This window comes from Microtus oregoni, unplaced genomic scaffold (assembly GCF_018167655.1).
Source record: "Microtus oregoni isolate MIOR12 unplaced genomic scaffold, Mior012 000008F_ref0000371, whole genome shotgun sequence".
NCBI lineage: Eukaryota > Metazoa > Chordata > Mammalia > Rodentia > Cricetidae > Microtus > Microtus oregoni.
This window is the reverse complement of record NW_024543067.1, coordinates 36517483-36589571: the sequence shown is the minus strand read 5'-3', so window position 1 is coordinate 36589571 and position 72089 is coordinate 36517483. Positions and strand designations below refer to the sequence as shown.

The following is a 72089-nucleotide window of genomic DNA, read 5'->3' as shown; positions in this document are numbered from 1 at the left end:
AAAGTCCCCCCCCCCCTCAGCCCGAAGAGCAATCAGGGTTCCCTGCCCTGTGGGAAGTCCAAGGAACCCCCACCTCCATCTAGGTCCAGTAAGTTGAGCATCCAAACTGCCTAGGCTCCCACAAAGTCAGTACGTGCAGTAGGATCAGAAACCCATTGCCGTTGTTCTTGAGCTCTCAGTAGTCCTCATTGTCCTCTATGTTCAGCGAGTCCAGTTTTATCCCAGGCTTTTTCAGACCCAGGCCAGCTGGCCTTGGTGAGTTCCCAACAGAACATAAGGAGAACCCAATGGAGCTTAACTTTTAAAAAATAATTCTCACTGACGATTCAAACCCCTCTTAAGGGCAGGCAGGTCTCATGCCTATCAGCGGATGTGCAACACTAAACAAACTCAATAGTAATTTTGGAGGTCTTTGTCTCAAAATGCTTTTTCAGGACAGTTTTTTTTTCTTATAGGTCTTTGTTTATATATTATGTTCTCTGGTTTTGTATTTTTATGGGATTTCTATATAAGCAAACATGTTTGTTTCTATGTCTATATGTGTTTCTTGTGTTTTTTCCTTGGCTTTTTTTTCCTTCTGGTGGTTTGCCTTGTCCTATTCTGGTTTATTTGTTTTTGTTTTATCTTTATTATTAATCTTTAGATAACTGACTGTTTCTAACAGGAGAATAAAAGTGTATTAATTTGGATGGAAGGGGAGGCAGGGAAGATCTGGGAGGAGTTGGGAAAGGGGAATTCAGAATATGTTTTATGAAAAATAAACTTTTCTGATAAAAGAAAAATAAGAAAAAATTGTAAAAAGTGCCATAATTCTTAAAATTCCAGCACCAAAAAATTCAATGTATTTTAAAGATAACTTGAAATCTTTTCATTGTGAATTTTTGCAAATTTCAAAACAAATGCCATAGATTTTTTTATACCAGGAGAGAAACCAGGACATAATTGCAATCAAACACACAGAACAAAACAAACAAATAAAAAAAACCTGAGTAAATTGGGAGCATGGGTACCTTGGGGGAGGGTTGAAGAGGAGGGGAGAGGCAGGAAAGAATAATGTAGACCTCAATAAAAAATCAATAAAACCACCATCAGTGTAAATTTTTCAGTGTCTGACATCTAGAAGCCACCCATAATTTTCTGAACTGAAAGCGATCTGGGTAGCCCCAACTCTGGCTTTCCCACCTGCAGCACATGCAGATTTTCTGCTTGACTCAGGCTTGCTTCACTTCACACCTGCTACTATGCTCAATGGCCATCCCATAGACCTGCCATCTCCAATTCCTAGGCTCTCTACTTAAATGAGGCTGCACCTTTGTGAGTGGCTTCCTAGCCTCTCTTCAGGAACTCCAACCTTGCCTCAGGGTAACAGCCTTCTCTTTTTCTCCATGACCCTTCTATCCTGAATTTTCTACTGCAACTCATTCACCATGGTCCACTCATGACAGCTGTTACAGAGAACTTTGAACCCGCCATATGACAAGACTAAGCTGTTTTCCATAAACCCTGTACCGTACAGGAAAACCTTGCATATCATCAAGTTTGACTGCCATCTGGAGATGCAGCCTTGACCCCCTAGATCTCAACTTCTGGGTTCTTACCCTGAGGAAATACTTTGTAGAGTTTATCTCAATGATTCTGGTCTCTTATTAGTCACACCTGACTCTAGAACCACAGGTAAGCACAGTTGACTATTCCAGCAAAACCAAGTTTGACTTCCAAGGATTCTTATTCCAAAATGTAACATAACCTACCTTGAAAGACTCTTTGGTTTTCACGCTTCCATGATCTTACAACTATTAACATTCATATCATTTAAAACCTCATAATAAATCATTAAACTTTAAGGATTCAATGTCCCTTTCTTCTGCAATTTTCTCAACAAAAGCAATATGTCAGATTAAAACCCTAATCTTGATACCAATGTCTGCCCTGAGTTTGAGTTCTATTGCTGTGATATAAAAAACAAAACAAACAAACAAAAACCCAACAACAAAAGTTGGGTTATTTAGTCCACCAATTATAGTACAAAATAAAGAGAATCCAAGGCAGGAACTCAAGGCAGAAACTGCAGTAGAGACAACAGAACACTATTACAGACTTGCTTCTGGATTCATGTTTAATTGCCATTTTTATAACGCATAACACCACCAGCTTAGGGGTAACACCACGTACAGTGATGTTCCTATATTCATTCCTACATCAATTACAATCAAGAATATGTTCCCCCAGATTCCCACAGACCAGTCTGATAGGGGTGATTACAGAATTGAGGTTCCCCCTTTCCAGTTGTCTCTAGTTGGTATCAAGATGCCATTTTTAAGTACATAGCTGGTTTTTTTATGAAATTATTTTTAAATTATCTTTTCTCATTTTACATATTTAACCCAGTCCCAATTCCTTCACTACTCCTGCTTCTCCCACCTTCCACTGTCTACTCCTCAGAGAAGGTAAGACTTCCCATGGGTAGTAAAACAAAATCTGACACATCGTTTTGAGGCAGGACTGAGGCCCTTCCCTCTATATTATGGCAGAGAAGATAACTCTTCAAAAATGGGCTCCAGAAAGTCAGTTCAAGCACAAGGGATAAATCCTGATCCTACTGCCAGTGGCCGCAAAGACTGCCCCAACCACACATCTGTCACCCACATTCAGAGGGCCTAGTTTGGTCCTATGCAGGTTCCCCCACTGTCAATCCAGAGTCAGTGAGCTCCCACTAGCTCAGGCCAGCTGTTTCTATGGGTATCCGTATTTTGTTCTTGAGCCCTTTGCTCATATTATTGTTCCTTCTTCTCTTGTAATGGTCTGGAAGCTCAACACAGTGCTTATCTGTGGATCTCTCTATCTGATCCATCAATTGGTGGACAAAAGTTCTATGGTGACAATTAAGGTAGTCATCAATCTAATTACTGGGGAAGGCCAGTTCAGGCACCTCCTCAACTATGCTTAGGGTCTTAGCTGGGGTCATCCTTATGGATTACTGAAAATTTTCCTGGTACTAGGTTAGATTTCATGTTAACCCCATACTGTCTCACACAATCAAGATATCTCTTTCCTTGCTCTCTTTCTCTGTGCTTTCCCCAACTCAAACATCCTGTTTCCTCATGTTCTCCTCCATCTTCCCCTACTGTCTTCCCACTCCCTTTCTGCCCTTCCCTTTTCCCCTACTATGTTCCTAATCTTCCCAGAAGATCTTGTCTATTTCCCCTTTCCCAGGGAATCCATGAATGTGTCTCTTAGGGTACTCCTTGTTCCACAGCTTCTCTGGGTCATGAACTATAGGCTGGTTATCCTTTGCTTTACATCTAATATTCACTTATGAGTGATTACATAATGTGTTTGTCTGTGTTACCTCTATCAGAATGATTTTTTTCATTTGCATGCAAATTTCAAGATGTATTTTTTTTTTTTTTACCAGTGAGTAGTATTCCCTTGTGTAAATGTAGCACATTTTACTTACCCATTCTTCAGTTGAGGTTCATCTAGATTTTTTCCAGGTTCTGGCTATTAGAAATAATACTGTTGGTGAGCTCCATGGAAACCAATACTTGGTGGACATAGGAGATGAAACAACAGTGGCCCTGAGACCCCGGACTCCTACTTCCTAAGACCTCCACATGGGAGAAAGGCCAGGGCCCCTCCCCCAGGTGCCTTTGGCATTCCTAGCACCAGCAGGGAGCTGTTCTGCTAAACAGCCATCTTCCCGATCCCAATGCGTCTTTCTCTGTGAGTTCTGTGGAAACCAATATTTGGGGGACATAGGAGCACCAGCCTTGAGTTGGTCTGCTAGACAACCATCTATGCATGGATCCCTGCAAGCTCTGTGGAGACCAGTTCTTGGTGGACATAAGAGACATAAGAGTTGAAGGAAGAGATAGGAAGGCGCCAATGCAAGAACTCCTCCAACATCCTAAAAAGCAACATGGTACCACCAGAACCCAGCCGACACACAACAGGAAGACTTGATCATTCTAACCCAGATAATATAGAAGAAAACGACTTTAAACGTTACTTAATGAAAATGATGGAGACCCTTAAAGAGGAAGTGAAAAACTTTCTTAAAGAAACAGAGGAGAAGACAAACAAAAAGCTGGAAGAAATTAATAAATCCCTCAAAGAAACTGAAGAAAACCAAGAAAAAGCAATCAAACAGATGAAGAAAACAGTTCAAGATCTGAAGATTGAAATAGAGGTAATAAAGAAAACACAAACCGAGGGAACTCTGGAAATGGAAAATCTGGGTAAACGAACAGGAACTACAGAGACAAGTATAACCAACAGAATACAAGAGATAGAAGAAAGAATCTCAGGGGCTGACAAGTCTATTGAGGAAATAAACTCAATGGTCAAAGAAAACACTAAATCCAACAAATTCTTAACACAAAACATTCAGGAAATCTGAGACACCACGAAGAGACCAAACCTGAGAATAATAGGGGTAGAAGAAAAAGAAGAATTACAGCTCAAAGGCCCAGATTCAACAAAAGAAAACTTTCCCAACCTAAAGAAGGATATGCCTATGAAGGTACAAGAAGCTTACAGAATGTTAAATAAACTGGATCAAAAAAACCCCCCATCCCTTCAACATATAGTAATCAAAACACAAAGCATACAGAACAAAGAAAAACTACTAAGAGCTGCAAAAGAAAAAAGTCAAATAACATATAATGGACAACCTATCAGAATTACACCTGACTTCTCAATGGAAACCATGAAAGCCAGAAGGTCCTGGATAGATGTGCTGCAGACACTAAGAGACCATGGATGCAAGCCCAGACTACTGTACCCAGCAAACCTTTCATTCACCATTGATGGAGAAAACAAGATATTCAATGACAAAAATAGATTTAAGCAATACATATAAACAAACCCAGCCTTACAGAAAGTACTTGAAGGAAAGCTACGATCCAAGAAAGCTAACTACACCCACAGTAACACAGAATAATGCAAAGAAGGGAAACACACAAACACTACTACCAAAAGATAACTGGAGCTAATAACCACTGGTCGTTAATATTGCTTAATATCAATGGACTCAGCTCACTTATAAAAAGACACAGGCTAAAAGAATGGATACATAAACAGGATCCTGCCTTCTGCTGTTTACAAGAAACACACCTCAACCTCAAAGACAGACACTACCTCAGAGTAAAGGGTTGGGAAAAGGTTTAGCAATCAAATGGACCTAAAAAAACAAGCAGGTGTGGCTATTCTGATATCTAACAAAATTGATTTCAAACTAAAGTCAATCAGAAGAGATGGAGAAAAACATTTTATACTCATAACCGGAACAATTTATCAAGATGAAGTCTTAATCCTGAATATCTATGCCTCTAATTCAAGAGCATCCACATATGTAAAAGAAACATTACTGAAACTTGAACTGCACTCAAACCCAACACACTAATAATAGCAGATTTCAACACTCCTCTCTCAACAATGGGTAGGTCAAACAGACAGAAACTTAACAGAGAAATAAGAAAACTAACAGATGTAATGATTCAAATGGACTTAGCAAACATCTATAGAACATTCCCCCCAAACACAAAAGAATAAACCTCCTTCTCAGCACCTCATGGAACCTTTCCTAAAATTGATCATACTCTTGGTAACAAAGCAAGCACCCAAAGATACAAAAATTTGAAGTAATCCACTGTGTATTATCAGATCACCATGGAGTAAAGTTAGAATTCAACAACAATACTACTTTCAGAAAGCTGAACAGTCAACTACTGAACCACCCCTGGGTCAAGGAAGAAATAAAGAAAGAAATTAAAACCTTCCTTGAATTCAATGAAAATGAAGGCACAACATATCATAGTGTCCTATGGGACACTATGAAAGCAGTGCTAAGAGGAAAGTTCATAAGCACATAAGAAAAATGGAGAAAGCTCACATCAATGACCTAACAACACGCCTGAAAGCTCTAGATAAAAAAGAAGCTAACTCACCCAGAAGGAGAAGAAGACAGGACATAATCAAGTTGAGGGCTGAAATCAACAAAATAGAAACACAGAAAACAATCCAAAGAATCAATGAAGCAAAGAGCTGGTTCTTTGGGAAAATCAACAAGATTGAAAAACCCTTATCCAAACTAATCAAAAGGCAGAGAGAAAACATCCAAATTAACAAGATCAGAAATGAAAAAGGGGACATAACAATGGACACTGAATAAATTCAGAGAATCATTAGGTCCTACTACAAAAATGTGTACTCCACAAAACTGGAAAATGTAAAGGAAATGGACAATTTTAAAGATAGACTACAGAGCTAGTTCCAGGACAGGCTCCAAAACCACAGAGAAACCCTGTCTCGAAAAACCAAAAAAAAAAAAAGATAGATACCATCTACCAAAATTAAATCAAGACCAGATGAGCAATTTAAATAGACCTATAAGCTGTGAGGAGATAGAAGCTGCTATCATACCCCCCCCCAAAAAAAAGCCTACGGCTGGATGGTTTTAGTGCTGAAATCTACCAGAACTTTCAAGAAGAGCTAACACCTATACTCCTCAAAGTGTTCCACATAATAGAAACAGAAGGCTCACTGCCAAACTCTTTTTATGAAGTTACAGTTACCATGACACCAAAACTGCACATAGACTCAACCAAGAAAGAGAATTACAGACCAATCTCACTCATGAACATGGATGCAAAAATTCTCAATAAAATTCTGGCAAACTGAATCCAAGAACACATGAAAAAAATTATCCATTATGATCAAGTAGGCTTCATCCCAGAGATGCAGGGCTGGTTCAACATATGAAAATCAATCAATGTACTGCACCATATAAATAAACTGAAAGAAAAAAAAACATATGATCATTTCATTGGATGCAGAAAAGGCATTTGACAAAATTCAACATCCCTTTATGGTAAATGTCTTAAAGATATTAGGGACACAAGGATTGTATCTAAATATAATAAAAGCAATATAAAGCAATATGACAGCTAATAACATTAAATGGAGAGAAATTCAAAGCTATTCCACTAAAATCAGGAACACGACAAGGCTGTCCACTCTCTCCATACCTCTTCAATATAGTTCTTGAAGTTTTAGCAATAGCGATAAGACAACATAAAGGGATCAAGAGAATTCAAATTGGAAAGGAAGAAGTTAAACTTTTGTTATTTGCAGATGATATGATAGTGTATATAAGTGACCCCCAAAACTCTACCAGAGAACTCCTACAGCTGATAAATACCTTCAGTGAAGTGGCACGATACAAGATCAATTAAAAAAATATCAGTAGCCCTCCTATACACAAAGGATAAAAAGCTGAGAGGAAAATCAGAGAAACATCACTTTTCACAATAGCCACAAATCACATAAAATATCTTGGGGTAATACTAACAAAGGACATGAATGACCTATTTGACAAGAACTCTATGGCTTTGAAGAAAAAAATTCAAGACGATACCAGAAAATGGACAGATCTCCCATGCACTTAGATAGGAATGGCAATCTTACCAAAGACAATCTATAGATTCGATGCAATCCCCATCAAAATCAAAACACAATTCTTCACAGACCTTGAAAGAACGATACTCAACTTCATATGGAAAAACAAGAAACCCAGGATAGCAAAAACAATCCTGTACAATAAAGGAACTGCCAGAGGCATTACCATCTCTGAAATGAAGCTCTATTACAGAGCTACAGTAATGAAAACAGCTTGGTATTGACATAAAAACAGAGATGTTGACCAATGGAATTGAATTGAAGACCAGGATATTAATTCACACACCAATGAACACGTGATTTTTGACAAAGAAGCAAAAAAGATACAATGGAAAGATGAGAGCACCTTCAGTAAATGGTTCTGGCATAACTGGATGTCAACCTGTAGAAGAATGAAAATAGATCCATATCTATCACCATGCACAAAACTCAAGTCCAAATTGATTAAAGACCTCAATATAAATCTGACCACACTGAACCTGATAGAGGAGAAAATGGGAAGTAACCTTCAATACATGGGCACAGGAGACCACTTCCTAAATATAACCCCAGGAGCACAGACAATAAGAACATCAATAAACAAATGGAGCCTCCTGAAACTGAGAAACTTCTGTAAAGCAAAGTCAATAAGACAAAAAGGCAACCTACTGAATGAGAAAAAATATTCACCAATCCCACATCAGACAAAGGACTGATCTCCAAAATACATAAAGAACTCAAGAAATTAGACATTAAAATTCTAAATAACCCTATGAAAAAGTGGTGTACTGAACTAAACAGAGAACTGTCATCAGAAGAATTTCAAATGGAGTGAGTGCCCGACCAGCGGCCAGCCTGACTACCAGGAAAGGGGAGCTCAGGCGCCCCCTCCCCCCATTCCCCTAAAGTTTCTGGCCATTCAGTGGGGGCTTCCCCGTGGCTGCTGCATTACTCCTTATCCCATCCCAGCTTCCCCCCCAAACACCCCTCTCCCTCTGCGGGGTCATAGGATTCTCCAGCTCAGCCTGCTTCGGGGCTGAGGGTCTGGGGTTAAAATGGTGAGGGAAATGCTGCAGGACATTCTTTGTCCCACTGAGCCTGCAACCAGCAAGGGCGTCCTTTTGTCTGTGAGGTTCCTGGCCAGCAAGTTGTCTGGATCCTGTACCAGAAGATCCGTCCTTCTGTCCTTCCGGAGGGGTGAGTGAGTGCCCGACCAGCGACTGGCCTGACAACCCGGAAAGGGGAGCTCCCCATTCTCCTAAACTTTCTGGCCATTCACAAAATTCCCCTCTAATATCTCGCAATGACTGTTAACATAGCAAAGGATAGACTGTCAAAATAAACACTTTTCAGACACTGAAGAAATAAAAAGCTGCCAGAAGGTGGTAAAAATTTTCATGATCATAGATTCATAAGATTAATATTATGAAATAATCATCCTACTGAAATCAATCTAAAGGATAAATAGAATCCACTTTAAAATTCCAAAAAATTCTTTACACAAACTAAGAAAATTTAATTTCATATGGAGACATACACACACATGCTCATACACCCCCCACACTCAAATACTTCACACACAAATCTCAGAATTGTTAAAACAGTCACAAATAATAAAAGAACTGATAAATGTATCTCTATCCACAATTTTAAGTTATATTACAGAGATGTGGTAATAAAAGCAGTATGGTATTGACATGAAACCAGGTAAGTTGATTAATGGACTATAACTGAACACTGAGACAACTGCACACACCTATAAACACCTGACTTTTGAAAAGGAAGTAAAATATACATATTTGAGAAAAATATCATCTTCAGCAAAGAATGCTCGTCGAACCAGATCACTGCATATAAATGAATGAAAATAGATTAATATTTGTTACTCTGTACAAAACTCAATACATAGGGACCATAGTTTTCATCCAAACCATATACAATCTATCTGGTGGAAAAGAAATTACAGAATAGTCTTTACCTCATTGGCACAGGGAAGGGCCTTTTTGAACAAGACACTGATAAAAGGACACAAAGCAAAGAAACAATGTGACCTCATGAATTTGAAAAAACTCTGTACAGCAAGTCACAGCATAATTTAAATAAAGTAGTAGACTCTCAGTTGAGAAAAAATCTTTAGCACATATACATCTCATAAAGGGCTATTATCTATAATATATAAAAATAAACCAATTGTCAAGGAAAGAAATAACCCAGTTGAAAGTTAGGTTCAGAAATGAGCAGAGGGATTTTAGAAGAAGAATAATATTTAACTGAAATATACAGAAAAAAATCTCCAACATCTTTAGTTAACTTAGCCACCTGGGAATTGGAAGTTAAAACTACTTTGAGATTTCACATTCTCTAGTCAGAACAGTCAAGATCAATAAAACATGTTGGTGAGAATGCAGGGAAATAGGGAACACGAAATCATTGCTAGTGGGAGTGCAAACTGGTGCTGCCATTGTGGAAATCAGGGTGAAGTTTCCTCTGGAAGCGAGATCAAGATATACCACTCTTGGGCATATTCCCAAAGGACTCAAAATCCTAATGCAGAGATAGTTGCTCATCATGTTCATTGCTGGTCTATTCACAGTATCTAGGAATTGGAAACAATCTAGATGCCCAATGACTGATGAACGGATAATAAAAACATGGTATGCATATGCAACAGAATATCATTTATATGTTTAGAAAAATGATAAAATGAAAATTATAGGTAAATGATAGATTTAGAAAATAATTCTCCAGCTGAGGTAATCTGATCCCCCAAAACAAACATGTCACATCTTTTCTTTATGTAGACGTTAGATTTTAAGCTTTCATTAGGTATGATACAATCAGAATAACCACAAAGTTAGGGGCCTAATAAGTGGGTGGCGGGTGGGAGAGAATCTTCTAAGAAGGTGAAATAGAATATGATGTTATGAAAAAAATAAAAGGAAACTAGGGAAGGATTATGGTGGTTTGATCTTTAAAAATTATACACCTAATAGTTTAGTATATAAACATAAAAAGAAGTACTAAAACCTGGACATCAAGGAAAGAAAAAAACCATTTAAAAATGAAGTGGAGAACTAAGCAGAGAATTCTCAAAAGATGAAACAGAAATGGCTGAGAAATTTAAAAAATGTTTTACATATTTAGTCATCAGGAAAACAAAAATCAGAATGCTTTGAGATTTCATTTTATATGATTTAGAACAGCCAAGATCAACAAAATATCTAAAAAATTATTATATATTTTTATTTATTTTTGTGTACATGTATGAGTGCATGCAACATATGTGTTTGGTACATGCACAATCATAATGTGTATGTGAATCTTAGAGAATATCTTGCAGAAGTCGTTCCTTTCTTTTTACCTTGTGGTCAGGATTTTAAGTGAGGTCCTAGACTTGGAGGCAAGTGGGTTTGCATAGAGAGCTATTTATTGGTCCAGATACTATTCTATGCATGTGAGGAAACTGAAAACAATTTCTACATTAATATTTCTAAATTTTTACATTTTCTGAGATTATACAAGAATAAAATGTGCTGATTTGGAATTTCTTTTCTTTGCACTATGCTCTGCAAAATCTGAAAAATAAAAATGTTATTAAAGAAGTAAAACTTTATATTATTGTTGACACAAGGAAAATCCAGAATTCAGACAAATTAAAACATATGTTCAATTTGTTGAAGTTTGATTTCAGAAAAGTATAGTAACAGAAGTCTCAGATATTTACTTTAGAAAAAATATAGTCATCTGGACTAATTCTATATTTGCAAACCATAAACAAAGGATACATTATGCAAGTGAAATGATCGAAGTTAAAAGATTTCTGATGGCAACTTTCATGTCTTTGTTCCTTAAACTGTAGATAAAGGGGTTTATCATTTGAGGGAACACAGAATACATCACTGAAGCCACTGCAGATTTTCTTGGTAAGGCACTCGTTGTAGAGCTGATACATACCATAGAACCAGCCCCATAAAATAAGGAAACCACTGACAAGTGAGTCCCACAGGTAGAAAAGGCTTTGCACTTTCCCTCCAGTGATGCTATTCTCAAGACTGTAGACACAATGTGATAATAAGAATAAATGATTCCACAAAGAGGAACACCACCAAATATACAAATTGCAACCAAGAGCATGATGTGATCAATGAGGGTGTCAGAACAGGACAGCTTGATGATCTGAACAAGTTCACAGAAGAAGTGGGGGATTTCCAGATTCTTGCAGAAGGACAGCCGCTGCACCATCAAAGTGTGCATCAAGGCACCAATAACACTAATGAACAGAGAAATCAGTGAGAGCAGAACACATAGGTTAGGTTTCATAATAATATTATACCTCAAGGGGTGACAAATAGCTACATAGCGGTCATAGGCCATCGCCGCAAGGAGAAAATTTTCAAAGTATGTAAAAACAAGAGCAAAGAAGAGCTGTGTGAGGCAGGCTGTGTAGGTGATGATCTGATCATTTGCTTGGATGTTCACCAGCATCTTGATGACTGTGACTGTGCTGCAACAGATGTCATTAAAGGACAAGTTAGAGAGGAAGAAGTACATGGGCGTATGGAGGTGGGACTCGAAGCTTATAACTAGAATTATGAGCAGGTTTCCCAGGATGGTGACCAAGATTATGAACAAGAAGAGGCTAAAGATGAGCGACTGGAGTTCTGGGTCATCTGTAAATCCCAGAAGAAGGAATTGTAACACAAATGTTAGGTTTTTGGGCTCCATGTTGCTTGTCAAACTTTAGGAAAAATGGGACAAATTGAATTCTAATTAATTAATTTTTAATGAGGAAAACCAATATTACAGTGTACCTGAAGAAAAATAAAAATTATGTCAATCATTATTGTCTTACTGAATGTCAGTTGCTGATGAGAATGAATAGTTAGCATTTTAACAGATATCTTAACAAATGTTTTATATTTCCTTTTTGTTGATTAATTTTTTCTTTGACAACTTTATTCATCTATATAATGTATTCTGGTTACTTTTACCCCACTATACCTCCCTCTTATCCTGTCACACACTGACTCATTCCACTCTGTCCCTGTTCCATGTTCATGTCTTTTTGTTTGTTTGTTTGTTTGTTTGATGAGCCACCCAGTTTAACCAAAGCCATCTGTGTGTCCTCGGTTTGTAAACCCAGTGAGTTCACCAGTTGGGCTACAGATGAAATTGGGTCTTGGCTATAAAATTTCAATGTCCACCCTACAGACCCACTTGATTCACTACCTAAAGGTTTCACAATCTTCCTAAACACTGCTATCACAGGAAATCAAGTTTAAAATTTTTGAGCATATGGGAGGCATTCCATCTGCATGGTATGGCGCATTTATTAAAATCAGAGGAAAGTCTCAGTGTGTTTTTTTGCTTCTAAATCCTTGAGATAAATTCTCTTCTGTTTTTATGATACAGCACTACAAGATATCTGGACCAGGACTTTATAGGAGCATTTCATGTTCTACCTTCTGTCTCCTATTTTCTGTCCTGGGATTATACATGTTTGCACTTCTTTTTCCAGCTTTTATACTGGGTTTGATATTATCCCACCTATGTTCTAAATGCTTTTGACCATGTTCTATGCATAGGACTTCTCTGTGATTCTAGTTTAAAATATTTTTCACAGCTAGATACAAAATCGCCAGTTTGAAGATCACAACTATGGCTTTCTAACTTTTCAGTTTTCTGCCCAGATCCCCCATATGTCTTCACAAAGGTAAGTACAGGCCACACAGAGTCAGAACACTGTAATTTTTTGGAAGTGTCATGTTTACCCCATATTTTATTTGTTACTTGATTTGTCCTCAGTATTTCAAACTATGATCATACAATGGCAAAACCAATTATAAAGAATCTGGCCAACAGTTCATGTTCCAATACAGCATAAAATATGATCTTACAAGGATATAAAATTATCACAGTGACAGAAGTAGGAAAGGCCACATGTATATACACAAAGAACATACCCATACCCATCTATACCCAAATGACAAACTATTCTTGGAATAGATTTGGCTGATTCTGTTGATGAACATATCCAACATTTCAGAAATTTTGGAAAAAAATTATGACTAACTTACCCAATATGTGATAGTTTAGTATAGAAAGTTTTGAAAGCTAGCATACTAAGTAGCCCAAACTTTTGCTTTCATCATCAAAGATATTAATAATAAAAATTATTTAGGACAGCTATCATATTTGAGAAGGAACATATTTCTTTTTTGTCAGAAAATGGCCTGGATTCTTTGAAGACAGGTAACATATATCTAGTAGAATGGAAGAAAGGTGAATATTTGTCACATTAAAAAATGACACTGTATCAATAAAATGTTAGGATCCTCACAGTAGACCTGCCTCTCAAAGTCTTTCACATACTATTTCTTCACTGATTCCCTGAGATAGATTTGGTATAAAGGACCTGATCGTATGTCAAATCATTAAATATGGCACTCTGCATTACTTGGATGGCTTCATGAAGAATGATCTTCAGCATCCCACACAATAGGAAAAACAAACAGCACTTATATCTTACTCACACAGGAAAGAATCAGGGGCTCCTGGAAGAAATAAAATCTGTAGAGGAAAGTGAGACTATTCTTCTTTGACTTTGCAGAACTTTTAAGGGGAAATTTCACTGACTGACACCTATAGTCTCAAGATCCATGACAGTTTAATAGCCAAAGCTTTTTAATAGGCAGTAAATAATAATTTCAGTAAGATCCCAAGAGTGTAGGTCCTTAAAGACCAACTTTGTAGATGGAAGAAATTCCGTGTACCTGGTATCCTGACCCATGAGGCCTTATTTACCGTCATTATATTTTCTGTCACTTTGATTTCATAGACCTGACAAACATAACAAACTAAAATTTTAGTTAATTCAAACACCCTATTTTAACTATATCAATATATTTAGTTAAGAGTCCTATTTGAATTTCATATTTTAATGTGATGCTTATGTCACTTTCATGTCCATCTCACTAAGATTGCAGGGCAGTGTTCTACTTTGATCAGTTTGTACGATATTTTATGTACGTTTTTAGGACTGACTAAACCTTGTGATGTTGCCTGGCTAAGACTGTTTCCCCTGCTTGCAACACTCTTCTAGTTGTGTATAGATTTTAGTCTATGGTAGAAGCTCTGCATTGTTTGAGAGAGCCAAAGAATATATGGGAGGAATAAAAGGGAAGAAAGAGAAGAGGAGGAATTATATATTATAATTTCAAAAATATAAAATGTATGCCTCTTTTGGATAAACCATAGAATGCATTATTGCAGTGTTTCTGTTTTGGTTGGCAAATGAAAAACTAACAGCAGATAACTTTGTAGGAGGAATCTGAAGCTGACACATTGATGATGGGCAAGGGAATGCATCTTAACCAACTACTCAGTTATTCTTATTTCTTAGATTATATTTAGACTGCAACCTCATTGTAGGACCCAGAAGATGACTTAGGGGTCACTGGGGCTCTTTGTCACTCCACTCTTTCCATTATGAATTTATTGAAGAAATATTCTTTTTCTTCTTCAATTATTAACTTATCTCTTTTAACTGAATTTTTATGGACATGAGGCGGAACTTGTCTTATTGGTGCAGAAGCTGTTACCACAAATCTGGTAAGATAAACTAAATAAACTGAGAAAAATGTCTATTAAAGACACTCGGCCTACTATTCGGCAATAGGAAGGACATCCTTATGTGGAAATCATTTTAGCTTATATATACCAAATAACTAGACAATTAAGTTTTTACTCAGTTTGATCTTTCTGGCCATCAACACTACTAACACATTGCATATCAATTCTGAAAATCTTAAATTGCTAAAGTCTTAATTTTTTTCTGGAGATACCAATCCCCAGAATGCCATGTTTCATGTATACCCTGGCCCTGCTGATGATCAAGGCAGGAGGTTGTTGGACGTATTAATATTTGTTTAACTTAAGTTTCTTGTCAGTTTTACAGCCAAGACATTAAAATATACACATGAAAGCATGCTAATGCTGAACTGACAGTACAAAGGAAGAAAGTGACATTATACAAAAGATTTTCTTTGTAAACATTAATTTTTTTTCCATGGAGGATAGCTAAATACTAAGGGATTATTGGAATTAGGTGCTGTGCAGATAACAAAACTAACAGACAGTTTCAACAGGTTAAAGAAGGATTATCATTATTTAGGTAATATAGGTTGTTTTGATGATTAACATAATGGACTTCCATCTGAAAATAGAGGACACACTGTATGGATGAGTTTCTATATCATTCTAAATTGAAGTATCAGTTGCTGTGACCTGTGTTATTGTTCTAACATTCAACATTCTCCTCTATTCTAGAGTAAATGACAACATGACATTTGATGTGGGAAATCCTTCTGTATATGTGCTGCTTTTATTGGTTAATAAATAAAGAAACCACTTTGGCCTGTGATAGGGCAGAGTAGACCTAGGTGAGAAAACTAAACTAAATGCTGGGAGAAAGAAGGTGGAGTCAGGAAAAGCCATGTCACTGCCTGGGACATACACGTTGGAACCTTGCCAGTAAGACACAGCCACATGGCAATACAAAGATGAAAAGAAATTGGTTAATTTAAGATATATGAGCTATCTAGCATTACACTTAAGTTATTGGCCAAACAGTAATTTAAATATTATAGTTTCTGTGTGATTATTTCGTGGTGTGGTTGGCTGGGGAATGAATAAGTGGCCTCTCCCAACAGCCATTCCATGGGAGATTCAGGAAACAAGAAAGAAGGAGCTCAAACAGATAAAAAAGTGGTTAAGTATAGTGGGATGATGTCTCAAAAATCAAACATTATCAACCTGTGGGTTGCAACTCCTTTGTGGGCTAGACAACTATATCACTGACTTAGCATGTAAAAAATCCAGTATATCAGATATTTATATTACTATTCATAACAGTAGCAAAATTACTCTTATGGAGTAGCAATGAAAATAATTTTATGGTTGGAGGTCATCACAACATGAGAAACTGTATTAAACATCAGAGAATTAGACTCCATTCTATAGCATGATGCCCCTTACGTGTTCTCAAAGCCAGCCTATATGGAAACAGTTCATTTTTTAATGATTACAGTGTTTCCCAAGAACAGTGAAAGTCCAGATGAAGCACCCAAAACCATACATTTCCCTCTGGTTTAATTTTATAAAGGCCTGAAGATGCTTCAGCCTATAGTCACTTCTATGTTTACACCAATGCTGCCTAGAGCCATACAAATTAGGAATGTGATGAACAGCTGTTGAATTTTGGTCCTGTAAGTAACTGTAATAAAATGGCATGTATGTTGTAAATCTGGACTTTCTGGAATATTGATTTCTATACTTAGTGTGGATTGATATTGTTTTTATGTCCATTTAGAAAAGTCTTAAAATGCTATCTTACTGACCTGTGCATATTACTAAACATTATTAGACACACAGGCATTAATAACTTAATGTAAAAACCATTTGACATTAAATTGCATTTTTATATTTTAAAATTCAATTAATCTCAAGCCACTAGCTCATGCTCTGCTTCTGTAAACTGAGAAAAATTATCTTCATTTCTAAACCAACTTATCTAATATCAGGAACCTGAACATAAAATCCAAATAAGGTAACAAAGTAAAGATAAAAATAAATAATACTTTGATTTTTTTTTCTGATTTTTTTGATTTTTTTAGGAGGAAATGTTCGAGGATGCAGATTGAAGCAGTGCCTACCCAATCCATTCCTCATCTGTTTCTGTTTAGAACAGGGCAAGCTTCCCATGGGTACCAAAAAAGCATGTCATAGCAAGTAACAGTAGGACTCATATCCTCCCCTTGTTGTAAATCTGAGCAAGGTAACCCAGTAGGAGGAATAGGTTCCCAAAGGTCAGTCAAAACATTAGGGACAGCACCTGCTCTGTCTAATAGGAGTACCACAGGGTAGACCAAGCTACACAAATGTCACCCATATGTAGAGGGACTAGGTTGGTTCCACACAGGCTTCCTAGCTGTCCATTCATTCTCTGTGTGCTCCTTTGAGCCCATGTTAATTGTTTCTCTGGGTTTCCTTGTGATGTCATTGACCCTCATTGGATCATACTATCCTTCCTCCCTCTCTTCAGCAGGATTTCTCAAGCTCAGTCCAATGCATGACTGTTGGTCTCTGAATCTGTTTCTATCAGTTACTGGATGAAGACTCTCTGATAACAATTAGTGTAGTCACCAATTTATGGAGATAGCAGACTATCATTAGGTATCAATACATTGAAATTTTTCTCAGTTGTGTTTGGTTCTATACTAGGTCTCTCACCATCCAGGTTTTAGGTTCTGGCACTCCTGGCAGTACCAGGAGTTGGCTCACTCTTAATGGTATGGGTTTTGGACTAGACTAATAATCTGGAGGTATTACCATCCTTAATTTCAAATTCTACTACAGATGTATAATAATAAATACAGAATGGTACTGGCATAAAAACAAACAAGAGAGGATCAATAAAATAGAACTGAAGTTTCAGACATAAATCCACACATCTATGGACACCTGATTTTTTAAAAGAAACAAAAAAGTATACAATAGAAAAAGAAAGCATTTTCAATAAATGGTGCTGCATAGCTGGATGTTACCACATATCTATCACACTGTACAACACTCAAGTCCAAGTGGATCAAGGACTTTAACATAGATTAATTTACACTGAACCTAACAGAAGAGAAAGTGGGAAATAGCCTTGATTGGTGCAGAAGCAACAGTTGCTTCATTGGCACAGAAGCAACTTTCTGAATAGAACACTAGTAGCACAGATACTAAAATCTAAACAGAGAATTCTCAACAGAAGAATTTAAAGTGACAGAGATACACTTAAAGAAATTTTCAACATACTTAGTCATCAGGGAAATGCAAATCAAAATAACTCTAGATTTCATGTTTCACCTGGCAGAATGGCTAAGACGAAAACCACAAATGACTGCTTATGCTGAAGAGAATGTGGAACCAGGTGAACACTGCCCCACAGCTGGTGGGAGCAGCTGGTGGTGCTTTCTCAGAAAATTGGAATTGATCTACCTCAAGACTCAACTCTACCACTTTTGTACATATATCCAAAGGATACTCAATCAAGCTGCTTTTTACAGAATCCAGGACCACCAACTCCAGGATGGCATGACTCATAATGGGTCAGGCCCTCCCCTGTCAATCACTAGTTAAGAAAATGCCCTACTACCAGATGTTATGAAGGCATTTTCTTTTCTTTTTTTCCGTATTTTGAAGTTGAAATGGAGGCATTTTCCAAACTGATTATCCTTTTTAAGTTGACATAAAACTAGCCAGCACACAAGGCTAAGGAGCAGGAGTAATTAAATTAACCAGTTTGTAAAGGAAAGGTTTAAGAGGACTGTAGCTTATAAGGTGACAAATGACTGCATATCAGTCATAGGCTATCACAGCAAAAGTGTTTTCTAAGGAAGCAAATTCCAAAATAAAGCAGACTGATTGAGACAACCTGCGTAAGTGATGCTCTTATCCTGTGTCTGCATCACAGTTTACTAGCATCTTTTGAATAGTGGTTGAGCTTATATCGATGTCTATCAGTAAAAGATTAGAGAGAAAAAAATATGTAGGAGTATGGAGATGAGTCATCACTAGTAGCCAGAATCATGAGTAAGTTTCCAAAGAAGGTGATGGTGGTAGACACATTATGTCTAGATAAATTAAAGTTATACTTTGTAGCTGCAAAGAATTTACTATCTAAACAATAACTCCAGAAAAAACTGGTTCTGAATTGTGTTCTAAAATATGGGTCTTGCATATATAAGTGTGAAGAATGATTATAAAAGTTTAGTATTTTATTGTAAATTTTTTGAAGGTCTTCACTTTTTTTTTTTAATCTTATGTACAAAAGACTGGCATTGACCTTTTCCATTGGGTAGAGTCTTGAAGAATCCATTCAAGGTCGCTTAGTCCAACTTAATGAAGCCAATGTCCTTTGCGTACTGCCGGGAACACTGGCGGCACATGTTCAGCCCGTATTTCCGGATCAGACCTTGGTGGTTTGAGCAGATGCAGCAGGAGCAGGATCCCTGGCCTTCCGCGGGTGACTCCAGTAGAGCTGCTGGTGACCCATGCTGCCTCACTGATGGCCGACGAGCCAAAAGGCTTTATTGTAAATTTTTAAACACATAGTTATTTTTTTCAAAATCCCTATTTTTTATGTAAATTTTAGATTTGTGAGAAGATGGTCACTTTTTTTTTTCTCTTGAGGGGATAGGGTTTATTTAGCTTGTGGATTACAATTTATCACTGAGAGAAATCAGGGTAGGAACTCAAGGCAGGAAACTGGAGGCAGGATCTGGAGCAGTATCTCCCGGGGTGTTGCTTACTAAGTTTCTCCCAGAGACTTGCTCATCCTGCTTTCTTGTATATCCCATGATGACTTGCCCAGGAGAAGCACTACTCATGATAGACTGCGCTTCCATGTGATTTATCAAGCAATGCTTCACAGACTTGCCTACAGATCAGTCTGATGGAGGCAATTCTTTAGTTAAGGTTTTTTTTTTTTTTTTTTTCTTTTAAGGTGGCTATAGTTTGTGTCAAGCTGACAAAATCTAACCAGCATGTTCTATTATTATATTTTTGGAAGGCCTCACTCTGGAAGGTATGCCAATCTTAGAAAGTACATATATAAAACATTTTATGAAACAATTGTACATGAATTTTCTAATCCATTTCAATCATCTCAGTTTTCTTTAGTTTGGAGTGACCTGCAATCTTTCAAAGACGACTTCCCATCCCTCTACTGTCACTTGTTACTTCAAATATTTAGTGTTTTGGCATAATTCAAGGAAAGCCACCAATATAATGAAAATAGAACAAAAAGGAATCCCAGCAGCAGAGCACATGTTTAGCAAATGCAAAGGGTCATGAGTGCTGGGTCCCTTAATTGGAAGAAAAAAGATAAACAGCAACAAAAACAAGTCCTGGGATGATGATAAAGTGGCAGACATCAATATCTGTTAGTGTTGTTGAAGAATGTCACTGTGAATCACAAAAATAAATACAAAACAGTTCTTTCTATTTTTTTTCTGGGTTTCACATTTTTGTTCCTGATATAATTAGAAAAATATGACTGGAAAAAAGCCTAGGAAGGAAAATTGTAGAGTAAACGTAGTCTAATAAAACATCAGTTCCTATCTTATTTTCTTTTCTCCCTATGATCATTTACATTGACACTTGGAAGTGAGTTTCTCAGGGATTAGAGATCATTATTAGAAGCTAGAGAGGTAGGTGAGGATATAATCCTATATTGCTTTTGCAGCAGATCTAGATTCAGTTCCCAGTACCCACATCAAAAGGCTTACAAAGTCAATAACTCCAGGGGATCAGCCATCTCTTAGCCGTTATGGGCACCAGCATACATCTGCCTACACTTGGTACCCATTAACTCATGTCACCTCCCATACATACACATAAATACTTAGCCCCTTGGCCAAGGTCATCCATGACAATTATGGCATTGTGAAAGGACTCATAACCATAGTCCACATCACCACTGCCACACTGAAGATTGTGGATAGCCCCTCTGTGTAGCTGTGGTGTGATGGCTGTTAGACTGCCCAGAACATCATCACTGCATAAAGTGGTGCTGCCAAGGCTGTGTACAAAATGATCTTAGAGCTGAATGGGAAGCTCCAGGCATGGCCTTCCATGTTCCTACCCCCAATGTGTCCGTTGTAGATCTGACACACCTTCTGGAAAAAGCTGCCAAGTATAAAGACATCAATAAGGTGCTAAAACAGGCATCTGAAAGCTCACTAAAGGGCATCCTGGGCTTCACCGAGTACCAGGTTGTCTCCTGTGACGTTAACAGTGATGCCCACTCTTCCATCTTTGATGCTGGGGCTGGCATAGTTCTCAATGAAAACTTGGTAAATCTCATTTCCTGGTATGATGATTTCAGCAACAGCAACATGGGGGTGGACCTCATGGTCTACATGGCCTCAAAGTAGTAAGAAGCCAATCCTGGACTACCCATATCAGCAAGGACACAGAACAAGAGAGAAGACTTTGGATGCTGAGCAGTCATTGTCCTAACTCAACTCCTATTCCTGAGTGTCTCCCTCAAAATTTCCATCCCAAACCTCCAGAATAACAGGAGGAACTTAGCGAGCTGTTCACTCTTGAATAACATCAATAAAGTCTACTGTACCCACCAAGAAAATAATTGTCTGCTTTTGATTTAAATTTGGTATATGATACCTATCCAGAAAATTGTACATTTCTTTTAGATTAAAGATTTTGAAGTACAACCTGACAAATCTCTGCATTTTCTGTGTCTGTTTTTATGTCCCCCTTTTCATTTCTGACTTTGATAATTTGGATATTCCCTCTATGTCTTTTGGTTAGTCTGGATAAGTTTTATGTATCTTGTTGATTTTCTCAAAGAACCAGCTCTTTGTTTCATTGGTTCTCTGTACTGTTCTTTTGGTTTCTATTTAAGTGATTTTGGACCTAAGTTTGATTATTTCCTGTTGTCTACTCCTCCTGGTAAATCTGGTTCTTTTTTTTAATTTTTAATTTTTTTCCATTCAAAAATTTAAACTTCCTCCCCTCCTCCAGTCCCCTCTTGCTCCCCCACTCTCCCTCCTCCCTCCCCCTTCCTCCTTTAGAGGGGGCAGGGAATCCTGCCCAGTGGGAAGTCCAAGGTCCTACCCCCTACATCCAGGCCTAGGAAGCTTTGCATCCAAATAGACTAGGGTCCCCAAAAGCCAGTACATGCAGTAGAAACAAGTCCCAGTGCCTTTATCAATGGCTTCTCAGTCAGCCCCCATTGTCAGCCACATTCAGTGAGTCCAGTTTGATCATCGCATGCTCATTTAGTCTGGGTCCTGCTGGATTTGATGAGGTCCCATTAGAACAGGCACACTGTCTCAGTGGGTGGACAAACCCCTTGCAGTCCAGACTTCCTTGCTCATCTGCTCCCTCCTTCTGCTCTTCAACTGGAACTTTGGAGCTCAGTCCATTCGAGATACTCATCAGTGTGATACTGGGGCAAGGCCAGTTCAGGCACCCTCTGCTCTGCCACCCAATGATCTAGCTGAGGACATCCCCATGGACACCTGATCCCCCCTAGAACCAAGTCTCTTGCCAACCGTAAAATGGCTCCCTTAATGTAGATATCTTCTTCCCTGCTTCTATATCTGCCCTTCCTCCATCTCCACCCTCCCACTACCCCAAGCTCTCTCCAGTCTTTCCTTTCTCCCTTCTCTTTCTCCCTCTCCCCTTCCCCAGAATCTACCCCCACTTCTTCCCCCACCCCCATGCTCCCAATTTTTGCCCTGCGATCTTGTTTGCTTCCAATTTCCAGGAGGATATATACATGTTTTTCTTTGGGTTCACCTTGTTATTTGGCTTCTCTAGGCTTGCGAACTATAGACTTACCGTCCTTTGTTTATGGCTAGAGTCCACTAATGAGTGAGTACATACCATATTCATCTTTATGGGTCTGGGTTATCTCACTCAGGATAGTGTTTTCTATTTCTATCCAATTGCATGCAAAATTCAAAATATCATTATCTCCAATTTGATTCTATAAATCCCCATGTCTGTTTTTAAGCAAATACCAAGCTATTTTTACTACAGTAGCTTTACAGTAAAGCTTGAAGTCAGGGATGGTGATAGCTTTGGAAGTTTCCTTATTGTGCAGAATTGTTTAGGCTATACTGTTTTTTTTTCCCATATGAAGTTGAGTATTGTTCTTTTGAGGTCCCTGGATAATTGTATTGAGATTTTGATGGGGATTTCAATGAATCTGTAGATTGCTTTAGGGAAGATTGCTATTTTTACTATGTTGATCCTACCAATCTAAGATCATTGGAGATCTTTCCATTTTTTGAAATCTTCTTCAATTTCTTTCTTAAAAATTTGAGAGGAGTATTGGTACAAAATGTTAAAATGGATTTAAAGAATATCAAAATTCTTAAACGTTCTTTTTAAAATTAGTGATATGGAGACTTGAACAAATCTATTCAATTAAGGGTGAATTATAACCAAATCTACTACTTTTGATTAATTTTATAATTCAATCAAAATCTCAAATGATTATAATATTTTAGATACATCCCACTATTGTAATAAATAATTAATATTAAATACATTATAATAAAACTGGAGATGATATTAGTAAATCTCCCAACAAGTTACAATGTTTGTATGTTTTTAGCAATCAATATTAAGGTATCTTATATCTTAATCTTCTATGAACAATATAAAAACTACAGTAAAAATTCTGGAAACATTGATGAAACTTGAATAGATAAATTACTGGGCTTTTACATTTTTATATCACACATATATATTTGTTACAGTCATATATGTTGGATACACTTCATAGTGTACAAATTATGTCAGACTAATGGTATGAAGCAAACATATAGAAAGATAGTAAGATTGGAAATTAATATAAAGGTCATATATTACATGCTCAAAGCATGTGACCTGGAAGGAAGTATAAAAGTGACTTTTGAATACCGGAAGGCAGGCTTTTGGAATCATAAAGTAGGTAATACGAATTTCACTCTCATACATTCTCTGAGGATGTGCACTCATGGGGTGAAAATATTAGAACAAATATGTGTCTAATGAAGTGCTTTGAATTTTAAATTGCCCAGGGACATGGTAGGAGGCAGTCTGTGATGATCTCTTGTGTAAAGCATGATGAGGTACAAATTCTTCATGATCAGGACTTTACTCATAAAGCTGATTTTCATTTCCCAAGGACACACACTCAGAGACATCTGAAACTGGATTACAGGTTGACTATTTCACTGAAAGTGAGGTTCTGGAGGTCTGAACTTTGGGACTCTTGCTTGTGCAACAAGTGCTTTAAACATTGAAACTATCTCCAAACTTCAGGGGTAGTATTCTAGTGACATTTTAAATGTGACTGCTGTTTCTGATGCAAACTTTTCTCACCAATCACCGCCTCCATCAGATTAATTAATATCATGCAAAAGAGAAACCAAACAGCATTTCCAGGATTCCTTCTTCTGGGATTGACAGATGACCCAGGACTGCAGCCTGTCGTGGTCTGCTTGTGCTTTTTCATGTACCTGGTCACTGTCCTCGGAAACCTACTTATAATCTTGATTTCCAGATTAGACTCACATCTTCACACCCCCATGTACTTATTTCTCTCCAACCTGTCTTTAAATGACATCTGTTTTAGCACAAGCACAATCCCAAAGATGCTGGTAAACATACAAGAAAATAGTCAGAGCATCACATACAGAAGCTGCCTCACTCAAATGAGCTTTGTTTTAATTTTTGGTGGCATGGAAAACTGTCTCCTTGCAGTAATGGCTTATGACCGCTATATGGCTATTTGTCACCCCCTGAGGTACACAGTCATCATGGAGCCCTGGTTATGTGTTGTTCTGGTTATATTGTCCCTGCTAATTACTGTTGTGGATTCTTTGATGCACAGCCTGATGGTGCTACGATTGTCATTCTGCATACACCTGGAAATACCAAGTTTCTTCTGTGAACTTCCCAAGATCCTCAAGCTAGCCTGTTCTGATACTCTCATTGATAACCTCCTGATTTATATTTCATCCTGCTTATTTGTTGGTGTTCCTATCTCTGGAATAATTTTTTCTTATGTTCACATCATTTCCTCTGTTTTGAGAATGTCATCATCAGAAGGAAAGTATAAAGCCTTTTCTACCTGTGGGTCTCATTTGTTGGCTGTGTCCTTGTTCTATGGGACAGGCTTTGGGGTATATATTACATCTGCTATTATGGACTCATCCAGGAAGACTGCAGTGGCTTCTGTGATGTATTCTGTGGTCCCTCAGATGCTGAACCCCTTTATTTATAGTCTAAGGAACAGGGATATGAAGGAAGCCTTGAGGAAATTCTTTCACAGGATGGCTTCTTTATTATGATATTTCACTTATTTGGACTTCAACTTCTAAAGTAAGTGAATTGATGCAATATCTAGTGAATTAGAATACCTAATCTTCTCATACTGTCTGCTTCTAATAGTACAACATAAACATTATGTATTAATTGTGTCAGAACTTCACAATTATGTTATTTTCTGTGGGTAAATCACATGATTTTAGGTGTTTTACATAGTTTATATTCCTGAGTTTCACAAAAGAAGAATCTGAACCAGAGATTGTTGTTTAAGGAAATTTTGCTGTAGGGTAGTCACAGTATTGGATATACAGGAGATGAAATAGTTAGGAAACTATTAAACAATATTAATATGTAATTTAAATGTGAACAGTAGTTTTTACCAAACTGCATAACTGGGTCCATGAAGACCATATCTAACTCTTAGTACAATGTGAAGCAATGAGTTGGACATTCATTTCCTGTCAAACTGTTACTGTGACATATTTGTCACAGTGCATATGTCCATGAGTTAAACATCACTCAGCATATATGATACCAATGTATAGATATTTGACTTATTGGTATGATATTTGTTGTTTGGGATGATTGTGAGAAAGTTATCACTCATCAGTGATGGTATCTTCAGACCTAACAGCACAGAGGTCCTAATATCAATGCTACAGAACAATGAATAGCGTTGTTTTTCATTATAAGTATTTTTATGGAGGAGAATATGTTTGAAGAAACTTGGGGTTTCATAAGTCCTTCATAAAACTTCTTTTATTCCAGATATGAGGAATAGTGTACGAATTCAAGGGCAATTTCTGGTCAAGTTAGAAGAAACAGAACATTAAGTGTCCTTCCTCGGGCCTGTTAAATGACTTTCCTGTATTTCAACTAGACTTAATACCATTAGTAGATTGAATGCTAGTCCTCAAAATATTAACCAGTTTCAGGACAGTGAGATGTCTCAGTTGACAGATGTGCTTACTGCTATACCCAATGACCTTATTTACCCCCTAGGTTCCATATTATGGAAAGAGAGAACTCCTATAATTTGTTCTCTGAGTTCCATTTACAAGTTATGACATGTGGGTGTATACAAATACACAGACACAGAAATAAATAATTAAATAAATGTGATGTAAACAATTCTTGTCTTACTGGTAGAGGGATAGAACTTCCTCATGCAAGTTGTTCTTTGACTGCTACACAGATGCCTTGTACGTGTGTGCCTATACATACCACTGCAAACACACTACAATAAAAAATCAAGTCTGAAGACATAATTTAACTGAATCTTGTGAGAGTAATGATACTCTATATAATTTATGGTTTTATGAGCAAATGAATGTCTTTCAGAAAGAAGACCAATTTTTGTAGAATAATTTATCTTAAGAAAATTAATGTAGCTATAATTTTACTTATGATTGTATCTTCTGAGAAGTAAGGGACTGTTACTTTTTTCATATGTGTTTTATGGGCCTATACCCTACACTTTTCCTCTTAATGTTATTCTTTTGCTTTCTAGTTACATGACATAAAAGAGTTTTGGAAAAGTACTTCCCAAAGAATAATATGCATTTTATGATTTTGCTTTGCCAGTTATGTGTTAGAAAGTAGAAAATAATTATGAAGATATAAAGCTATGCTATTTGATTTTATTCTTAGCACTTGGCACAATTTGTAAATAGGTTAGTACTCAATGAAAATTGGACTGAGAGGGTAAATTACAGGGAAGATGTTGAAGATCAAGAATGGAGGCATAGAAAATTAAAATAAAACATTTTCTAACTTATTTTCTAATTTATTTCTAACTTATCTAAATATAAAATATTTTCTAATGAAGAAATTCCTAAATTTTAAAATGTATTGGAGGATTTGGTAGATCATAGAAATTGCAGGATTGTTGATGTTTATTTTTGAGCTGATTTTCATTTGGTTGTAGCTTGGGGTCCAAAAACTGATATTCTTACAAGTCCTTAGATAATTCTATTACTTCTGCGGAACTAGAGAATGTGCAGCTTGATGCTTATTTTTCTTAATCTCCACTCTTCCATTAGGTTCAAGAAATAGTGTGAAACTGTGAAATTCAGAAACCAAACAGCTATTGCAGTATTCCTTTCTGAGGGACTGACAGATCATCTAAAAATAAACACCCTTTTTTTGGGTGTCTGTTTCTACCTAGATACTTGTTTTTTACACTAGGAGTAATATACTTACTACCATTCTGGCTGTGTGATTTGTTTGTTGCCTCTGCATTAATTTCCAAAATCTTCTACTGGTTAATTTAATCTCCTCCAGAAAAATGAGTGAATACTCAAGATAAAATAAGTAAAATATCCAAGATCAAATGAGTAAAAACCACAAGATGAGATCATCATTTTCTAGGATGCCTCACCTAGATCTGAAAGAACTTTAAATTGAGAATTTGGTACATGTCTATAATGTGTTTGTAGAAATTCTACTTCTATATCTTCTCCTCGAATTTCTTCCCTTTCTCTCCAAACACGACTTATTTTCATTTCCGTTAGTTATTTTGTTTGTTTCTTTTTATCACATCCACTTACTGATGTCAACATGATTATGTAGTACCATCTACTGGAACATTGAAAGCCCAATAGGGACTTCATCTCCAAAGTTAAGGTACTTTCTTCCCCTAGCAACTACCATAGCTAAAGATGGTATTTAATGAATCATCTTCCCATCCATCCTAGGAATTTCTCTGATTTGATTTTCTCTGGATATTATGCATGCAATAAGAGCCACTAAGTAGAGTTGCCAAGATATTTATTATGATTTCTTTTATTTTTGATATCATAATGATATAATTTCTCTTTCTGTTTTCCCTGCAAACTCTCTTTTATGCCTCCTTAATATATTTCAAACCCATTGCCTCTTTTTACAGTAACTGTTGCTAAATTCATATATGTATGTATGTATATATACATACATGAATCTACATGTATGTTCTTAAATATTATTGTAGTCATGTTGATGAGACTTTATGGGTGTAGTTTCTGACATTACTAGAAGACACAATCTCCCAGCAAACTTCTTGGTTCTATGATTCATAAATTTTCTTCCCCCTTTTCTGCAATGTTCACTGAGCCCTGGGTGTGGGAGTGATTTGCATAAGTATCCTTCGAATTGCCTACATATTTTTATTAGTTGCTTAACTTGTTTAAAAATATCCCCTTACAGAATTGGTCTATGACTACTGTTTGATCATCTGGCATATACTAGCGTACACAGAAACCACAAGACCTTGATTCTGTTTCCTGATATTCCAGTCACTCTTTACATTTGCCTTTGGTATGCATCCCTTCACAGTCTTAGCCTTGAGGTGTTCAGCTTCTCTGACTTGGAATGTAACACAATTAATTTCATTGTATATATTACTGATTAAATTGGTGTTTTTATGCTTTAAAATTAAATTATGCAGTTTTCAGAAATCTCATGTAACTGTACATCATCATCTAAAGCAAAAAAAGCCCAATGCATAATAACAAGTATTTTGTAGTTTTAGTCATAAGTATAATCTAGTTTAAAAGAAAAAAAGAAAAATATGAAAGTAGAAGGGAGTATATTCATCTCTCTTATGTCTCTATCCAATAATGCATGGACAAAGAAACCTAGAGGAGGAACTGTTTATTTTGACTAAATTTTAGGATCTTTCCATATGTTGTGATAAGAAAGGCAAAATGAGTTTCTCAGTCCATTATAGTAGAAGTATCTGGCAAAAGTCCTCCATATAACTGTGAAACAAAAGCAGAGGGGCTATTTAATTAGAAGCCAGACAACTTTTAAAGGCTCACAGAACCGAAGAAAGCTGCGGATGACTATAAGAATCAGTAGGCTTTGTGTATACAGAAGTATGGTTGCACAGGTGAATTCACAGTGGTTGAGTCAGTAGGAACAAGACCTGTGCAGACATAGCCTATACAAAATTCCAATATGGAGAGGAAACAGAACCAAAGCATCATTCTTTTTTTTTTATAGGCCAAGCCAGTTTCTTTATTCATTAACCAAAAAAGCAACACATAGACAGAAGAGCCTTCCACACCATTACCCCTTTTCTGTTTAAACAAAAAGGAAGGTTTTAACTTTAGCACAGTAAAACTATATATAACAAAACAGGCACCAAACAAGAATTATAGCACAATATTTATATCTACTTTATCTTGTATCATAACTAAGGAAAACTTTAACTATAAATTTTCCAACTCCATCAAAGACTCAAGGAGGATATAATATTACCTATGTAAACAGGAAGTACATTATAAGCAACTTCCAAAACTCTAAAATTGACAGAAACTTCTTGCTGCCTGGACAGTCACCCAAAGTTCTTCTGTAATGTTGGGGCATCCATCTTCAGTCTACTGTCACATAGTGTCTAGCAGACTTTTCCACAAAGCAGGAAATTTCAAAGACAGTTTAGCCTATATTTTCAGTCACTTTCTTCTGTATCATGCAGAATGTCTGGCAGAGTCTTTCATGAAGCAGGAACCCCAAAGGACCATCTCACCTTTAGGCAAGTTCAGCAGTCATCTCTCTGTGGGTCCTACATGTCCAGTTCACACAGCGTACCATCAAGCAGTCCAGGCAAGAGCAGTTTCTTGCCCAAATGGCTAGCAAACTCCACAAGGAGCCTCTTCAATGCCCATTTTCCTCTTGAAGTAATTGGTGCTGCCAGGAGCAGATGTGTCTCACTGTCATGAAAAGTCCTAAGTTTAAAAAAAAATTTTATTTTCTTATTTTTGTTTATTTATTTTTTATTTTTACTTAAAAATAAAATTTCTACCTCCCCCTTCCTCCCATTTCCGTCCCCCTCCCACAACCCCTCCCCCATCCCCTTACCCCTCCCTCTCCAGTCCAAAGAGCAGTCAGGGTTCCCTGCCCTGTGGGAAGTCCAAGGTCCTCCCAGCTCCATCCAAGACAAGGAAGGTGAGCATCCAAACAGACTAGGCCCCCACAAAGCCAGTACATGCAGTAGAATCAAAACCCAGTGCCATTGTCCTTGGCTTCTCAGTCAGCCCTCCTTGTCTGACACATTCAGAGAGTCTGATTTGATCATATGCTCCATCAGTCCCAGTCCAGCTTGATTTGGTGAGCTCCCATTGGATCAACCTCACCGTCTCAGTGGGTGGGCACACCCCTTGCGATCCTGACTTCCTTGCTCATGTTCTCCCTCCTTCTGCTCCTCATTTGAGATGGAGGCAGGGTGGATATGGGAGTAGGGAAGTATATATCTCAATTAAGGGAGTCATTTTGGGGTTGGCGAGAGACTTGACTCTAAAGGTGTTCCCAGGTGTCCATGGAGATGTCCCCAGCTAGATCCTTGGGCAGCTGAGGAGAGGGAGCCTGAAATGGCCCTATCCTATAGCCATACTGATGAATATCTTGCATATCACCATAGAAACTTCATCTGGTGATGGATGAAGCTAGAGACAGAGACCCACGTTGGAACACTGGACTGAGCTCCCAAGGCCCAAATAAGGAGCAGAAGGAGGGAGAACATGAGCAAGGAAGTTAGGACTGCGAGGGGTGCACCCACCCACTGAGACGGTGGGGCTGATCTAATGGGAGCACACCAAGGCCAGCTGAATGATGGAGCATGTGATCAAACCGGACTCCCTAAACGTGGCTGACAAGGAGGGCTGACTGGGAAGCCAAGGACGATGACACTGGGTTTTGATCCTACTGCATGTACTGACTTTTTGGGAACCTAGTCTGTTTGGATGCTCATCTTCCTAGTCCTGGATGGAGGAGGGGAGGACCTTGGACTTCCCACAGGGCAGGAAACCCTGACTGCTCTTTGGACTGTAGAGGGAGGGGAAAGGGGGGGAGCGGGAGGGAAATGGGAGGAGGTGGAAATTTTCAATTAAATAAAATAAAAAAATAAAAAAGAAAAATTTCATTTAAACAAAACCTTAGATGGTGATAAAAACTTTTATAGTCCCAGAGAATTAACAGCTGAAGCAGAAAGGGAATGAACAATTGTTGAGGAGAAATTACAGGAGGCACATGTGGATAGGATGAATCTAAATCTTAACTGTATTCTAGTCATGTTGCCTTCCAGAATTTCTCTTCCAGGAATTTTAATGCATAGGGACAATATTATCTTAGAATGTATCTTTCTACCAGAAAACCAAGTAAAAAATTAAAAACTTATATGGAAAAAATTTTGAATTTATTATAAAATAATTTGAGACTTTGTATATTAGACAATATTATCTTAGAATGTATCTTTCTACCAGAAAACCAAGTAAAAAATTAAAAACTTATATGGAAAAAATTTTGAATTTATTATAAAATAATTTGAGACTTTGTATATTAGCAGGTATAGACTGCTCTTATTTTTACAGGAAAGTACACATCTTCACAAATTCAAGACACCCTGAATGTTTGGATGCTGGACAGAATCACAAATAACTATCCAATAAGGATCATCAAGAAAAAGGAATATGACTTGTAAGGACAGGTGATAAACACACACACACACACACACACATACACACACACACACACACACATGTTTTGGAGGAGTTGGACAACTGCTCTGTCCTTCTCCAAATACAAGCAGGTTGTTAAAAGGAATATTTAGAGTTTCTGTCTCATATCAAGAGCCAGCTCGTATGAGAAAGAAAGAAAAAAGAATTTACACAAAATTTTACTTTTCTTAATATCTATTTTTGCCTTTATCATATCTTTCATTGAATATATATGTCTATTTAAATAATGTTTAAGTTTTCCAAAATGAACAATGAATTTTATTGCAGTAATCTTGAAGTTTCCAGGAAGAAGACAGAGCCCCACAACAAAAACTTCACTTGGTTGATATGAAGTCATGGTGCTGATAGCACTACTATAAGACCTGTTTTGGGTACGAGCTTCTCAAGATGGATCCAACGTGATTAGCTAAAATAGTGCACTTTTTAAAAACAGTGTTCTGGCCAGAACTCCAAATAAAAGCCTCAGAAAAACCCTACCAAATACTCAGATACTATTTGCAATTATACTGGACAGTAATCTTGGAACTTAACCATCATTTTACTTTCATAGAAAGAACATTGCCTCCATGACAGCTGGAAGTATTTCCAGAAGACAAGATTCCCTCTCCCAGCAAAGTCTGTCCTTAAGGTTAGGGATATCATTTAGGGGTTAATTATAATTGATATAGGGTTGGGGGTTGGGGGAGAATTTTTGTAAGCTCAGGGATCTCTTTGAAAAAAGAGCAAAAATTGGATGGGATAATAGATTAGTGTGAGTATATTTACACTAATACTAATAATGAGTAAGAGAGTGAATACTTGTGAGATATTATTTATAGGCAATTTACATTGGTATAGATTCTTGTATATTGATACAAACTTAAATTATATTGAATATATTCCTATTTTCATCCACCATATTTGTATACCTAGGCAAAGTAATTTTTACATATTATAGGCATGCATGCTTCTATCTTTGTTTAAAACATTTTTCTATATTGATACATTTAGCATATGTTCATCATATTACAATGTATATTTCTACCTCTGATCAAGATATTACACATTGTTTACATTTTGAGGTCATTGTCCTCATTTGTTGCATAGTTGTTTATTGTATAATATTTTAATATGAATTCTTAGTCTTTAAGTAATATAGGTATTAAGACTTATAAATTAATAGTCATCTATGTTTGTCATACTTATAGTTAGACTAATAACGTTCTTTCAATACATAGAAATTGTATTTTGCCTAGCTAGGTAATCTTCAACCACTTCAAAGAGCTGTAGAATATCATTTAAATAACTTAGCATTCTGCTGAAGGGAGACATGATTGATCCTGGCAGCACCAATCTATTCCCAAGAGAATGTTGACCACCAAAATACTCCACTTGGCAAAACTTGCCTTTGGGCAAGGAACTTCTCATGCCTCAACCATTGATAAGGCTCTTGGTACCTGGAAATAAGCTGGACTGTCAAATCTTGCCAAGACAGGATAGATGGTTTTGAAAAATTTCCTGCCTCTGAAAATGTTCTGTAAGTTACTTTTAGCCTTCAACATTGCAAGTGAGACTTTGGGTGATTTCCCAGGTAGGCAGTTGTCTTTGTCATTTGTTGCACATTTTCAAAGTTGCTTGATTGCACCTCCTTCTTACTCAAGTAATATTATTTTCCTTCTGGGATCTTCAACGGGTTTGAAGACTAGTTATTTTCCTCTCATGGCTTGGCCAAGTTATTTATTGTACAAGACTTAAACTCATTAGAATAGGATAATAATTGAATATAGTTGTTCTTATCATATATAATTTTGTATTAGGGTTAAAACTCTCTTATTTAAACAAAAGTGGGAGGTGCTGTAGGAAAATCCTGTAGCCAATAGCCTTCAAGTTACCTGCTCACTGGGGCATGGCCTCTTATACTATTTATGCCAATGTAAAGCATGTGTCTGCTCTGTTTTCCAGCTGTGGGATTCTGTTTCTGTTCTCTGTTCCAACAGAGGATTCTGATTTGTGAGTCCACCTCTAAATAAATGACGGTCTATTATTCTTAGGTCTGAGCTGGTGTAGGATTTCTTTTAAGCATCTTTCTTCAATCTTCAACAAATAGTGCTGTCATAACTGAATGCCAATATTTAGAGGAATGCAAATAGATCCATATCACCATGCACAAAATGCAAGTCCAAATGGATTAAAGACCTCAATATAAATCTGACCACACTGAATGTGATAGAAGAGAAAATGGGAAGTAGTTTTCAATTCATGAGCACAGAAGACCACTTCCTAAATATAATACCAGTATCACAGATCCAGAGAGAAACAATAAATAAATGGGACCTCCTGAAACAGAGACACTTCTCTAAAGCAAAGGTCGTAGTCAATACAACAAAAATACAGGTCACTGAATGGGAAAAGATCTTCACCACATGAGAAAGAGGACTTATCTCTAAAATATATAAAGATCTCAAGAAATAAGACATCAAAATTTCAAATAACTGAACTAAACAGAATTATCAACAAAAGAATCACAAATGGCGGAGACAGTCAGCGGGGACCGGCTGGGACTGGCCGGGACCGGAGCGGCAGCAGAGGACACAGGCTGCAGGCAGCAGGAACCATCATGGCAGCAGAAGCAGGCTGCTGGGACCACGCGCAACACTGAGAGCAGATCGCCCCACTACAATTAAATCAAAGAGGTAGGCCTTTGGTTGGGGAGGTCCCTGGCAAAGGGTCCTATTCCTGAAGACCCTTCTGAGGGGTGAGAGGGATCTTGGCCCCCCGGGAGGAAACAGGAAACAGAGCGAGGTCATTTTGTAAGAGGAGCCCCCGGCCAGCAGGGAAACCTGAACCAGTTTTAACAGATCCCATAGATAGCATCAATAGGAGGAGATGGGCAGGCGCCAAGGCAAGAATTCACCCAATAATCTGAAAAACAGAATGAAAACACCAGAACCCAATGATCTTACAACAGAAGGTCTTCAACACCCGAACACAGAAGAAGTGGAAAAAATTGACTTTATGAAAGCAATAGAGTCCTTTAAACAACATGTGAAAAATACCCCTACAGAAATAGATGAAAAGTATATCCAAAAATTTAAAGAAATGAGTAAATACGTATATAATACCCTGGGAAACCAAGAAAGAATGATCAAACAGGTAATGGAAACAGTTCAAGAATTGAAAACTGAAATGGAAGCAAGGAAGAAAACACAAACTGAGGACCAGCTGGATATGGAAAATCTAGGTCAACGAGCAGAGCCTATAGAAACAAGCATAATCAATAGAATACAAGAAATAGAAGAAAGAATCTCAGATTCTGAGGACACCATATAGAAAATAAACACACTGATCAAAGAAAACTGCAAAGCCAACAAATTCTCATCACAAAACATTCAGGAATTATGGGACACAATAAAAAGAACAAACCTAAGAATAATAGGAATAGAAGAAGGAGAAGAGTCACAGCTCAAAGGCCCAGAAAATATTTTTAACAAAATTATGGAAGAAAACTTTCCCAACACAATGAAAGATATTCCTATGAATATTCAAGAAGCATACAGAACACCAAACAGACTGGATCAAAGAAAAACATCCCCTCGCTATATAACAATCAAAACACAAATTATACATGTTAAAGAAAGAATACTAAGAGCTGCAAAGGAAAAAGGCCAAGTAACTTATAAAGGTAAACCGATCAGACTTACACCTGATTTCTCTATGGAAACAATGAAAGCCAGAAGGTCCTGGATAGAAGTACTGCAGAAGCTAAGAGACCATGGATGCAAGCCCAGACTACTATACCCAGCCAAACTTTCGTTCACTATAAATGGAGAAAACAAGACATTCCAGGATAAGAACAAATTTAAACAATACATAGCCATGAATCCAGCCCTACACAAAGTAATAGAAGGAAAATCTCAACCCAAGGAATCCAACATTGCCAACACTGCCTACAATAACTGAGGCATCTTGCGACCCTTCACTAGCACAACTCAAAGAAGGGAGACACACAAATGCTACTTCCAAAAACAATAAGAATATCCAGAGTAAACAACCACTGGTCTTTAATATCACTTAATATTAATGGGCTCAATTCACCTATAAAAAGGCACAGGCTAAGAGATTGGATACGAAAACAGGATCCAACATTCTGCTATTTGCAAGAAACACATCTCAACCACAAAGACAGGCATCTACTCAGAGTAAAGGTTTGGGAAAAGGTGTTTCAAGCAAATGGTCCTAAGAAAAAAGCAGGTGTGGCCATATTAATTTCTAACAAAACTGACTTCAAATTAAAATCAATCAGAAGAGATCGAGATGGACACTTTATACTCAAAACAGGAACAATTCGTCAGGATGAAGTCTCAATCCTGAATATTTACGCCCCTAATATAAAAGCACCCACTTATGTAAAAGAAATATTACTAAAACTCAAGGCAGACATCAAACCACACACACTAGTTGTAGAAGACTTCAATACACCTCTCTCAGCAATGGACAGGTCAATCAGACAGAAACCTAGTAGAGAAGTAAGAGAACTACTGGAGGCAATGAAGCAAATAGACTTAACAGACATCTATAGAACATTCCACCCAAATAGGAAACAATATACCTTCTTCTCTGCAGCTCATGGAACCTTCTCAAAAATTGATCACATACTCGGAAACAAAGGAAACCTCCACAGATACAAAAAAAAAATAATCAGTGTCCACCTGTGTCTTATCAGATCACCACGGATTAAAGTTAGAATTCAACAACAATCCTACCTCCAGAAAGCTGATAAACTCATGGAAACTGAACAGTCAACTACTGAACCACACCTGGGTCAAGTAAGAAATCAAGAAAGAAATTAAAGTCTTCCTTGAATTTAATGAAAATAAAGGGACAACATACTCAAACGTATGGGACACTATAAAAGCAGTGCTAAGAGGAAAGTTCATTGCACTAAGTGCCCACTTAAAGAAAACAGAGAAAGCATACATCGGAGACTTAACAGCACACCTGAAAGCTTTAGAAAAAAAGAAGCAGACACACCCAGGAGGAGTAGAAGACTGGAAATAATCAAACTGAGGGCGGAAATCAACAAAATAGAAACACAGAAAACAGTCCAAAGAATCAATGAAACAAAAAGTTGGTTCTTGGAGAAAATCAACAAGATCGACAAACCCCTATCCAAACTAATTAAATGGCGGAGAGACAATACGCAAATTAACAAGATCAGAAATGAAAAGGGAGACATAACCACATACAGAGAGGAAATTGAGAGACTCATTAGATCTTACTAGAAAAGTCTGTATGCCACAAAACTAGAAAATGCAAAAGAAATGGACATTTTTTTAGATAAGTACCATATACCAAAGCTAAACCAAGACCAGGTGAACAATCTAAATAGACCTGTCAGTTGCGAAGAACTAGAAACCATTATCAAAAATCTCCCTTCCAAAAAAAGCCCAGGACCAGATGGTTTCAATGCAGAATTCTACCTGAACTTCCAAGAAGAGCTAATACCTATACTCCTTAATGTATTTCACAATATAGAAACAGAAGAGGCATTGCCAAATACTTTTTATGAAGCTACAGTTACCCTGATGCCAAAACCACACAAAGACCCACCCAAGAAAGAGAATTACAGGCCTATCTCACTCATGAATATCGACCCAAAAATTCTCAATAAAACACTGGCAAACCGAATCCAAGAACACATTAGAAAAATTATCCATCATGATCAAGTAGGCTTCATCCCAGAGATGCTAGGCTGGTTCAACATATGCAAATCTATCAATGTAATCCACCATATAAATAAACTGAAAGAAAAAAACCATATGATCATTTCATTAGATGCTGAAAAAGCATTTGACAAAATTCTAGACCCCTTTATGAAAATGTCTTGGAGAGATTAGGGATACAAGGGTCATACCTAAATATAATAAAAGCTATTTACAGCATGCCGACAGCTAACATTAAATTAAACGGAGAAAAGCTCAAAGCCATCCCACTAAAATCAGGAACATGACAAGGATGTCCACTCTCTCCATACCTGTTCAATATAGTGCTTGAAGTTCTAGCAATAGCAATAAGACAACATAAGGGGATCAAAGGGGTTCGTATCGGAAAAGAAGTTAAGCTCTTGTTATTTGCAGATGATATGATAGTATACATAAGCGACCCCAAAAACTCCACCAAAGAACTCCTACAGCTGATAAACACCTTTAGTAATGTGTCAGGATACAAGATCAACTCCAAAAAATCAGTGGCCTTCCTATACACTAAGGATAAGGAAACAGAGAGGGAAATTAGAGAAGCATCAGCTTTCACGATAGCCACAAATAGCATAAAATATCTTGGGGTAACTCTGACCAAGGATGTGAAAGATCTATTTGACAAGAACTTTAAGTCTTTGAAGAAAGAAATTGAAGAGGAGACCAGAAAATGGAAGGATCTCCCTTGCTCCTGGATTGGGAGGATCAATATAGTAAAAATGGCAATTCTACCAAAAGCAATCTATAGATTCAATGCAATCTCCATCAAAATCCCATCATAATTCTTCACAGATCTGGAGAAGACAATAATCAACTTTATATGGAAAAGGTAAAAACCCAGGATAGCCAAAACAATCTTATATAACAAAGGATCGTCTGGAGGCATTACCATCCCTGACTTCAACCTCTACTACAGAGCTACAGTATTGAAAACAGTGTGGTACTGGCATAAAAACAGAGAAGTCGACCAATGGTACCGAATAGAAGACCCTGACATTAACCCACAAACCTATGAACACCTGATTGTCGATAAAGGAGCTAAAAGTATACAATGGAAGAAAGAGAACATTTTCAACAAATGATGCTGGTATAACTGGTTGTCAACCTGTAGAAGAATGAAAATTGATCCACATCTATCACCATGCACAAAACTCAAATCCAAATGGATTAAGACCTCAATATCAGTCCGAACACACTGAACCTGATAGAAGAGAAAGTGGGAAGTACTCTACAACAGATGGGCACAGGAGATCACTTCCTACGTATAACCCCAGCAGCACAGACATTAAGGACCTCATTGAATAAATGGGACCTCCTGAGATTGAGAAGCTTCTGTAAAGCAAAGGACACTGTCGCTAAGACACAAAGGCAACCCACTGACTGGGAGAAGATTTTCACCAACCCCGCAACTGACAAAGGTCTGATCTCCAAAATATATAAAGATCTCAAGAAACTAGACCGTAAAAGGCTAATCAACCCAATTATAAAATGGGGCACTGAGATGAACAGAGAATTCTCAACAGAAGAAGTTCAAATGGCCAAAAGACACTTAAGGTCATGCTCAACTTCCTTAGCGGTCAGGGAAATGCAAATCAAGACAACTTTAAGATACCATCTTACACCTGTCAGAATGGCTAAAATAAAAAACACCAATGATAGCCTTTTCTGGAGAGGTTGTGGAGGAAGGGGTACCCTCATCCATTGCTGGTGGGAATGCAAACTTGTGCAACCACTTTGGAAAGCAGTATGGTGGTTTCTCAGGAAATTCGGGATCAACTTACCCCTGGCCCCAGCAATACCAATCTTGGCAATATACCCAAGAGAGGCCTTATCATACTACAAAAGTATATGCTCTACGATGTTCATAGCAGCATTGTTTGTAATAGCCAGAACCTGGAAACAACCTAGATGCCCTTTAATGGAAGAATGGTTGAAGAAAGTATGGAATATATACTTCTTAGAGTACTACTCAGCAGTAAAAAACAAGGGCTTCTTGAATTTTGCATGCAAGTGGATGAAAATAGAAAACACTATTCTGAGTGAGGTAAGCCAGACCCTAAAAGAGGAGCATGGGATGTACTCACTCATATTTGGTTTCTAGCCATAAACAAAGGACATTGGGCCTATAATTAGTGATCCTAGAGAAGCTAAATAAGGAGAACCCAAAGAAAAACATATAGGCATCCTCCTGAATATTAACCTTCATCAGGCGATGAAAGGAGACAGAGACAGAGACCCACATTGGAGCACCGGACATAAATCTCAAGGTCCAAATCAGGAGCAGAAGGAGAGAGAGCACGAGCAAGGAACTCAGGACCGCAAGGGGTGCATCCACACACTGAGACAATGGGGATGTTCTATCGGGAACTCACCAAGGCCAGCTGGCCTGGGTCTGAAAAAACCTGGGATAAAATCGGACTCTCTGAACATAGCGGACAATGAAGACTACTGAGAACTCAAGAACAATGGCAATGGGTTTCTGATCCTACTGCACGTATTGGCTTTGTGGGAATCTAGGCAGTTTGGATGCTCAACTTAGTATACCTGGATGGAGGTGGGGGTTCCTTGGACTTCCCACAGTGCAGGGAACCCTGATTGCTCTTCGGGCTGAGGAGGGGGGGACTTAAATGGGGGAGGGGGAGGGTAATGTGAGGTGGTTGCGGGGAAGAGACAGAAATCTTGAATAAATAAATAAATTAAAAAAAAGAATCACAAATTGCTAAAAGATACTTAAGGAAATGTTCAACGTCTTTAACCATCAGGGAAATGCAGATCAAAACAACTCTAAGATACCATCTTACACATGTCAGAATGGCTAAGATCTAAAACACAAATGATAGCTTATGTTGCAGAGGATGTGGAGTAAGTGGAACATTTATCCAATGCTTTTGGGAATGCAAACAGACACTCTAGAAATTACTAAGGCAGTTTCTCAGAAAATTTGGAATCAACCTACCTCAAGACCTAGCAATACCGCTCTTGGGTATATACCCCAAAGTTTCTCCATCATACTACAAAGACATTTATTCAACTGTGTTCATAGCAGCATTATTCGTAATAGCCAGGACCTGAAAATAACCTAGATTCCCCTCAACCAAAGAATGGTTAAAGAAAATGTGGCATATTTACATAATGAAGTACGACTCAGTGGTAAAAACACATGTTAACATGAAATTTGCATGCATGTGGATGGAACTACAAGAAACAATCCTGAGTGAGTTAACTCTGATCCAGAAAGATGAACATGATATGTACTCAGTCATACTAGAATACTAGCTGTAAAAGAAAGGATATTGACCCTATAGTTCATGATCCTAGAGAACATAAGTAACAAGGTAAGTAACTAAGAAAAACCTACATAGTTCTACCTGGAAAGGGGAAATAGTCAAGATCGCCTGACAAAATTGGGAGCACGGGGGTGTGGGAAGTAGAGAGGGTAAAAAGGGTAGTGAAGTATTGAATAAGAGGGGGGAGGAGATCTTGAGGGAAAGGGATATTTGAGATGGAAGGTAACAAGGGAAGAGATACAGGGCTTGCAAGAAATCTGGCACTAGAGAAATTCCCAAAATTCCACAAGGATGACCTCAGCTAAGACCCTAAGCAATAGAGGAGAGGGTGCCTAAATTTGCCTTGTAGTCATATTGGTGAATATGTTTTTTTTTAAATTTATTTATTTATTTAAGGATTTCTGCCTCCTCCCCTCCACCGCCTCCCATTTCCCTCCCCCTCCTCCCGATCAAGTGCCCCTCCCTCATCAGCTCAAAGAGCAATCAGGGTTCCCTGACCTGTGGGAAGCCCAAGGACCGCCCACCTCTATCTAGGTCTAGTAAGGTGAGCATCCAGACTGCCTAGGCTCCTCCAAAGCCAGTATGTGCATAGGATCAAAAACCCCACTGCCATTGTTCTTGAGTTCTCAGTAGTCCTCGTTGTCCGCTATGTTCAGCTAGTCCGGTTTTATCCCATGCTTTTTCAGACCCAGGCCAGCTGGCCTTGTTGAGTTCCCGATAGAACATCCCCATTGTCTCAGTGTGTGGGTGTACCCTACGAAAACAGGATCCAACATTCTGCTGTTTGCAAGAAACACATCTCAACCACAAAAACAGGCATCTACTTAGAGTAAAGGGTGGGGAAAAGGTGTTTCAAGCAAATGGTCCTAAGAAAAAAGCAGGTGTGGCCATACTAATTTCTAACAAAACTGACTTCAAACTGGTGAATATGTTTTAAAATTTATTTTTAATTAAAAATTTCTACCTCCTCCCTCCTCTCATTTCTGTCCCCCTTTCCCCCCTCCTCCCCCCTCTCCAGTCCAAAGAGCAGTCAGGGTTCCCTGCCCTGTGGGAAGTCCAAGGTCCTCCCAGCTCCATTCAGGTCTAGGAAGGTGAGCATCCAAACAGACTAGGCTCCCACAAAGCCAGTACATGCAGTAGGATCAAAATCCAGTTCCATTGTCCTTGGCTTCTCAGTCAGTCCTCCTTGTCCGCCATGTTCAGGTGAACTCCCATTAGATCAGCCCCACTGTCTCAGTGGGTGGGAGCACCCCTCGCGGTCCTGACTTCATTGCTCATGTTTTCCCTCTTAAATGTCATCAAAGAAACTTCATCTAGCAACTGATGGAAACAGAGAGAGAGACCCACAGCAGAGCCTTGAGCTGAGCTTCCAAAGTCCAGTTGAAGAGTGGGAGGATTGAGAATATGAGCAATGAAGTCAAGAATATGATGGGTACACCCACTGAAAAAATTTACCTGAGCTAATTGGATCTCACCAACTCCAGCCAGTCAAAGAAGGAATTAACTAACATAAGTCCAAACTAGTCCCTCAGAATATGGGTGACAGTTGTATGGCTGGGCAGATTGCAGGGCCACTGGAAATACAGTGTCATTTATCTCTACTCTTCTACTGGCATTTTAGGAAGCTATTCTCTTTGGAAGGATACCTTGCTCAGCCTAGATGTAGTAGGGAGGGCCTTGTACCTTCCCCAAAGCAATGTGCCTTACCCTCTCTGAGGAGTGGATGGAGGTTTGGGTGGGAGTGTAGTTGGAGGAAATGGGAAGAGGGGAGGGAATGGGAACTGGGATTATTATGTAAAATGAAAAAAAGATAGTTTGTTTTCTTTTCTTTGGAAGTTATAACAAAAAATTCAGTAGCCTTCTTAGATACTAGTTGCAAACAGGTGAAGAAAGAAACAAGGAAGATAGCAACTTTTACAAAATTCCCCTCTAATATCTTGCAATAACTGTTACCATAGCAAAAGAAAGATTGTCACAATAAAAAATGTTAAGACACTGATGAAATAAAAAGCTACAAGAAGGTAAAAAAATCTTTCATAATCATAGATTCATAAGATTAATATTAAATTAACATCCTACTGAAATCAATCTGAAGAATACATGAAATCCATTTCAAAATTTCAAAAGAAGTCTTTACATAAGCTGAAAAAATTCAATTTTATATGGAGACATGCACATACACAGACACACAAAACCCAGAAAAGTTTGAAGACATCACTCTACACAATTTCAAGTTATATTACAGAGCTGTGTTAATAAAATCAGTATGGTATTGGCATGAAAACAGGTAAGTTGATTAATGAAATATAATTAAACACGAAGACAATTCCACACATCTATAAACAACTGATTTTTGATAGGAAAGTAAAATATACATACTTGAGAAAAAGATAATATCTTCAACAAACAATGCTCTTCAAACCAGATCACTGCATGTAGACGAATGAGAATAGATTCATATTTATTACCTTGTAAAAACGTCAGTGCAAAAGGAGCATAGTTTTTACCATAATCATATACAATGAATTTGGCAGAAGAGAAAGTACAGAACAGTTTTTACTTCATTGGCACAAGGAAGGGCTTTTCTAAACAGGAAACTTATAGAAAGGATGTATAGTGCAACAAACAACTAGTGTTTCCTCATGAATCCTAAAAACTCTGTACAGAAAACTGCAGCATAATTTAAATAAAGTAGCACACTATTAGGTGAGAAAAGATCTTTAACACTTACAACCCCATAAAGGGCCATGATGTATAATATATAAAGAAATAAACTGATTGTCAAGAAAAGATGTAATCCAGTTAAAAAGTGAGTTGAGAACTGAGCAGAGGGATTTTAGAAGATGAATAATGTATGACTGAAATTTTAGAAAGAAATCTCCAACATCTTTAGCCACCTTAGCCACCTGGAAAATGGAAGTTAAAACTACTTTGAGATTTCACATTTTCCAGTTAGAATAGCCAAGATCAATAAAACATGTTAGTGAGGATGCAGTGAAATAGGGAACACGAAATCATTGCTAGTGGGAGTGAAAACTGGTGCAGCCATTGTGGAAATCAGAGAAGAGTTTTCTCTGGAAGCTAGGAATCAGTATTCCTCAAGATCAAGTAATAGCATTCTTGGGCATATTCCCAAAGGACTTGAAATTCTAATACAGAGATAGTTGCTCATCATGTTCATTGCTGGTCTATTTGCAATAATTGGGAATTGGAAACAACCTAGATGCCCAACAATTTTTGAATGGATAATAAAAACATTATATATATATATATATATAATTCATATGTTAAGAAAAATGAAATCATGAAAAATATATGTAAATGATAGAGTTAGAAAAAATTTCCAAGTGATTTAATCTAATACCCCCAAAAAGATGCAACATTTTTCTTTATGTAGATATTAGCTTTAAACTTTCATTAGGAATGATACAATCAGTATAACCACAAAAGTTAGGTACCTAATAAGTTGCTGGAGTGTGGGAGATGATCTTCTAGGAAGGAAATATAATATGTTATTATGAAAATACAAAGGGAAACTAGGGAAAGATTATGGTGGTTTGATCATTAACAATTATACATCTAATAGAGGTTTAGTGTACAAAACATAAAGAAGTACTAAAAACTGGTCATCAAAAAAAGAAGCAACCCATTTAAAAATGATGTGGAGGACTAAGCAGAGAATTCTCAAAAGATGAAATGGAAATGACTGAGATATCTTAAAAAATGTTCTACATTCTTAGTCATCCGGAAAATGAAAATGAGAACTCCTTTGAAATTTCATTTTATATGATTCAGAACAGCCCAAATCAATAAAATATCTAAAAATTATTATATATTTTTGTTTATTTTTGTGTACATGTATGAATGCATGCAACATATGTGTTTGGTAAATGCACAATCATAATGTGCACGTGGATCTTAGAGAATAACTTGCAGGAGTCAATTCCTTCCTTACACAATGTGATTTTCAGGGATATAAATGAGGTTCTAGACTTGGAGGAAAGTGGGTTTGCATACTGAGCGAGTTACTGGTCCAGGTACCATTTTACATATGGTAGGAAACTGTTTTGAAAACAATTTCTACATTAATATTTCTAAATTTTTACATTTTCTGAGATTACACAAGAATAAATGTGCTTACTTTGGGATTTTTTTCTTTTGCATTATGCTCAAAAAATCTGAAGAATGAAAATGTTGTTAAAGAGGTAATACCTTGTTCTAAATTTTACAAATGTTGACACAAAGGAAATCCAGATTTATACTAAAACATATGATCAATTTGTCGAAGTATTATTTCAGTAAAGTATAGTAACAGCAGTCTTAGATATGTACTTTATCAGAAATCTAGTCATTTCTACTAATTCTATACACACAAACCCTAAACAAAGGATATGTTATTCAAGTGACGTAATTGAAGTTAAAAGATTTCTTATGGCGATTTTCATGTCTTTGTTCCTTAAACTGTAGATAAAGGGGTTTATCATTTGAGGAAACACAGAATACATCACTGAAGCCACTGCAGAATTTTTTGGTAAGGCACTCAGTGCAGAGCTGATACATACCATAGAACCAGCCCCATAAAATAAGGAAACCACTGACAAGTGAGTCCCACAGGTAGAAAAGGCTTTGCACTTTCCCTCCAGTGATGCTATTCTCAAGACTGTAGACACAATGTGATAATAAGAATAAATGATTCCACAAAGAGGAACACCACCAAGTACACAAGTTGCAACAAAGAGCATGATGTGATCAATGAGGGTGTCAGAACAGGACAGCTTGATGACCTGAACAAGTTCACAGAAGAAGTGGGGGATTTCCAGATTTGTGCAGAAGGACAGCCGCTGCACCATCAAAGTGTGCATCAAGGCACCAATAACACTAATGAACAGAGAAATCAGTGAGAGCAGAACACATAGGTTAGGTTTCATAATGATAGTATACCTCAAAGGGTAACAAATAGCTACGTAGCGGTCATAGGCCATCACCGCAAGGAGAAAATTTTCAAAGTATGCAAAAACAAGAGCAAAGAAGAGCTGTGTGAGGCAGGCTGTGTAGGTGATGCTCTGATCATTTGCTTGGATGTTCACCAGCATCTTGATGACTGTGACTGTGCTGCAACAGATGTCATTAAAGGACAAGTTAGAGAGGAAGAAGTACATGGGCGTATGGAGGTGGGACTCGAAGCTTATAACTAGAATTATGAGCAGGTTTCCCAGGATGGTGACCAAGATTATGAACAAGAAGAGGCTGAAGATGAGCGACTGGAGTTCTGGGTCATCTGTAAATCCCAGAAGAAGGAATTGTAACACAAATGTTAGGTTTTTGGGCTCCATGTTGCTTGTCAAACTTTAGGAAAAATGGGACAAATTGAATTCTAATTAATTAATTTTTAATGAGGAAAACCAATATTACAGTGTACCTGAAGAAAAATAAAAATTATGTCAATCATTATTGTCTTACTGAATGTCAGTTGTTGATGAGAATGAATAGTTAGCATTTTAACAGATATCTTAACAAATATTTTATATTTCCTTTTTGTTGATTAATTTTTTCTTTGACAACTTTATTCATCTATATAATGTATTCTGGTCACTTTTACCCCACTATACCTCCCTCCTATCCTGTCACACACTGACTCATTCCACTCTGTCCCTGTTCCATGTTCATGTCTTTTTGTTTGTTTGTTTGTTTGATGAGCCACCCAGTTTAACCAAAGCCATCTGTGTGTCCTCGGTTTGTAAACCCAGTGAGTTCACCAGTTGGGCTACAGATGAAATTGGGTCTTGGCTATAAAATTTCAATGTCCACCCTACAGACCCACTTGATTCACTACCTAAAGGTTTCACAATCTTCCTAAACACTACTATCACAGGAAATCAAGTTTAACATTTTTGAGCATATGGGAGGCATTCCATCTGCATGGTATGGCGCATTTATTAAAATAAGAGGAAAGTCTCAGTGTGTTTTTTTGCTTCTAAATCCTTGAGATAAATTCTCTTCTGTTTTTATGATACAGCACTACAAGATATCTGGACCAGGACTTTATGGGAGCATTTCATGTTCTACCTTCTGTCTCCTATTTTCTATCCTAGGATTATACATGTTTGCACTTCTTTTTCCAGCTTTTATACTGGGTTTGATATTATCCCACCTATGTTCTAAATGCTTTTGACCATGTTCTATGCATAGGACTTCTCTGTGATTCTAGTTTAAAATATTTTTCACAGCTAGATACAAAATCGCCAGTTTGAAGATCACAACTATGGCTTTCTAACTTTTCAGTTTTCTGCCCAGATCCCCCATATGTCTTCACAAAGGTAAGTACAGGCCACACAGAGTAAGAACACTGTAATTTTTTGTAAGTGTCTTGTTTACTCCATATTTTATTTGTTACTTGATTTATCCTCAGTATTTCAAACTATGATCATACAATGGCAAAACCAATTATGAAGAATCTGGCCAACAGTTCATGTTCCAATACAGCATAAAATATGATCTTACAAGGATATAAAATTATCACAGTGACAGAAGTAGGAAAGGCCACATGTATATACACAATGAACATACCCATACCCATCTATACCCGAATGACAAACTATTCTTGGAATAGATTTGGCTGATTCTGTTGATGAACATATCCAACATTTCAGAAATTTTGGAAAAAAATTATGACTAACTTACCCAATATGTGATAGTTTACTATAGAAAGTTTTGAAAGCTAGCATACTAAGTAGCCCAAACTTTTGCTTTCATCATCAAAGATATTAATAATAAAAATTATTTAGGACAGCTATCATATTTGAGAAGGAACATATTTCTTTTTTGTCAGAAAATGGCCTGGATTCTTTGAAGACAGGTAACATATATCTAGTAGAATGGAAGAAAGGTGAATATTTGTCACATTAAAAAATGACACTGTATCAATAAAATGTCAGGATCCTCACAGTAGACCTGCCTCTCAAAGTCTTTCACATACTATTTCTTCACTGATTCCCTGAGATAGATTTGGTATAAAAGACCCGATTGTATGTCAAATCATTAAATCATTACTTGGATGGCTTCATGAAGAATGATCTTCAGCATCCCACACAATAGGAAAAACAAACAGCACTTATATCTTACTCACACAGGAAAGAATCAGGGGCTCCTGGAAGAAATAAAATCTGTAGAGGAAAGTGAGACTATTCTTCGTTGACTTTGCAGAACTTTTAAGGGGAAATTTCACTGACTGACACCTATAGTCTCAAGATCCATGACAGTTTAATAGCCAAAGCTTTTTAATAGGCAGTAAATAATAATTTCAGTAAGATCCCAAGAGTGTAGGTCCTTAAAGACCAACTTTGTAGATGGAAGAAATTCCGTGTACCTGGTATCCTGACCCATGAGGCCTTATTTACCGTCATTATATTTTCTGTCACTTTGATTTCATAGACCTGACAAACATAACAAACTAAAATTTTAGTTAATTCAAACACCCTATTTTAACTATATCAATATATTTAGTTAAGAGTCCTATTTGAATTTCATATTTGAATATATATTTTAATGTGATGCTTATGTCACTTTCATGTCCATCTCACTAAGATTGCAGGGCAGTGTTCTACTTTGATCAGTTTGTACGATATTTTATGTACATTTTTAGGACTGACTAAACCTTGTGATGTTGCCTGGCTAAGACTGTTTCCCCTGCTTGCAACACTCTTCTAGTTGTGTATAGATTTTAGTCTATGGTAGAAGCTCTGCATTGTTTGAGAGAGCCAAAGAATATATGGGAGGAATAAAAGGGAAGAAAGAGAAGAGGAGGAATTATATATTATAATTTCAAAAATATAAAATGTATGCCTCTTTTGGATAAACCATAGAATGCATTATTGCAGTGTTTCTGTTTTGGTTGGCAAATGAAAAACTAACAGCAGATAACTTTGTAGGAGGAATCTGAAGCTGACACATTGATGATGGGCAAGGGAATGCATCTTAACCAACTACTCAGTTATTCTTATTTCTTAGATTATATTTAGACTGCAACCTCATTGTAGGACCCAGAAGATGACTTAGGGGTCACTGGGGCTCTTTGTCACTCCACTCTTTCCATTATGAATTTATTGAAGAAATATTCTTTTTCTTCTTCAATTATTAACTTATCTCTTTTAACTGAATTTTTATGGACATGAGGCAGAACTTGTCTTATTGGTGCAGAAGCTGTTACCACAAATCTGGTAAGATAAACTAAATAAACTGAGAAAAATGTCTATTAAAGACACTCGGCCTACTATTCGGCAATAGGAAGGACATCCTTATGTGGAAATCATTTTAGCTTATATATACCAAATAACTAGACAATTAAGTTTTTACTCAGTTTGATCTTTCTGGCCATCAACACTACTAACACATTGCATATCAATTCTGAAAATCTTAAATTGCTAAAGTCTTAATTTTTTTCTGGAGATACCAATCCCCAGAATGCCATGTTTCATGTATACCCTGGCCCTGCTGATGATCAAGGCAGGAGGTTGTTGAACGTATTAATATTTGTTTAACTTAAGTTTCTTGTCAGTTTTACAGCCAAGACATTAAAATATACACATGAAAGCATGCTAATGCTGAACTGACAGTACAAAGGAAGAAAGTGACATTATACAAAAGATTTTCTTTGTAAACATTAATTTTTTTTCCATGGAGGATAGCTAAATACTAAGGGATTATTGGAATTAGGTGCTGTGCAGATAACAAAACTAACAGACAGTTTCAACGGGTTAAAGAAGGATTATCATTATTTAGGTAATATAGGTTGTTTTGATGATTAACATAATGGACTTCCATCTGAAAATAGAGGACACACTGTATGGATGAGTTTCTATATCATTCTAAATTGAAGTATCAGTTGCTGTGACCTGTGTTATTGTTCTAACATTCAACATTCTCCTCTATTCTAGAGTAAATGACAACATGACATTTGATGTGGGAAATCCTTCTGTATATGTGCTGCTTTTATTGGTTAATAAATAAAGAAACCACTTTGGCCTGTGATAGGGCAGAGTAGACCTAGGTGAGAAAACTAAACTAAATGCTGGGAGAAAGAAGGTGGAGTCAGGAAAAGCCATGTCACTGCCTGGGACATACACGTTGGAACCTTGCCAGTAAGACACAGCCACATGGCAATACAAAGATGAAAAGAAATTGGTTAATTTAAGATATATGAGCTATCTAGCATTACACTTAAGTTATTGGCCAAACAGTAATTTAAATATTATAGTTTCTGTGTGATTATTTCGTGGTGTGGTTGGCTGGGGAATGAATAAGTGGCCTCTCCCAACAGCCATTCCATGGGAGATTCAGGAAACAAGAAAGAAGGAGCTCAAACAGATAAAAAAGTGGTTAAGTATAGTGGGATGATGTCTCAAAAATCAAACATTATCAACCTGTGGGTTGCAACTCCTTTGTGGGCTAGACAACTATATCACTGACTTAGCATGTAAAAAATCCAGTATATCAGATATTTATATTACTATTCATAACAGTAGCAAAATTACTCTTATGGAGTAGCAATGAAAATAATTTTATGGTTGGAGGTCATCACAACATGAGAAACTGTATTAAACATCAGAGAATTAGACTCCATTCTATAGCATGATGCCCCTTACGTGTTCTCAAAGCCAGCCTATATGGAAACAGTTCATTTTTTAATGATTACAGTGTTTCCCAAGAACAGTGAAAGTCCAGATGAAGCACCCAAAACCATACATTTCCCTCTGGTTTAATTTTATAAAGGCCTGAAGATGCTTCAGCCTATAGTCACTTCTATGTTTACACCAATGCTGCCTAGAGCCATACAAATTAGGAATGTGATGAACAGCTGTTGAATTTTGGTCCTGTAAGTAACTGTAATAAAATGGCATGTATGTTGTAAATCTGGACTTTCTGGAATATTGATTTCTATACTTAGTGTGGATTGATATTGTTTTTATGTCCATTTAGAAAAGTCTTAAAATGCTATCTTACTGACCTGTGCATATTACTAAACATTATTAGACACACAGGCATTAATAACTTAATGTAAAAACCATTTGACATTAAATTGCATTTTTATATTTTAAAATTCAATTAATCTCAAGCCACTAGCTCATGCTCTGCTTCTGTAAACTGAGAAAAATTATCTTCATTTCTAAACCAACTTATCTAATATCAGGAACCTGAACATAAAATCCAAATAAGGTAACAAAGTAAAGATAAAAATAAATAATACTTTGATTTTTTTTTCTGATTTTTTTGATTTTTTAGGAGGAAATGTTCGAGGATGCAGATTGAAGCAGTGCCTACCCAATCCATTCCTCATCTGTTTCTGTTTAGAACAGGGCAAGCTTCCCATGGGTACCAAAAAAGCATGTCATAGCAAGTAACAGTAGGACTCATATCCTCCCCTTGTTGTAAATCTGAGCAAGGTAACCCAGTAGGAGGAATAGGTTCCCAAAGGTCAGTCAAAACATTAGGGACAGCACCTGCTCTGTCTAATAGGAGTACCACAGGGTAGACCAAGCTACACAAATGTCACCCATATGTAGAGGGACTAGGTTGGTTCCACACAGGCTTCCTAGCTGTCCATTCATTCTCTGTGTGCTCCTTTGAGCCCATGTTAATTGTTTCTCTGGGTTTCCTTGTGATGTCATTGACCCTCATTGGATCATACTATCCTTCCTCCCTCTCTTCAGCAGGATTTCTCAAGCTCAGTCCAATGCATGACTGTTGGTCTCTGAATCTGTTTCTATCAGTTACTGGATGAAGACTCTCTGATAACAATTAGTGTAGTCACCAATTTATGGAGATAGCAGACTATCATTAGGTATCAATACATTGAAATTTTTCTCAGTTGTGTTTGGTTCTATACTAGGTCTCTCACCATCCAGGTTTTAGGTTCTGGCACTCCTGGCAGTACCAGGAGTTGGCTCACTCTTAATGGTATGGGTTTTGGACTAGACTAATAATCTGGAGGTATTACCATCCTTAATTTCAAATTCTACTACAGATGTATAATAATAAATACAGAATGGTACTGGCATAAAAACAAACAAGAGAGGATCAATAAAATAGAACTGAAGTTTCAGACATAAATCCACACATCTATGGACACCTGATTTTTTAAAGGAAACAAAAAAGTATACAATAGAAAAAGAAAGCATTTTCAATAAATGGTGCTGCATAGCTGGATGTTACCACATATCTATCACACTGTACAACACTCAAGTCCAAGTGGATCAAGGACTTTAACATAGATTAATTTACACTGAACCTAACAGAAGAGAAAGTGGGAAATAGCCTTGATTGGTGCAGAAGCAACAGTTGCTTCATTGGCACAGAAGCAACTTTCTGAATAGAACACTAGTAGCACAGATACTAAAATCTAAACAGAGAATTCTCAACAGAAGAATTTAAAGTGACAGAGATACACTTAAAGAAATTTTCAACATACTTAGTCATCAGGGAAATGCAAATCAAAATAACTCTAGATTTCATGTTTCACCTGGCAGAATGGCTAAGACGAAAACCACAAATGACTGCTTATGCTGAAGAGAATGTGGAACCAGGTGAACACTGCCCCACAGCTGGTGGGAGCAGCTGGTGGTGCTTTCTCAGAAAATTGGAATTGATCTACCTCAAGACTCAACTCTACCACTTTTGTACATATATCCAAAGGATACTCAATCAAGCTGCTTTTTACAGAATCCAGGACCACCAACTCCAGGATGGCATGACTCATAATGGGTCAGGCCCTCCCCTGTCAATCACTAGTTAAGAAAATGCCCTACTACCAGATGTTATGAAAGCATTTTCTTTTCTTTTATTCCGTATTTTGAAGTTGAAATGGAGGCATTTTCCAAACTGATTATCCTTCTTTTTAAGTTGACATAAAACTAGCCAGCACACAAGGCTAAGGAGCAGGAGTAATTAAATTAACCAGTTTGTAAAGGAAAGGTTTAAGATGACTGTAGCTTATAAGGTGACAAATGACTGCATATCAGTCATAGGCTATCACAGCAAAAGTGTTTTCTAAGGAAGCAAATTCCAAAATAAAGCAGACTGATTGAGACAACCTGCGTAAGTGATGCTCTTATCCTGTGTCTGCATCACAGTTTACTAGCATCTTTTGAATAGTGGTTGAGCTTATATCGATGTCTATCAGTAAAAGATTAGAGAGAAAAAAATATGTAGGAGTATGGAGATGAGTCATCACTAGTAGCCAGAATCATGAGTAAGTTTCCAAAGATGGTGATGGTGGTAGACATATTATGTCTAGATAAATTAAAGTTATACTTTGTAGCTGCAAAGAATTTACTATCTAAACAATAACTCCAGAAAAAACTGGTTCTGAATTGTGTTCTAAAATATGGGTCTTGCATATATAAGTGTGAAGAATGATTATAAAAGTTTAGTATTTTATTGTAAATTTTTTGAAGGTCTTCACTTTTTTTTTTTAATCTTATGTACAAAAGACTGGCATTGACCTTTTCCATTGGGTAGAGTCTTGAAGAATCCATTCAAGGTCGCTTAGTCCAACTTAATGAAGCCAATGTCCTTTGCGTACTGCCGGGAACACTGGCGGCACATGTTCAGCCCGTATTTCCGGATCAGACCTTGGTGGTTTGAGCAGATGCAGCAGGAGCAGGATCCCTGGCCTTCCGCGGGTGACTCCAGTAGAGCTGATGGTGACCCATGCTGCCTCACTGATGGCCGACGAGCCAAAAGGCTTTATTGTAAATTTTTAAACACATAGTTTTTTTTTCAAAATCACTACTTTTTATGTAAATTTTAGATTTGTGAGAAGATGGTCACTTATTTTTTTTCTCTTGAGGGGATAGGGTTTATTTAGCTTGTGGATTACAATTTATCACTGAGAGAAATCAGGGTAGGAACTCAAGGCAGGAAACTGGAGGCAGGATCTGGAGCAGTATCTCCCGGGGTGTTGCTTACTAAGTTTCTCCCAGAGACTTGCTCATCCTGCTTTCTTGTATATCCCATGATGACTTGCCCAGGAGTAGCACTACTCATGATAGACTGCACTTCCATGTGATTTATCAAGCAACGTTTCACAGACTTGCCTACAGATCAGTCTGATGGAGGCAATTCTTTAGTTAAGGTTTTTTTTTTTTTTAAGGTGGCTATAGTTTGTGTCAAGCTGACAAAATCTAACCAGCATGTTCTATTATTATATTTTTGGAAGGCCTCACTCTGGAAGGTATGCCAATCTTAGAAAGTACATATATAAAACATTTTATGAAACAATTGCCCATGAATTTTCTAATCCATTTCAATCATCTCAGTTTTCTTTAGTTTGGAGTGACCTGCAATCTTTCAAAGACGACTTCCCATCCCTCTACTGTCACTTGTTACTTCAAATATTTAGTGTTTTGGCATAATTCAAGGAAAGCCACCAATATAATGAAAATAGGACAAAAAGGAATCCCAGCAGCAGAGCACATGTTTAGCAAATGCAAAGGGTCATGAGTGCTGGGTCCCTTAATTGGAAGAAAAAAGATAAACAGCAACAAAAACAAGTCCTGGGATGATGATAAAGTGGCAGACATCAATATCTGTTAGTGTTGTTGAAGAATGTCACTGTGAATCACAAAAATAAATACAAAACAGTTCTTTCTGTTTTTTTTCTGGGTTTCACATTTTTGTTCCTGATATAATTAGAAAAAAATATGACTGGAAAAAAGCCTAGGAAGGAAAATTGTAGAGTAAAAGTAGTCTAATAAAACATCACTTCCTATCTTATTTTCTTTTCTCCCTATGATCATTTACATTGACACTTGGAAGTGAGTTTCTCAGGGATTAGAGATCATTATTAGAAGCTAGAGAGGTAGGTGAGGATATAATCCTATATTGCTTTTGCAGCAGATCCAGATTCAGTTCCCAGTACCCACATCAAAAGGCTTACAAAGTCAATAACTCCAGGGGATCAGCCATCTCTTAGCCATTATGGGCACCAGCATACATCTGCCTACACTTGGTACCCATTAACTCATGTCACCTCCCATACATACACATAAATACTTAGCCCCTTGGCCAAGGTCATCCATGACAATTTTGGCATTGTGAAAGGACTCATGACCATAGTCCACATCACCACTGCCACACTGAAGATTGTGGATAGCCCCTCTGTGTAGCTGTGGTGTGATGGCTGTTAGACTGCCCAGAACATCATCACTGCATAAAGTGGTGCTGCCAAGGCTGTGTACAAAATGATCTTAGAGCTGAATGGGAAGCTCCAGGCATGGCCTTCCATGTTCCTACCCCCAATGTGTCCGTTGTAGATCTGACACACCTTCTGGAAAAAGCTGCCAAGTATAAAGACATCAATAAGGTGCTAAAACAGGCATCTGAAAGCTCACTAAAGGGCATCCTGGGCTTCACCGAGTACCAGGTTGTCTCCTGTGACGTTAACAGTGATGCCCACTCTTCCATCTTTGATGCTGGGGCTGGCATAGTTCTCAATGAAAACTTGGTAAATCTCATTTCCTGGTATGATGATTTCAGCAACAGCAACATGGGGGTGGACCTCATGGTCTACATGGCCTCAAAGTAGTAAGAAGCCAATCCTGGACTACCCATATCAGCAAGGACACAGAACAAGAGAGAAGACTTTGGATGCTGAGCAGTCATTGTCCTAACTCAACTCCTATTCCTGAGTGTCTCCCTCAAAATTTCCATCCCAAACCTCCAGAATAACACGAGGGACTTAGAGAGCTGTACACCCTTGAATAACATCAATAAAGTCTACTGTACCCACCAAGAAAATAATTGTCTGCTTTTGATTTAAATTTGGTATATGATACCTATCCAGAAAATTGTACATTTCTTTTAGATTAAAGATTTTGAAGTACAACCTGACAAATCTCTGCATTTTCTGTGTCTGTTTTTATGTTCTCCTTTTCATTTCTGACTTTGATAATTTGGATATTCCCTCTATGTCTTTTGGTTAGTCTGGATAAGTTTTATGTATCTTGTTGATTTTCTCAAAGAATTAGCTCTTTGTTTCATTGGTTCTCTGTACTGTTCTTTTGGTTTCTATTTTAGTGATTTCGGACCTAAGTTTGATTATTTCCTGTTGTCTACTACTCCTGGTAAATCTGGTTCTTTTTTTAATTTTTAATTTTTTTCCATTCAAAAATTTAAACTTCCTCCCCTCCTCCAGTCCCCTCTTGCTCCCCCACTCTCCCTCCTCCCTCCCCCTTCCTCCTTTAGAGAGGACAGGGAATCCTGCCCTGTGGGAAGTCCAAGGTCCTACCACCTACATCCAGGCCTAGGAAGCTTTGCTTCCAAATAGACTAGGGTCCCCAAAAGCCAGTACATGCAGTAGAAACAAGTCCCAGTGCCTTTATCAATGGCTTCTCAGTCAGCCCGCATTGTCAGCCACATTCAGAGAGTCCAGTTTGATCGCATGCTCATTTAGTCTGGGTCCTGCTGGATTTGATGAGCTCCCATTAGAACAGGTACACTGTCTCAGTGGGTGGACAAACCCCTTGCAGTCCAGACTTCCTTGCTCATCTGCTCCCTCCTTCTGCTCTTCAACTGGAACTTTGGAGCTCAGTCCATTCGAGATACTCATCAGTGTGATAGTGGGGCAAGGCCAGTTCAGGCACCCTCTGCTCTGCCGCCCAAGGATCTAGCTGGGGACATCCCCATGGACACCTGATCCCCCCTAGAACCAAGTCTCTTGCCAACCGTAAAATGGCTCCCTTAATGTAGATATCTTCTTCCCTGCTTCTATATCTGCCCTTCCTCCATCTCCACCCTCCCACTACCCCAAGCTCTCTCCAGTCTTTCCTTTCTCCCTTCTCTTTCTCCCTCTCCCCTTCCCCAAAATCTACCCCCACTTCTTCCCCCACTCCCATGCTCCCAACTTTTGCCCTGCAATCTTGTTTGCTTCCAATTTCCAGGAGGATATATATATGTTTTTCTTTGGGTTCACCTTGTTATTTGGCTTCTCTAGGCTTACGAACTATAGACTTACCGTCCTTTGTTTATGGCTAGAGTCCACTAATGAGTGAGTACACACCATATTCATCTTTATGGGTCTGGGTTATCTCACTCAGGATAGTGTTTTCTATTTCTATCCATTTGCATGCAAAATTCAAAATATCATTATCTCCAATTTGATTCTATAAATCCCCATGTCTGTTTTTAAGCAAATACCAAGCTATTTTTACTACAGTAGCTTTACAGTAAAGCTTGAAGTCAGGGATGGTGATAGCTTTGGAAGTTTCCTTATTGTGCAGAATTGTTTAGGCTATACTGTTTTTTTTTCCCATATGAAGTTGAGTATTGTTCTTTTGAGGTCCCTGAATAATTGTATTGAGATTTTGATGGGGATTTCAATGAATCTGTAGATTGCTTTAGGGAAGATTGCTATTTTTACTATGTTGATCCTACCAATCTAAGATCATTGGAGATCTTTCCATTTTTTGAAATCTTCTTCAATTTCTTTATTAAAAATTTGAGAGGAGTATTGGCACAAAATGTTAAAATGGATTTAAAGAATATCAAAATTCTTAAATGTCCTTTTTAATATTAGTGATATGGAGACTTGAACAAATCTATTCAATTAAGGGTGAATTATAACCAAATCTACTACTTTTGATTAATTTTATAATTCAATCAAAATCTCAAATGATTATAATATTTTAGATACATCCCACTATTGTAATAAATAATTAATATTAAATACATTATAATAAAACTGGAGATGATATTAGTAAATCTCCCAACAAGTTACAATGTTTGTATGTTTTTAGCAATCAATATTAAGGTATCTTATATCTTAATCTTCTATGAACAATATAAAAACTACAGTAAAAATTCTGGAAACATTGATGAAACTTGAATAGATAAATTACTGGGCTTTTACATTTTTATATCACACATATATATTTGTTACAGTCATATATGTTGGATACACTTCATAGTGTACAAATTATGTCAGACTAATGGTATGAAGCAAACATATAGAAAGATAGTAAGATTGGAAATTAATATAAAGGTCATATATTACATGCTCAAAGCATGTGACCTGGAAGGAAGTGTAAAAGTGACTTTTGAATACCGGAAGGCAGGCTTTTGGAATCATAAAGTAGGTAATACGAATTTCACTCTCATACATTCTCTGAGGATGTGCACTCATGGGGTGAAAATATTAGAACAAATATGTGTCTAATGAAGTGCTTTGAATTTTAAATTGCCCAGGGACATGGTAGGAGGCAGTCTGTGATGATCTCTTGTGTAAAGCTTGATGAGGTACAAATTCTTCATGATCAGGACTTTACTCATAAAGCTGATTTTCATTTCCCAAGGACACACACTCAGAGACATCTGAAACTGGATTACAGGTTGACTATTTCACTGAAAGTGAGGTTCTGGAGGTCTGAACTTTGGGACTCTTGCTTGTGCAACAAGTGCTTTAAACATTGAAACTATCTCCAAACTTCAGGGGTAGTATTCTAGTGACATTTTAAATGTGACTGCTGTTTCTGATGCAAACTTTTCTCACCAATCACCACCTCCATTAAATTAATTAATATCATGCAAAAGAGAAACCAAACAGCATTTCCAGGATTCCTTCTTCTGGGATTGACAGATGACCCAGGACTGCAGCCTGTCGTGGTCTGCTTGTTCTTTTTCATGTATCTGGTCACTGTCCTCGGAAACCTACTCATAATCTTGATTTCCAGATTAGACTCACATCTTCACACCCCCATGTACTTATTTCTCTCCAACCTGTCTTTAAATGACATCTGTTTTAGCACAAGCACAATCCCAAAGATGCTGGTAAACATACAAGAAAATAGTCAGAGCATCACATACAGAAGCTGCCTCACTCAAATGAGCTTTGTTTTAATTTTTGGTGGTATGGAAAACTGTCTCCTTGCAGTAATGGCTTATGACCGCTATGTGGCTATTTGTCACCCCCTGAGGTACACAGTCATCATGGAGCCCTGGTTATGTGTTGTTCTGGTTATATTGTCCCTGCTAATTACTGTTGTGGATTCTTTGATGCACAGCCTGATGGTGCTACGATTGTCATTCTGCATACACCTGGAAATACCAAGTTTCTTCTGTGAACTTCCCAAGATCCTCAAGCTGGCCTGTTCTGATACTCTCATTGATAATCTCCTGATTTATATTTCATCCTGCTTATTTGTTGGTGTTCCTATCTCTGGAATAATTTTTTCTTATGTTCACATCATTTCCTCTGTTTTGAGAATGTCATCATCAGAAGGAAAGTATAAAGCCTTTTCTACCTGTGGGTCTCATTTGTTGGTTGTGTCCTTGTTCTATGGGACAGGCTTTGGGGTATATATTACATCTGCTATTATGGACTCATCCAGGAAGACTGCAGTGGCTTCTGTGATGTATTCTGTGGTCCCTCAGATGCTGAACCCCTTTATTTATAGTCTAAGGAACAGGGATATGAAGGAAGCCTTGAGGAAATTCTTTCACAGGATGGCTTCTTTATAATGATATTTCACTTATTTGGACTTCAACTTCTAGAGTAAGTGAATTGATGCAATATCTATTGAATTAGAATACCTAATCTTCTCATATTGTCTGCTTCTAATAGTAAAACATAAACGTTATGTATTAATTGTGTCAGAACTTCACAATTATGTTATTTTCTGTGGGTAAATTACATGATTTTAGGTGTTTTACATAGTTTATATTCCTGAGTTTCACAAAAGAAGAATCTGAACCAGAGATTGTTGTTTAAGGAAATTTTGCTGTAGGGTAGTCACAGTATTGGATGTACAGGAGATGAAATAGTTAGGAAACTATTAAACAATATTAATATATAATTTAAATGTGGACAGTAGTTTTTACCAAACTGCATAACTGGGTCCATGAAGACCACATCTAACTCTTAGTACAATGTGAAGCAATGAGTTGGACATTCATTTCCTGTCAAACTGTTACTGTGACATATTTGTCACAGTGCATATGTCCATGAGGTAAACATCACTCAGCATATATGATACCATTGTATAGATATTTGACTTATTGGTATAATATTTGTTGTTTGGGATGATTGTGAGAAAGTTATCACTCATCAGTGATGGTATCTTCAGACCTAACAGCACAGAGGTCCGAATATCAATGAAGAACAATGAATAGAGTTGTTTTTCATTATAAGTATTTTTATGGAGGAGAATATGTTTGAAGAAACTTGGGGTTTCATAAGTCCTTCATAAAACTTCTTTTATTCCAGATATGAGGAATAGTGTACAAATTCAAGGGCAATTTCTGGTCAAGTTAGAAGAGACAAAACATTAAGTGTCCTTCCTCGGGCCTATTAAATGACTTTCCTGTATTTCAACTAGACTTAATACCATTAGTAGATTGAATACTAGTCCTCAAAATATTAACCAATTTCAGGACAGTGAGATGTCTCAGTTGACAGATGTGCTTACTGCTATACCCAATGACCTTATTTACCCCCTAGGTTCCATATTATGGAAAGAGAGAACTCCTATAATTTGTTCTCTGAGTTCCATTTACAAGTTATAACTTGTGGGTGTATACAAATACACAGACACAGTAATAAATAATTAAATAAATAAATGTGATGTAAACAATTCTTGTCTTACTGGTAGAGGGATAGAACTTCCTCATGCAAGTTGTTCTTTGACTGCTACACAGATGCCTTGTACGTGTGTGCCTATACATACCACTGCAAACACACTACAATAAAAAAACAAGTCTGAAGACATAATTTAACTGAATCTTGTGAGAGTAATGATACTCTATATAATTTATGGTTTTATGAGCAAATGAATGTTTTTCAGAAAGAAGACCAATTTTTTTAGAATAATTTATCTTAAGAAAATTAATGTAGCTATAATTTTACTTATGATTGTATCTTCTGAGAAGTAAGGGACTGTTACTTTTTTCATATGTGTTTTATGGGCCTATACCCTACACTTTTCCTCTTAATGTTATTCTTTTGATTTCTAGTTACATGACATAAAAGAGTTTTGGAAAAGTACTTCCCAAAGAATAATATGCATCTCATGATTTTGCTTTGCCAGTTATGTGTTAGAAAGTAGAAAATAATTATGAAGATATAAAGCTATGCTATTTGATTTTATTCTTAGCACTTGGCACAATTTGTAAATAGGTTAGTACTCAATGAAAATTGGACTGAGAGGGTAAATTACAGGGAAGATGTTGAAGATCAAGAATGGAGGCATAGAAAATTAAAATAAAACATTTTCTAACTTATTTTCTAATTTATTTCTAACTTATCTAAATATAAAATATTTTCTAATGAAGAAATTCCTAAATTTTAAAATGTATTGGAGGATTTGGTAGATCATAGAAATTGCAGGATTGTTGATGTTTATTTTTGAGCTGATTTTCATTTGGTTGTAGTTTGGGGTTCAAAAACTGATATTCTTACAAGTCCTTAGATAATTCTATTACTTCTGCGGAACTAGAGAATGTGCAGCTTGATGCTTATTTTTCTTAATCTCCACTCTTCCATTAGGTTCAAGAAATAGTGTGAAACTGTGAAATTCAGAAACCAAACAGCTATTGCAGTATTCCTTTCTGAGGGACTGACAGATCATCTAAAAATAAACACCCTTTTTTTGGGTGTCTGTTTCTACCTAGATACTTGTTTTTTACACTAGGAGTAATATACTTACTACCATTCTGGCTGTGTGATTTGTTTGTTGCCTCTGCATTAATTTCCAAAATCTTCTACTGGTTAATTTAATCTCCTCCAGAAAAATGAGTGAATACTCAAGATAAAATAAGTAAAATATCCAAGATCAAATGAGTAAAAACCACAAGATGAGATCATCTTTTTCTAGGATGCCTCACCTAGATCTTAAAAGAACTTTAAATTGAGAATTTGGTACATGTCTATAATGTGTTTGTAGAAATTCTACTTCTATATCTTCTCCTCGAATTTCTTCCCTTTCTCTCCAAACACGACTTATTTTCATTTCCGTTAGTTATTTTGTTTGTTTCTTTTTATCACATCCACTTACTGATGTCAACATGATTATGTAGTACCATCTACTGGAACATTGAAAGCCCAATAGGGACTTCATCTCCAAAGTTAAGGTACTTTCTTCCCCTAGCAACTACCATAGCTAAAGATGGTATTTAATGAATCATCTTCCCATCCATCCTAGGAATTTCTCTGATTTGATTTTCTCTGGATATTATGCATGCAATAAGAGCCACTAAGTAGAGTTGCCAAGATATTTATTGTGATTTCTTTTATTTTGATATCATAATTATATAATTTCTCTTTCTGTTTCCCCTGCAAACTCTCTTTTATGCCTCCTTAATATATTTCAAACCCATTGCCTCTTTTTACAGTAACTGTTGCTAAATTCATATATGTATGTATATATATATATACATACATGAATCTACATGTATGTTCTTAAATATTATTGTAGTCATGTTGATGAGACTTTATGGGTGTAGTTTCTGACATTACTAGAAGACACAATCTCCCAGCAAACTTCTTGGTTCTATGATTCATAAATTTTCTTCCCCCTTTTCTGCAATGTTCACTGAGCCCTGGGTGTGGGAGTGATTTGCATAAGTATCCTTCGAATTGCTTACATATTTTTATTAGTTGCTTAACTTGTTTAAAAATATCCCCTTACAGAATTGGTCTATGACTACTGTTTGATCATCTGGCATATACTAGCGTACACAGAAACCACAAGACCTTGATTCTGTTTCCTGATATTCCAGTCACTCTTTACATTTGCCTTTGGTATGCATCCCTTCACAGTCTTAGCCTTGAGGTGTTCAGCTTCTCTGACTTGGAATGTAACACAATTAATTTCATTGTATATATTACTGATTAAATTGGTGTTTTTATGCTTTAAAATTAAATTATGCAGTTTTCAGAAATCTCATGTAACTGTACATCATCATCTAAAGCAAAAAAAGCCCAATGCATAATAACAAGTATTTTGTAGTTTTAGTCATAAGTATAATCTAGTTTAAAAGAAAAAAAGAAAAATATGAAAGTAGAAGGGAGTATATTCATCTCTCTTATGTCTCTATCCAATAATGCATGGACAAAGAAACCTAGAGGAGGAACTGTTTATTTTGACTAAATTTTAGGATCTTTCCATATGTTGTGATAAGAAAGGCAAAATGAGTTTCTCAGTCCATTATAGTAGAAGTATCTGGCAAAAGTCCTCCATATAACTGTGAAACAAAAGCAGAGGGGCTATTTAATTAGAAGCCAGACAACTTTTAAAGGCTCACAGAACTGAAGAAAGCTGCGGATGACTATAAGAATCAGTAGGCTTTGTGTATACAGAAGTATGGTTGCACAGGTGAATTCACAGTGGTTGAGTCAGTAGGAACAAGACCTGTGCAGACATAGCCTATACAAAATTCCAGTATGGAGAGGAAACAGAACCAAAGCATCATTCTTTTTTTTTTTATAGGCCAAGCCAGTTTCTTTATTCATTAACCAAAAAAGCAACACATAGACAGAAGAGCCTTCCACACCATTACCCCTTTTCTGTTTAAACAAAAAGGAAGGTTTTAACTTTAGCACAGTAAAACTATATATAACAAAACAGGCACCAAACAAGAATTATAGCACAATATTTATATCTACTTTATCTTGTATCATAACTAAGGAAAACTTTAACTATAAATTTTCCAACTCCATCAAAGACTCCAGGAGGATATAATATTACCTATGTAATCAGGAAGTACATTATAAGCAACTTCCAAAACTCTAAAATTGACAGAAACTTCTTGCTGCCTGGACAGTCACCCAAAGTTCTTCTGTAATGTTGGGGCATCCATCTTCAGTCTACTGTCACATAGTGTCTAGCAAACTTTTCCACAAAGCAGGAAATTTCAAAGACAGTTTAGCCTATATTTTCAGTCACTTTCTTCTGTATCATGCAGAATGTCTGGCAGAGTCTTTCATGAAGCAGGAACCCCAAAGGACCATCTCACCTTTAGGCAAGTTCAGCAGTCATCTCTCTGTGGGTCCTACATGTCCAGTTCACACAGCGTACCATCAAGCAGTTCAGGCAAGAGCAGTTTCTTGCCCAAATGGCTAGCAAACTCCACAAGGAACCTCTTCAATGCCCATTTTCCTCTTGAAGTAATTGGTGCTGCCAGGAGCAGATGTGTCTCACTGTCATGAAAAGTCCTAAGTTTAAAAAAAATTTTTATTTTCTTATTTTTGTTTATTTATTTTTTATTTTTACTTAAAAATAAAATTTCTACCTCCCCCTTCCTCCCATTTCCGTCCCCCTCCCACAACCCCTCCCTCATCCCCTTACCCCTCCCTCTCCAGTCCAAAGAGCAGTCAGGGTTCCCTGCCCTGTGGGAAGTCCAAGGTCCTCCCAGCTCCATCCAAGACAAGGAAGGTGAGCATCCAAACAGACTAGGCCCCCACAAAGCCAGTACATGCAGTAGAATCAAAACCAGTGCCATTTTCCGTGGCTTCTCAGTCAGCCCTCCTTGTCTGACACATTCAGAGAGTCTGATTTGATCATATGCTCCATCAGTCCCAGTCCAGCTTGATTTGGTGAGCTCCCATTGGATAAACCTCACCGTCTCAGTGGGTGGGCACACCCCTTGCGGTCCTGACTTCCTTGCTCATGTTCTCCCTCCTTCTGCTCCTCATTTGAGATGGAGGCAGGGTGGATATGGGAGTAGGGAAGTATATATCTCAATTAAGGGAGTCATTTTGGGGTTGGCGAGAGACTTGACTCTAAAGGTGTTCCCAGGTGTCCATGGAGATGTCCCCAGCTAGATCCTTGGGCAGCTGAGGAGAGGGAGCCTGAAATGGCCCTATCCTATAGCCATACTGATGAATATCTTGCATATCACCATAGAAACTTCATCTGGTGATGGATGAAGCTAGAGACAGAGACCCACGTTGGAACACTGGACTGAGCTCCCAAGGCCCAAATAAGGAGCAGAAGGAGGGAGAACATGAGCAAGGAAGTTAGGACTGCGAGGGGTGCACCCACCCACTGAGACGGTGGGGCTGATCTAATGGGAGCACACCAAGGCCAGCTGAATGATGGAGCATGTGATCAAACCGGACTCCCTAAATGTGGCTGACAAGGAGGGCTGACTGGGAAGCCAAGGACAATGACACTGGGTTTTGATCCTCCTGCATGTACTGACTTTGTGGGAACCTAGTCTGTTTGGATGCTCATCTTCCTAGTCCTGGATGGAGGAGGGGAGGACCTTGGACTTCCCACAGGGCAGGAAACCCTGACTGCTCTTTGGACTGGAGAGGGAGGGGAAAGGGGGGGGGGAGCGGGAGGGAAATGGGAGGAGGTGGAAATTTTCAATTAAGTAAAATAAAAAAATAAAAAAGAAAAATTTCATTTAAACAAAACCTTAGATGGTGATAAAAACTTTTATAGTCCCAGAGAATTAACAGCTGAAGCAGAAAGGGAATGAACAATTGTTGAGGAGAAATTACAGGAGGCACATGTGGATAGGATGAATCTAAATCTTAACTGTATTCTAGTCATGTTGCCTTCCAGAATTTCTCTTTCAGGAATTTTAATGCATAGGGACAATATTATCTTAGAATGTATCTTTCTACCAGAAAACCAAGTAAAAAATTAAAAACTTATATGGAAAAAATTTTGAATTTATTATAAAATAATTTGAGACTTTGTATATTAGACAATATTATCTTAGAATGTATCTTTCTACCAGAAAACCAAGTAAAAAATTAAAAACTTATATGGAAAAAATTTTGAATTTATTATAAAATAATTTGAGACTTTGTATATTAGCAGGTATAGACTGCTCTTATTTTTACAGGAAAGTACACATCTTCACAAATTCAAGACACCCTGAATGTTTGGATGCTGGACAGAATCACAAATAACTATCCAATAAGGATCATCAAGAAAAAGGAATATGACTTGTAAGGACAGGTGATAAACACACACACACACACACACACACACACACACACACACACACACACACACATGTTTTGGAGGAGTTGGACAACTGCTCTGTCCTTCTCCAAATACAAGCAGGTTGTTAAAAGGAATATTTAGAGTTTCTGTCTCATATCAAGAGCCAGCTCGTATGAGAAAGAAAGAAAAAAGAATTTACACAAAATTTTACTTTTCTTAATATCTATTTTTGCCTTTATCATATCTTTCATTGAATATATATGTCTATTTAAATAATGTTTAAGTTTTCCAAAATGAACAATGAATTTTATTGCAGTAATCTTGAAGTTTCCAGGAAGAAGACAGAGCCCCACAACAAAAACTTCACTTGGTTGATATGAAGTCATGGTGCTGATAGCACTACTATAAGACCTGTTTTGGGTACGAGCTTCTCAAGATGGATCCAACGTGATTAGCTAAAATAGTGCACTTTTTAAAAACAGTGTTCTGGCCAGAACTCCAAATAAAAGCCTCAGAAAAACCCTACCAAATACTCAGATACTATTTGCAATTATACTGGACAGTAATCTTGGAACTTAACCATCATTTTACTTTCATAGAAAGAACATTGCCTCCATGACAGCTGGAAGTATTTCCAGAAGACAAGATTCCCTCTCCCAGCAAAGTCTGTCCTTAAGGTTAGGGATATCATTTAGGGGTTAATTATAATTGATATAGGGTTGGGGGTTGGGGGAGAATTTTTGTAAGCTCAGGGATCTCTTTGAAAAAAGAGCAAAAATTGGATGGGATAATAGATTAGTGTGAGTATATTTACACTAATACTAATAATGAGTAAGAGAGTGAATACTTGTGAGATATTATTTATAGGCAATTTACATTGGTATAGATTCTTGTATATTGATACAAACTTAAATTATATTGAATATATTCCTATTTTCATCCACCATATTTGTATACCTAGGCAAAGTAATTTTTACATATTATAGGCATGCATGCTTCTATCTTTGTTTAAAACATTTTTCTATATTGATACATTTAGCATATGTTCATCATATTACAATGTATATTTCTACCTCTGATCAAGATATTACACATTGTTTACATTTTGAGGTCATTGTCCTCATTTGTTGCATAGTTGTTTATTGTATAATATTTTAATATGAATTCTTAGTCTTTAAGTAATATAGGTATTAAGACCTATAAATTAATAGTCATCTATGTTTGTCATACTTATAGTTAGACTAATAACGTTCTTTCAATACATAGAAATTGTTTTTGCATAGCTAGGTACTCTTCAACCACTTCAAAGAGCTGTAGAATATCATTTAAATAACTTAGCATTCTGCTGAAGGGAGACATGATTGATCCTGGCAGCACCAATCTATTCCCAAGAGAATGTTGACCACCAAAATACTCCACTTGGCAAAACTTGCCTTTGGGCAAGGAACTTCTCATGCCTCAACCATTGATAAGGCTCTTGGTACCTGGAAATAAGCTGGACTGTCAAATCTTGCCAAGACAGGATAGATGGTTTTGAAAAATTTCCTGCCTCTGAAAATGTTCTGTAAGTTACTTTTAGCCTTCAACATTGCAAGTGAGACTTTGGGTGATTTCCCAGGTAGGCAGTTGTCTTTGTCATTTGTTGCACATTTTCAAAGTTGCTTGATTGCACCTCCTTCTTACTCAAGTAATATTATTTTCCTTCTGGGATCTTCAACGGGTTTGAAGACTAGTTATTTTCCTCTCATGGCTTGGCCAAGTTATTTATTGTACAAGACTTAAACTCATTAGAATAGGATAATAATTGAATATAGTTGTTCTTATCATATATAATTTTGTATTAGGGTTAAAACTCTCTTATTTAAACAAAAGTGGGAGGTGCTGTAGGAAAATCCTGTAGCCAATAGCCTTCAAGTTACCTGCTCACTGGGGCATGGCCTCTTATACTATTTATGCCAATGTAAAGCATGTGTCTGCTCTGTTTTCCAGCTGTGGGATTCTGTTTCTGTTCTCTGTTCCAACAGAGGATTCTGATTTGTGAGTCCACCTCTAAATAAATGACGGTCTATTATTCTTAGGTCTGAGCTGGTGTAGGATTTCTTTTAAGCATCTTTCTTCAATCTTCAACAAATAGTGCTGTCATAACTGAATGCCAATATTTAGAGGAATGCAAATAGATCCATATCACCATGCACAAAATGCAAGTCCAAATGGATTAAAGACCTCAATATAAATCTGACCACACTGAATGTGATAGAAGAGAAAATGGGAAGTAGTTTTCAATTCATGAGCACAGAAGACCACTTCCTAAATATAATACCAGTATCACAGATCCAGAGAGAAACAATAAATAAATGGGACCTCCTGAAACAGAGACACTTCTCTAAAGCAAAGGTCGTAGTCAATACAACAAAAATACAGGTCACTGAATGGGAAAAGATCTTCACCACATGAGAAAGAGGACTTATCTCTAAAATATATAAAGATCTCAAGAAATAAGACATCAAAATTTCAAATAACTGAACTAAACAGAATTATCAACAAAAGAATCACAAATGGCGGAGACAGTCAGCGGGGACCGGCTGGGACTGGCCGGGACCGGAGCGGCAGCAGAGGACACAGGCTGCAGGCAGCAGGAACCATCATGGCAGCAGAAGCAGGCTGCTGGGACCACGCGCAACACTGAGAGCAGATCGCCCCACTACAATTAAATCAAAGAGGTAGGCCTTTGGTTGGGGAGGTCCCTGGCAAAGGGTCCTATTCCTGAAGACCCTTCTGAGGGGTGAGAGGGATCTTGGCCCCCCGGGAGGAAACAGGAAACAGAGCGAGGTCATTTTGTAAGAGGAGCCCCCGGCCAGCAGGGAAACCTGAACCAGTTTTAACAGATCCCATAGATAGCATCAATAGGAGGAGATGGGCAGGCGCCAAGGCAAGAATTCACCCAATAATCTGAAAAACAGAATGAAAACACCAGAACCCAATGATCTTACAACAGAAGGTCTTCAACACCCGAACACAGAAGAAGTGGAAAAAATTGACTTTATGAAAGCAATAGAGTCCTTTAAACAACATGTGAAAAATACCCCTACAGAAATAGATGAAAAGTATATCCAAAAATTTAAAGAAATGAGTAAATACGTATATAATACCCTGGGAAACCAAGAAAGAATGATCAAACAGGTAATGGAAACAGTTCAAGAATTGAAAACTGAAATGGAAGCAAGGAAGAAAACACAAACTGAGGACCAGCTGGATATGGAAAATCTAGGTCAACGAGCAGAGCCTATAGAAACAAGCATAATCAATAGAATACAAGAAATAGAAGAAAGAATCTCAGATTCTGAGGACACCATATAGAAAATAAACACACTGATCAAAGAAAACTGCAAAGCCAACAAATTCTCATCACAAAACATTCAGGAATTATGGGACACAATAAAAAGAACAAACCTAAGAATAATAGGAATAGAAGAAGGAGAAGAGTCACAGCTCAAAGGCCCAGAAAATATTTTTAACAAAATTATGGAAGAAAACTTTCCCAACACAATGAAAGATATTCCTATGAATATTCAAGAAGCATACAGAACACCAAACAGACTGGATCAAAGAAAAACATCCCCTCGCTATATAACAATCAAAACACAAATTATACATGTTAAAGAAAGAATACTAAGAGCTGCAAAGGAAAAAGGCCAAGTAACTTATAAAGGTAAACCGATCAGACTTACACCTGATTTCTCTATGGAAACAATGAAAGCCAGAAGGTCCTGGATAGAAGTACTGCAGAAGCTAAGAGACCATGGATGCAAGCCCAGACTACTATACCCAGCCAAACTTTCGTTCACTATAAATGGAGAAAACAAGACATTCCAGGATAAGAACAAATTTAAACAATACATAGCCATGAATCCAGCCCTACACAAAGTAATAGAAGGAAAATCTCAACCCAAGGAATCCAACATTGCCAACACTGCCTACAATAACTGAGGCATCTTGCGACCCTTCACTAGCACAACTCAAAGAAGGGAGACACACAAATGCTACTTCCAAAAACAATAAGAATATCCAGAGTAAACAACCACTGGTCTTTAATATCACTTAATATTAATGGGCTCAATTCACCTATAAAAAGGCACAGGCTAAGAGATTGGATACGAAAACAGGATCCAACATTCTGCTATTTGCAAGAAACACATCTCAACCACAAAGACAGGCATCTACTCAGAGTAAAGGTTTGGGAAAAGGTGTTTCAAGCAAATGGTCCTAAGAAAAAAGCAGGTGTGGCCATATTAATTTCTAACAAAACTGACTTCAAATTAAAATCAATCAGAAGAGATCGAGATGGACACTTTATACTCAAAACAGGAACAATTCGTCAGGATGAAGTCTCAATCCTGAATATTTACGCCCCTAATATAAAAGCACCCACTTATGTAAAAGAAATATTACTAAAACTCAAGGCAGACATCAAACCACACACACTAGTTGTAGAAGACTTCAATACACCTCTCTCAGCAATGGACAGGTCAATCAGACAGAAACCTAGTAGAGAAGTAAGAGAACTACTGGAGGCAATGAAGCAAATAGACTTAACAGACATCTATAGAACATTCCACCCAAATAGGAAACAATATACCTTCTTCTCTGCAGCTCATGGAACCTTCTCAAAAATTGATCACATACTCGGAAACAAAGGAAACCTCCACAGATACAAAAAAAAAATAATCAGTGTCCACCTGTGTCTTATCAGATCACCACGGATTAAAGTTAGAATTCAACAACAATCCTACCTCCAGAAAGCTGATAAACTCATGGAAACTGAACAGTCAACTACTGAACCACACCTGGGTCAAGTAAGAAATCAAGAAAGAAATTAAAGTCTTCCTTGAATTTAATGAAAATAAAGGGACAACATACTCAAACGTATGGGACACTATAAAAGCAGTGCTAAGAGGAAAGTTCATTGCACTAAGTGCCCACTTAAAGAAAACAGAGAAAGCATACATCGGAGACTTAACAGCACACCTGAAAGCTTTAGAAAAAAAGAAGCAGACACACCCAGGAGGAGTAGAAGACTGGAAATAATCAAACTGAGGGCTGAAATCAACAAAATAGAAACACAGAAAACAGTCCAAAGAATCAATGAAACAAAAAGTTGGTTCTTGGAGAAAATCAACAAGATCGACAAACCCCTATCCAAACTAATTAAATGGCGGAGAGACAATACGCAAATTAACAAGATCAGAAATGAAAAGGGAGACATAACCACATACAGAGAGGAAATTGAGAGACTCATTAGATCTTACTAGAAAAGTCTGTATGCCACAAAACTAGAAAATGCAAAAGAAATGGACATTTTTTTAGATAAGTACCATATACCAAAGCTAAACCAAGACCAGGTGAACAATCTAAATAGACCTGTCAGTTGCGAAGAACTAGAAACCATTATCAAAAATCTCCCTTCCAAAAAAAGCCCAGGACCAGATGGTTTCAATGCAGAATTCTACCTGAACTTCCAAGAAGAGCTAATACCTATACTCCTTAATGTATTTCACAATATAGAAACAGAAGAGGCATTGCCAAATACTTTTTATGAAGCGACAGTTACCCTGATGCCAAAACCACACAAAGACCCACCCAAGAAAGAGAATTACAGGCCTATCTCACTCATGAATATCGACCCAAAAATTCTCAATAAAACACTGGCAAACCGAATCCAAGAACACATTAGAAAAATTATCCATCATGATCAAGTAGGCTTCATCCCAGAGATGCTAGGCTGGTTCAACATATGCAAATCTATCAATGTAATCCACCATATAAATAAACTGAAAGAAAAAAACCATATGATCATTTCATTAGATGCTGAAAAAGCATTTGACAAAATTCTAGACCCCTTTATGAAAATGTCTTGGAGAGATTAGGGATACAAGGGTCATAACTAAATATAATAAAAGCTATTTACAGCATGCCGACAGCTAACATTAAATTAAACGGAGAAAAGCTCAAAGCCATCCCACTAAAATCAGGAACATGACAAGGATGTCCACTCTCTCCATACCTGTTCAATATAGTGCTTGAAGTTCTAGCAATAGCAATAAGACAACATAAGGGGATCAAAGGGGTTCGTATCGGAAAAGAAGTTAAGCTCTTGTTATTTGCAGATGATATGATAGTATACATAAGCGACCCCAAAAACTCCACCAAAGAACTCCTACAGCTGATAAACACCTTTAGTAATGTGTCAGGATACAAGATCAACTCCAAAAAATCAGTGGCCTTCCTATACACTAA

General features: G+C 37.3%; 4 protein-coding genes and 4 pseudogenes across 4 annotated transcripts; 4 read left to right on the top strand and 4 right to left on the bottom strand.

The window, feature by feature from the left end:
• Positions 1-11223: 11223 nt before the first annotated feature.
• On the bottom strand, positions 11224-12162 carry LOC121451766 (olfactory receptor 7G2-like). The gene has a single exon (XM_041657509.1). It carries the CDS (start codon positions 12160-12162, stop codon positions 11224-11226), a length of 939 nt encoding a protein of 312 aa, XP_041513443.1.
• Positions 12163-19370: 7208 nt separating this feature from the next.
• Positions 19371-19537, bottom strand: LOC121451767 (annotated as a pseudogene).
• Positions 19538-20892: 1355 nt separating this feature from the next.
• Positions 20893-21419, top strand: LOC121451880 (annotated as a pseudogene).
• Positions 21420-24413: 2994 nt separating this feature from the next.
• On the top strand, positions 24414-25355 carry LOC121451784 (olfactory receptor 7G2-like). The gene has a single exon (XM_041657537.1). The coding sequence runs from the start codon at positions 24417-24419 to the stop codon at positions 25353-25355; it is 939 nt and encodes a 312-aa protein (XP_041513471.1). The 5' UTR covers positions 24414-24416.
• A 19887-nt stretch (positions 25356-45242) lies between these two features.
• On the bottom strand, positions 45243-46181 carry LOC121451816 (olfactory receptor 7G2-like). The gene has a single exon (XM_041657579.1). The coding sequence runs from the start codon at positions 46179-46181 to the stop codon at positions 45243-45245; it is 939 nt and encodes a 312-aa protein (XP_041513513.1).
• A 7207-nt stretch (positions 46182-53388) lies between these two features.
• Positions 53389-53555, bottom strand: LOC121451999 (annotated as a pseudogene).
• A 1347-nt stretch (positions 53556-54902) lies between these two features.
• Positions 54903-55429, top strand: LOC121451858 (annotated as a pseudogene).
• A 2990-nt stretch (positions 55430-58419) lies between these two features.
• LOC121451735 (olfactory receptor 7G2-like) lies at positions 58420-59358 on the top strand. The gene has a single exon (XM_041657474.1). The coding sequence runs from the start codon at positions 58423-58425 to the stop codon at positions 59356-59358; it is 936 nt and encodes a 311-aa protein (XP_041513408.1). The 5' UTR covers positions 58420-58422.
• The last annotated feature ends 12731 nt before the right edge of the window (positions 59359-72089 follow it).

What these genes read in the sequence shown, in the direction of transcription:
- LOC121451735 (XM_041657474.1), top strand. Translation starts at nt 58,423, where the DNA reads ATGCAAAAGAGAAACCAAACAGCATTTCCAGGATTCCTTCTTCTGGGA.
- LOC121451816 (XM_041657579.1), bottom strand. Translation starts at nt 46,181, where the DNA reads ATGGAGCCCAAAAACCTAACATTTGTGTTACAATTCCTTCTTCTGGGA.
- LOC121451766 (XM_041657509.1), bottom strand. Translation starts at nt 12,162, where the DNA reads ATGGAGCCCAAAAACCTAACATTTGTGTTACAATTCCTTCTTCTGGGA.
- LOC121451784 (XM_041657537.1), top strand. Translation starts at nt 24,417, where the DNA reads ATGCAAAAGAGAAACCAAACAGCATTTCCAGGATTCCTTCTTCTGGGA.